The following is a 55,326-nucleotide window of genomic DNA, read 5'->3' as shown; positions in this document are numbered from 1 at the left end:
ACATTTAGGGGGGAACTATTAAGTGCCAGCCATATGTTTACATTTCAATCTGAAAACTGATGACATAAAATAATGATATATTAGAATGAGATGTAAGGGCTATCAATTTTTTCCATTTATTCCATTAATATTACAAGATGCAACTATTTTATTTTTATTATGAATACTATATATGAATGTTTTATCCAAGTTTATAAGTCACCTAGTCAATAGTTATATGTTTATTCCATTGACAAGGGATACTATATACCTTCACCATATCGCCATGCCTGTCTGTTTCTTGTGAATGCAGGTTTTCAATTGTCTGTTGAGTTTTTCTGCCTGAATAATTCACTAACACATCAATCTCAAAAAATAAAAATTGAATTCACAACTTTTCTTTCTAAACCTGTCTTAATCCTGATGTTCTTTGTCCTATTGTTATCAGTTTTGAATATCCAGGCATCTCCACTTAATTTCAAAGCCTATTAGCTCTCCAATCCTGTATGAATGCCTTTTTATAGTCTCACTACCACCATCCTAGCTTGTTTCTGTATCATCCCTTACCTAGACCGGATCAAAAGCCATGTAACTAGTTACTCAAGACTATCTCCTCCTAACGTCAGTCTGTCTACATTATGGAAAGTGAAATGATGGTGCCGGAGAGTATCCAGGTCCTGCTCCTCAGAGTCTGTGAATATATCACCTTACACAAAAAAAGGGGACTTGGCAGGTAAGAATACAGCTGAAGACTTTGAGCTGGGGAAGTCATCATGGATTATGCAAGTGGGCTCAATATAATCACCAGTTCTTTACATTGGAAAACATCTTCTCATGGAACAGAGAGATGTAATGAAATAAAAACAATGGAAAAGATTCAATCCTGCTGGCTTTCAAGAAGGGGGCTTTGAGACAAGGGCTGGAGGCAGCCTCTAGCTAACAAGGAAAATGCAAGGAAACATTCTCCCCGACAGCCTCTAGAAAGGACACAGCACTGCTGACACTTTGGTTTCAGTTCAACGAGACCTGCATCAGACATCTGACTGACAGAATTATGTGATGATGAATATGCTCTTTTAAAACACTAAGTCTGGTAATAAATTAAACCACAAGGTGAAAAAAAAATAAAGATTTATTTATTTATTGGAAAGAGTTACAGACAGAGAGGGAGAGACAGAGAAAGGTGTTTCATCTGCTGGTTCACTCTCCAAATGGACACAGTGGCAGGGGCAGGGGAAACCAGGGGCAAGGAGCTTCTTCCTGGTCTCCCACATGAGTGCAGGACCCCAAGTAGTTGGGCCATCTTCACTGCTTTTCTCAAGCTCTTTAGCAGGTAGCTGGATCAGAAGTGGAGCGGCCAGGTGACTTAACCCACTATGCCACAATGCCAGCCCCTTAGCAATGGAAAATTAATACTCATGTGCTACTAGGCTAATTGAGAACATATCTCATCATCTCTACTCCCCTATTCCAACTCAAGGTTCTTCATGACAACCACTTACCTATCATGAATAATTTTTAAATGCCTCACCCTTACATACAAAGCATTTAAAACTGCTTTGAGGGCAGCTTCCTTTTTCCCTGCACCATTGCACACCTAAGAAACATCTATCAGCCATTCACCAAATAGATCTTTCATTTTTTCATGGCTGTGCCTTTGCAAATCTTTCACCTTCTCTTTTGAACAGTCTTTCTGTCTGTGCTTGCTAAAATTCTACTTGTTTCTCAGGTTCAAAATCTATTACCACCTCCTCCAAGTGGTATTCTCTCATTTCTGTAGCTGGAAATGAACCATTTTTATCTGGTGTGCATGATTAACCACTATTATTTTATCTCCATCTACCTTCCTTATGCAGAAATGTTTCTTTGTCGTTCTTAAATCCATGAGCTATTCAAGAATGAGAATCTTGACTTTCATATTTGAATTCCTAAAGTGCTGAGTTCAGGTCATTATACTAAGTAAATGCTCAAGAGTTTTTGTTGTTGAAAAAAAGACAATAAAAAATGAGTATGTGAAAAATTGTAGGAAATTCATTCCTTGACAACATTACGTGCTGGCTTATTTTTTAAAAAAGATGTGCATTAATAGGTCTGATCTGTTTAAATGGGACACTTTAGATTTTAATCATTAATTTTATTGAATTATTTTTATGATATTAAAGGGTAAATATCACATTACAATATTAGAAGGCAGATTGAAAACATTCTGATACAACATCACTGTACCTCTCTGCAACATACAATGCAATTGATATTGTAGGTAGCCTTTGGACCACGAAATATTCCTGTATTCTGAACTTTCTCAGTGGTTTAGATAATGCTTTAAGGATGGTTCAAAATTTCTTTCCCCATTCTCTGTTTTGGTTGTTCTTTCATATTTTGAAAATGACAATTTTCCTTTCTCTAAACAATGTCATCTCAGAGCCCTAGGCTGAAGACAGAATGAGACAAATGTGCCAAACATATGGATGACAGGGGAATGATTTTCCCAGAAATGATAACCACATGAAAGTTCTCAGAATGCCCTCCTGGGCTTTGGGACTTTTTAGCCAAAGAAAATGCAAATTCTATGGGCTGAAGCAGAAGCCATGAAAATGAAAAGAGATAAGGAAACTGGTTCAATATTTTGACAAAAGAGAATTTCCTTCTCAACATGCAAGTTGTTTTCATTATTCCAAAAATATGTTGATTCACTTCTGAAATGCAACTTTTGGAAAATAATACTCTCATGGGGAGAGAAAAGCCATTGTTGTTAGAACTAATAAAATGTCGAGACATATACAGAGTACTACCTAAATTCTGCTGGGAAGCCCATTTATTGAATGGCCATTCTGCTGGGCATTAGACTAGAAATCAGTGACATCAAATTTAACATTGTAAGCTTTTGTCCTCAAGAAGTGTAAGCCTTAAGCCAATTCATAGTTGGTTAATTTGACGATTTGTTTTCAGTGATTTAACTTTTAGTAAATTATCCTGCCTCTTAAGACTAGGAATTTCAGGGAATTGAGAATGTGTTAGTAAGAATAGATAATTAAGGTAATTAAATGGAATAAAGGGTAGGACAGCATTTTTACAAGATTACTTGATAGTCTAATCAAGAGGCACTTGGGAGCCCTCTGGATCAGGCGATCCCTCTGGAAGTCTTAAAGGAGAAAGAAATTGCTGGGCAAAGGAGGAACAAGTGTAATGACAGAAAAGTCATACAGAGAACAGGATGTGCTTTAAGAACTCTAGTAGAACAAAATATCTGAAACAGGTGGTGAATGGTAAGACAGAATGAAGGGGAGGTACATAAATCCCAGACCGCAGAAAGTCCTGTTCTGTATTGACAATCCTGGGAAAATGAAACAGAAAAATTCAAAATCTCAGTAGGACTTAAGTTAAACAAAATGGAAGACAGAACACTTTGGTGTTAAGATTAGATTACCTGGAGAGGGGGGAATATAGGGGGGAGAGAGTCTTGGGAAGTTTTTGAACAGCACAGGATTCTGATAAAGTTGGAAAAATTGGACTGGAGATATGGTGGCTAGGGGGGTCACTTGGGAGAACTTATTCACGCAAAAATCACAAGTTAGTGACAGAGGCCTGGAAAAAAAGGTGGAGGGGAGCAAGTCTGAGAAATACTTTGGAAGCATAATTAACATGATTTAGAGTACATCTTACAATGATGAAGGAAGAGATGGCAGATGACCTAGTGATCTCTAGCCTGAGAAACAAAGAACGTAATGATGGCATTACACGAGATTGAACCTGGCGAAAGTGGACCAGAGTTCATGGGGAGGAGACGTTGAGAAAGCTTAGTTTTTATTATGTTGACTTGTACGCGGAATTGCTTACATTTCTCCAAGAGCTAAATATTTGTAACTTAGTATGATATTGCATTTTAAATGATTTATATAATTTTATCCAAAAGCATAATAAATACTGTTTAAGATGTGTGAAAAAGGCCTTTATTACCACCTTTTTTGAGTACTTTCTGTGTACTTTTAGTTAGCAAAAGGAAAAGAACTACTAAGTACCCACTAATGCTAACCTGCTAAGTAACTACCATATGCAGACATGATCTTGAGCATATTTGCATGCTATATTCTCTGATACTCAATTTGAAAAAAAAAATGGATGGTCAGGGCTGGCACTGTGCCATAGTAAGCCAAGCCTCCACTTGTGGTGCCAGCATCCAATCCAGCTCTCTGCTATGGCCTGGGAAAGTGGTAGAAAATGGCCCAAGTGCACGGGTCCCTGTACTCCCAAGGAAGACCCAGAAGAAATTCCTGGCTCCTGGCTTTGGATTGGCCCAGCTCCGGCAGTTGCGGTCATTTGGAGAGTGAACCAGCAGATGGAAGACCTTTTTCTCTGTCTTTCTCTCTCTGTGTATATAACTCTACCTCTCAAATAAAATAAATAAAATCTTTAAAAAGAAAAGAGAAAAAGATGATGGTCAGGAGAGTTCAGGTAACTCACAGGTTGAGTCAGTTCTGACTGCATCCATAGCCTAACCTCAGCTCTATAAATTACTGTCTCTCCATGCCCAAGGCCACAGACCATTTCTTCATTCCTAAACACATAGGTAGGCCATATACAGAATAACAATCTATATTTTTAAGGTACTCAGCTTTGGTAAAGTGGTAATCCATTTGGTTTTATGATGTGTGATAGATTTAAACTGTAATATATCATTTGGACACCTGATGGCAATATTCTAATTAGACTACTGTCCACTTCCTTATTTCAAGGACAGTCTTACGTCAGGATTGCACAACAATGTTTCATTTATGATATCCTATTTGGTATCTGGTTTTCTGATGCTTTTATGGTGTTTTGCCAATAGAAAAGGCAATTTGGCTAAATCTGCTGGTCAGTCTATCCCAATATTCGCAACAGGTCAATCATGTTTTATCTAATGATGGAAACAATACACATAGTAAACTAACTCCAGCAGGTCAGGGGCTAAGTTGTTAAGTTTTTTTAAAGAAATTAAGTATCTGAACACATTGAATAATTTGTCTTTCCCAGTGGAAAACCTGAGTCTCATTGATTCTGCAGTATCCACATTTGATGATCTATTCTGAACTGGATGTGGTCTGGGTATGAATATGTTCCACTGACCCCAGATGGCAGAATTTGTGGAATCTGTATTTTGTGGCTCTGTTTGGGGCGGCAGAACAGCAGATTAGGAATTTGAGAGCGAAGAAATGAGGATAACAGAGTTAATTGGCTGGAAGTTGGTGCTGAGACAGAAAGAAAAGATGGATACAATGATGAAGGAGAAGAATCTGACTCTCTGTGTATGAAAAATCTAAGACTTCCCTCACCCACAAATAAGGAATATATACTTGTGTGTATTTTTGTGTTTTCTTATTTTTTTAACTATCTTGTTTTTTAGAGACAGATTTAAGGGTGTGACTTGCAGTCAAGCTTGTACAAATCACAAGGTAATACAAGTACTTCAGAAATGACATGGGCTGAACTCTAGGATAAGCTACTTCCTCAAACTTTTGGGAAATAGACCTTTTCAATATATTGGAGATGAAGGATACTGAACATGGCCAGTGCCACAGTTCACTTGGCTAATCCTCTGCTCACTTCGCCGGCACCCAGGCTTCTAGTCCCTGTTGGGGTGCCAGATTCTGTCCCAGTTGCTCCTCTTCCAGTCCAGCTCTCTGCTGTGGCCCGGGAGTACAGTGGAGGATGGCCCAAGTGCTTGGGCCCTGCACCCGCATGGGAGACCAGGAGGAAGCACCTGACTCCTGGCTTTGGATTGGCACAGTGTGCTGGCTGTAGCGGCCATTTGGGGGTGAACCAATGGAAGAGGAAGACCTTTCTCTCTGTCTCTCTCTCTCTCACTGTCTAATTCTGCCTGTCAAAAAAAAAAAAAAAAAAGGATACTGAACAAATCACTCAGCCAACCATGTGACTTAAAAGAACAGATCTTGACCATTTGCCTGAGCAGTGGCTCACACTGATGATAAGGAAAAGGAATATTAAAAATTGTATTCAACCCAAAGAGCCCTAGCGAAATTTAGTTCTCAGAATGATTGTCGGAGCTGCACTGGCTTCAGAGATGTGTGCTCAAGCCAGAGGGAGTGATTCTCATTCACAATAGCTTTCTCTGTTAAACCCTGCTGCCATTCTATTTAGAGAAGTGATTTTTTTTAAAGATTTATTTATTTGAAAGGCAGAGACAAAGAGTCTTCCATCTGCTAGTTCACTCCCTAAATGGCCACAACAGCCAAAGCTGGGCTAAGCTGAAGCCAGGAGCCAGGAACTTCCTCCAGGTCTCCCACATGAATGCAGGGGCCCAAGCACTTGAACCATCCTCTGCTACTTTCCCAGGCCATAGCAGAGAGCTGGATTAGAAGGAGAGCAGCCAGGACTTGAACCGGCACCCATATGGGGTGCCAGTACTACAGGAGGCAGCCTTACCTGCTATGCCACAATGCTGTACCCAAGAAGTGATATTTTGAAATTCCGGGGAAAGATATGCCAAAAAGCAAATAAAAATCACCAGCAGTAATATCTTGTTTCATATGAGAAAACTATATAATACATGTATACTGTTCACACAGAATTTTTAAAAATTTATTTACTTATTTGAAAGGCAGAATTACAGGGTGGGGAGAGAGATACCTTCCATCCAAGTTTGATCCCCAGACGCCCACAACATCCAGCGCTGGCCCAGGCCAAAGCTAGGAGTCAGGAGCTTCACCCAGGCCTCCCACATAAGTGGCAGGGGCCTAAACACTGGGGCCGTCTTCTGCTGCTTTTCCCAGGCCATTAGCAGGGAGCTGGGTCGGAAGTGGAGCAACCAGGAGAGGATCCAGCATCTAAATGGGATGCTGGGGTGCAGGTAGCAGCTTAACCAACTAGGCCACAACACCAGCCCCCAAATGTCATCTGTTGCTTTACATTATGATTTCTATCTGAGCGTAGCTGAGATTGCTAAAAATTACAGAAGATGTTGAAAAATCATAACAAAATTATTTTATAAATTAAAAGAAAAAGGTTGAGTATCAGTCCTTCTAGTTTTTAACAGGGTGGGATTGAGGGTAGTTATATCTGCTGGGAGTACCTGATGACCAGTTTCTGAATATACATCAATGTAACCACAGGACACTAAAAAAGTGGGTTTCTTTTAGATATTTTTATTAATTTATTTGAGAGGTAGAGTTACAGACAGATAAAGAGACACAGAGAGAAGTCTTCCATCCACTAGTTCACTCCCCAGTGGCCCCAATGGCCAGAGCTGGGCTGATCCGAAGTCAGGATCAAGGAGCTTCATATGGGTCTCCCACGTGGGTGCAGGTGCCCAAGGACTTGGGCCATCTTCTACTGCCCTAGTAGAGAGCTGGATTAGAAGAAGAGTAACCAGGACTAGAACCTGCACCTATATGGAGCACTGGTGCTGTTTTTTTTTTTATTACAGATTTATTTATCTATTCAAAAGTCAGAGTTACACAGAGAGAGGAGAGGCAGAGACAGAGAGAGAGAGAGAGGTCTTCCATCCAATGGTTCACTCTCCAATTGGCCACAATGGCCAGAACTGTGCCAATCCGAAGCTAGGAGCCAGGAGCTTCTTCCGGGTCTCCCACGCCGGTGCAGGGGCCCAAGGACTTGGGCCATCTTCTACTGCTTTCCAAGGCCACGGCAGAGAGTTGGATTGGAAGTGGAGCAGCCGGGACTAGAATCAGCGCCCATATGGGATGCCGGCGCTTCAGGCCAGGGTGTTAACCCGCTGCACCACAGCGCCAACCCCGCTGGTGCTGTTTTATGTGGAGGCTTAGCCCACCACACCACAGCACTGGCCCCAGCAATTCTATTTTGGAGTAATAGAGGATGCAGTTGTTTGAGCAGTAAAGGAAATAAGCCATTTCTACAATTGTATGCATTTTCCTACTTGTAGGTTTTCTATATGCAGTTCCCAAAGAGCTTGCAGCGTCTACTGTTTCTAAGTTGTTCACTATATCTATAGAGAGGGATGTCCACAGAGGCTATCATCTAAAATTCCAGTGACTCAACTGGGAAAGGCTTTCTATAAAATGCATTCCCAAGTCGCGTCCTAGCTCTAATAAGCGGGAACCTCTAGGCACTGGCACATTCATATCTTACTGTTAGAAATTATGACAGCCTCTTTCAGGTGGGGCACCATGGCCCAGCAGACGCCTGCCATTGAATTCTCCTTTCCAAATGGCTTGTCACCTGCCACCATCCTAAATTCCCCTTGCTCTTCAAAAAGATCACATTCTTATTCTCCCTGACAATGGATGAAAGGGCAACTTATCCATCTGTAGACTTCTTTCTTTACCCTGCCAGCTTCCTACTGCAGAATTCTCTAGGTGGAAAGAAATCGGTAATCCCCAATGCCACATACACTAGAGAACACACATCAATGTCATGCTTAATGGTTTCTTCAATTCCCAAGTCTACACTTCAGCCAACATTTCTGCAGTCCAGTCAATATTCAATCTATGCCTGCCTAAAGTCCCTAACTTTTGTTAGAGACTCTCATTTGACCAGAGAAGAACTACTCCTTCCTTCTCTCTGGGAAGAGAGAAATTAAAACATTTTCTACTACTAAAAATTAAAAATGCAAATTTCTCCTCTTGATGCTGGACATGAGTCCTGCCACATGAGTGACTAGCCTGTTCACCATGTCAAAAGAGGAGAGAAATGGGGTAATTTTCTTTCAAATATGGGAATATTTATCTCTTGCTTTCAGTTATCAGCTATCATGGAAAATCCCTGTCACATCCTGTTCCATGGATATCTAAATACATTGAGTTGAGTGCAGTAATAAAGATAAGTAATTCTCGGCCGGCGCCGCGGCTCAATAGGCTAATCCTCCGCCTTGCGGCGCCAGCACACCAGGTTCTAGTCCTGGTCAGGGCGCTGGATTCTGTCCCAGTTGCCCCTCTTCCAGGCCAGCTCTCTGCTATGGCCAGGGAGTGTAGTGGAGGATGGCCCAAGTGCTTGGGCCCTGCACCCCATAGGGGACCAAGAGAAGCACCTGGCTCCTGGCTTCGGATCAGCGCGATGTGCCGGCCACAGTGCACTGGCCGTGGCAGCCATTGGAGGGTGAACCAACGGCAAAGGAAGACCTTTCTCTCTGTCTCTCTCTCTCACTGTCTACTCTGCCTGTCAAAAAAAAAAAAAAAAAAAAAAAAAAAGAAAAGAAAAGAAAAAGATAAGTAATTCTCACTTCTCTCTACTAGACTGATTCCATGGACTCATTCTTTCTAACTTAGCAATCCAGGAAGAAAAGCAAATCCCATAGCTTTTTTGTGCTTCCTTTAGTCACAAATGATTGCAACTCATTTGTGCCAACTCAGTTAAACTTTAAATTTGTTTAATATTCAGAGATTTTTCAAGACAATTGTTAAAGTATTGGTTGCTTGTTTATTTGCCATGATACAAGTATTTACACCAGAAAATTTAGCAAATGCTAAAAATCAACATTTCTGTGTGGAGGCATCCAGTTTGCCAACAGCAATGAAGGATAATAACAAAATGTTTTGTTTAAATCTACTCCCTCCCTAAGATTTGCACACCATACTCTTTAGTATGAGCATTAGGTAAAGAAGTGTTGATGCTCATTTTTGCTACTTGCTAACTCCTCCTTCCCCTAATGCCAATATGGTGGCTAGCTTAAGGCTTGGAAGCCTGGAGCAATGGAGAAAGAGAAACATTACTAACATCCTCTATGTTGTCCTTTCTTGCTCTATAGTCACCCTCTCTTGCTTGGTACCTGCTGTTGCTGATCTATCTAGGGGTGGGCTTCAGAGGAGAGGAGGTTGTGTGAAAAGGACTCAGCTTTGGGTGGCTGGGGCAGTTTTTGTCTGGCACTGGTTTCCCCGACTGTGATGGATACAGTCACTGTACTCTTTCTCCCAGGTGTTCCTTTGGGGGCCAAAGTTCTTGAATGGGGGCCATCTAGGTGCTGGCCCCTGGCTACTCCTCTTTCTGACTACTTAGGTCATTCCTTCTGTCTTTAGACTCAGAAGGTCCAGCCTCTTGCTGAGAGTACTTGATGCCTCAGCCCAGGCACACTTTGCTCACACTTGCTCTTTCCTCCCCTTTTCTCCCTTGCAAAATAAAGGCTTGCAGCCCTCTGTCTGCTCTTGTCCTCTGGCACTGTCTTGCCCTAGATTTTGCAGATGTGGGTCAGTTATGGATCCCTCTGCCCTCCAAACTCCAGACAACACAGGTCAAGGTCTCCAAGGGAGTCTCTTTGAGCATTTTTCCCACTTGGGCTATTACAAAGAAGGAGAAGGATCCCTCAGATCTCTTTATTGATGAAAGGAGTCGTCGATAAAGCAGAAAAACAACTCTTCCGAGATCATTCTCCCTGTTTGCTTTTATACCTTTGTGATAAGCCAATGGGACCCCATTAACTTTATGGCTTCTGAGTGCACACTACACAATGTAATGTCTTGCTTTATGATGTAGAGCATAGTTGCTATATATTATATTATTCTAGAATTCTGATGCCTTAGAGAAATTCTGAGATAACAAAAATGTTATATTTAACATCTCAGAATATATCTACCAATAACTAGGCTTCAATTTCTATCTAAAATATCTTGAGCACTACATTTTCATAGGATCTTTGGAGAAAAGCATTTGGGGCATAGATATATATACACAAATATTATATACACATATATTATACATATATATGCTTTTCACTTGACAGTTTTCTGTAGTATGTACTTTATTATTATATTATAGGTGAAGTATTATATGACGGTAATTCAAAAATTCATGGAAATGGAATTAAAAGATATTTATTTTGGTGGGGAAACTTCTGAAATCCATGCATAGCTATTCTTCATAACATGCACTTTCCATAGATTTTTTTTTTTTTTTGAAGACTTTTTGTATTTTTTTAAATGATGACTCTGGTGCTCATTCAAGTTTGGAAACTGCTGACCTCTCAGAATTCATTTAGTATGCTCAAAGAGCTTACTGCAATTTGTAATAATTCCATCGTGGGTATCTTTACTGTCAACCTAGGTGTAATGTCCAAGGACTGTTTGTATAAGTTACCACTATATCCATGACATTAAGAATTAGTAGATGTTCTTTATTTTTTTTTAAAGATTTTATTTATTTGAGAGGTAGAGGTACAGACCGTGAGAGGGAGAGACAGAGAGAAAGGTCTTCCTTCCGTTGGTTCACTCCACAAATGTCTGCAACAGTCAGAGCCGCACCGATCCAAAGCCAGGAGCCAGGCGCTTCTTCCCAGTCTTCCACGTGGGTGCAGGAGCCCAAGGACTTGGGCCATGTTGTACTTCTTTCCCAGGCACATTAGCAGGGAGCTGGATTGGAAGAAGAGCCCAGTTCATCAAAGAATAGGGCATGGACACACACACACACACACACACACACTTAGCTACTTTCCAGTCCAAACTTAATATACTATAAGGACTTATTCACTAATTTGGGACATTTCTTGATTATTCAGTAGGGTTAGCAAACTCAGAAATTCAGAAATTTTAAGGGGATCCAAAGTTTCAGAAAAACAAAATGCTTTCTTGTCTGAATTTGCTGTTCATTACATGATCCATAATATATGATTTAAAGAAATTAATGCATAAAACTATAATTAGTTTAATAGTTAAATTTTATGATTTTTAAGTTGCCTTAAAACATATGCCTTATTTCTATCTTAAGTAAAATTTTATTTTATTTTTTAATTAGAGATTTGTGATTTTATTTTTAAACTTTTGTTACAGATAGTTTTAAATTTGAAAAACAAAAATCGTAGTTGTACAAAGAGTTCCTGTCAACTCCATACCCAGTGTCACCTATTATTAATATCTTACATCAGTATATTTGTCATAACCCATGAAACACACTCAACTTATCCTACCAGCTTAGGTAAAATTTGAATAGTAAAGAGAGGGAGACTTCCTTAAATAATTTGTATAGAATTCTGTAAGTTTCAAATATTTCTGGTAAGTTGCAACATAAAACTCAATTAAAGAAATTGTGTCTCCTGGGAGGCATTTTTCCTTCCCTATTGTCTTATTTAATTACTTAATATTTTAATAGATGTGACCTTAAAACTCAGGAAGTGAAACAAGATAGAAAAGATAATAAAGACTCTTGAGATATAAATGACCTCGGGCACAGATCAAAAAACATTAGAGTCATTATTATTATAGGAGAATGAAACAGGGGCTTCCTAATCAAATTAAGGAAGAAGAAATAAACTTTCCACTGCCAGACAGATTCTGCATTAAGAAATGAGCCCACTTTCTAACATGAGAATGTCATGAATCATGTCCAATTATGTAATATCAAAACTTTACATAAAGAAACAGAGTACAATTTGTGATAATCCAGAAGAATTCCAAAATTCAATAGAATGGAATTTGTCCTTTCTGTTCATCAGCAGAGTTCCATAGGAATTACATATTTGGGTGATGCAATGATTTAATGAGCCCAACTGGCAACTCCTTAAGAATCTAATATTTTTTATTTACTTTCAAACAAATCTTCTGGCTTAAATATTTTTTTCAGGATTTATATATTTATTTGAAAGGCAGAATTACAGAGAGAGAGAAAAACAGAGAGAGAGAGAGAAAGATCTTCCATCTACTGGTTCACTTCTCAAATTGCCACAATGGCTGTAGCTGGACCTGTCCAAAGCCAGGAGCCTAGAACTTCTTCATGGTCTCTCACATGGGGACAGGGGCCCAAGCATTTGGGCCATCTTCCACTGCTTTTCCAGGCCATTAGCAGGGAACTGCATAGGAAGTGGAGTAGCAGGAACTCAAAACGGTGCCCAAGTGGGATGCTTGAAATACAGGTCATAATGCTGGCCCCTCGAAGATTTCTTCCTTGTAGAATAGATGTGGGCAAAAATTAGTAGCATCCTCGAAAGCTCATGTATTATTGCATTCCCTACTTATTTATTTACATATCTCAAGAGCAAATGTCGTAGGCCAGGCTCAGTGGTATGAAAGGTATCCCCAATTCTATGGTGAATACTCAGTAACAGGGGAACAATTAAACAAGTGATTTTAATGTGGTGTGACAGCACCATGAAGGGAGAGGTATATTATTCTATGTAAGCTCAGAACCAGAAGCAATCAAATGTGCTGTAGGATCTGTGGGTGTGGAAGAGAAAGGACTCCAAAGAAATGATCTTATCATTGAAATGTGGTTCTTCCCACTCCACTCCCTCTCTTAATCTATTTTCCCCTGTTTCTTATCTGATTCAAAACATCTATCTTTTCTCTTTTTTTCTTGTCTCAATCAACAATATTGTTTTTATTTCTGCAGTTAGAATCATCACAGGATTTGTACAATAGTCCTCTTTATAGCTAAAACTCAATTAATTCGTATCCATGTCTGGTTTCCTAGACCCACTCTGAAATCTATAGCCCTGTGGCGTGAGTGAGTAGTGGACACGTGGTCAGATTCAAACCATGCTGTTGCTCAGGAACAATGATTGTTTTACTGAGGATAAATAACCTTGTGGTCTCACTGTCTCCATCCTAAAGAGCTGTTGTGGCCCCAGCATTGTGGCATAGCAGGTAAATTCGCCACCTGTAACACTTGCATCCCATATGGGTACTTGTTTGCATCTTGGCTGTTCCACTTCTGATCCAGCTCCCTGCTAATGCACCTGGAAAAATCAGCAGACGATGGCCTAAGTGTTTGGGCCCCTTCCACCCACGTGAGAGACCCAGATGAAGCTTGGCTTTGGTCAGGCCCAGCCCTGTCTATGGCAGCCATCTGGGAAGTGAACCAGAGGATGCAAGATTTCTCTCTGTCTCTCCCTCTCTCTATAACTCAGACTTTCAAATGAATAAACCATTAAAAGGAGAGAGATCTTGCTAAGACAAATATATCTGAACTGTTGTATAAAATGCAGAGTGAATCAAACAAAAGGAAATACTATCATCAAAGGAACAAATAAACACAAAGCATGTCTAATTTGTCTCAGCTGGAGGCATTTTAGGAAACTTTGCCTTGAAATACATGAAAAATATTCTACAATTGTGTTATCTCCATAATGAATGAAAGTACAGAGTTGAGATATATTGGGAAGTAACTTTTTTATTATTATTATTTGACAAGCAGAGTTAGACAGTGATAGAGACAGAGAGAAAAGTCTTCCTTCCGTCGGTTCACCCCCTAAAATGGCCACTAAGGCCGGCGCGCCGCGCCGATCCAAAGCCAGGAGCCAGGTGCTTCCTCCTGGTGTCCCATGCGGGTGCAGGGCCCAAACACTTGGGCCATCCTCCACTGCACTCCCAGGCCACAGCAGAGAGCTGGACTGGAAGAGGAACACCAGGACTAGAACCTGGCACCCATACGGGATGCCGGCACTGCAGGTGGAGGATTAACCAAGTGAACCACGGCGCTGGCCCCGGGAAGTATCTTAAAGAAGTTTGTTTTGTCTTTAATCAGTTTTATTAGTGAAATGCGAGGATATGAACATAAGCAATACAATTTGGAAGGATAATTTTAAAAGACTGTCCATTTAGGGGCCAGCGCTGTGACTTAGTGGGTAAAGCCGCTGCCTACAGTGCCAGTATCCCATATGGGCACTGGTTTGAGTCCTGGCTGCTCCACTTCCCATCCAGCTCTCTGCTATGGCCTGGGAAAACAGCACAAGATGGCCCAAGCCCTTGGACCCCTGCACCTGTGTGGAAGATCCTAAAAAAGCTCCTGGCTCCTGGCTTCGGATCAGCCCAGCTCCAGCAGCTGTGGCCATCTGGGGAATGAACTTCTATTGATTGCATACATCAGTTTTCTGTCACCCATGTCTTCATGGAATTAGTTTCCTCATCTAAGAATGCTGGGCAATAAAAGTCAAAATCTCTTTTGAATGCATTTCAATGACAACTACTTCACTGTAGAAGGTGCCTTGGAGTCACTGTCATGGCTGAGGGAGCTCAGTAAGATTTCCACATTGTACTAGCGATGCTGTTGTACTTTTTCTATTTTTATTGATATAAAGAGAACAGATTTAATGTATACCACGAATACAATTCTAAGAAGATAACCATGTTCCCTCCCTGCCTCCTTTATTGCCTCAATCCTCCTCCTTCCTTCTATTTTAACTTTAATTTTTGTAATAACACAATTTCAATTTACTTGATAATCACAGGCTTATTGTACCACCAGCCATCATGACCAACAAGTAAAAAGTAGATGGAGCTGGCACTGTGGTGCAGCGGGTTACTGCCCTGGCCTGAAGCGCAGGCATCCCATATGGGTACCAGTTTAAGACCCGGCTGCTCCACTTCCAGTCCAGCTCTCTGCTGTGGCCTGGGAAATCAGTGGAAAATGGCCCAGGTCCATGGTCCCCTGCACCTGCTTGGGAGACCCGGAGGAAGCTCCTGGCTCCTGGCTTCGGATCAGCGCAGCTCCAGCCATTGTGGCCAATTGAGTGAACCATCAGATTGAAGACCTCTCTTTCTCTCTGCCTCTCCTCTCTCTGTGTAACTTTGACTTTCAAATAAATAAATACATCTTAAAAAAAGGTAAAAAGTAGAAATACCACTGTTGTATGGACAAGGGCTAAAAGCAAGAATCAAATCGGAAGGTGTTGGGTTCAGTCTTATACGTTGTCAGGTTTTTTGTATTCTGTATTAATTACCACAGAGAAAACATGGTATTTGTCTTTTGGAGACTGGTTTGTTTCACTAAGTATAATGGTTTGTAATTTCATCCATTTTGTCACAAAAGACAGGATTTTATTCTCGTTTATGGCTGAGTAGTATTCCATCATGCATATATACCACATATTCTTTATCCTGCCATCAGTTGATGGACATCTGGGTTGATTCCACATCTTAGCTATTATAAATTGAGCTGAAAAAAATGGGAGTACAAATAACTCTTATATATGCTAATTTCATTTCCTTTGGGTAAATTTCCAGGAGTGGGATGGTTGGGGCATGCAGTACATCTATTTTCAAATTTGTGTAGATTCTCCATAGTCTCTTCCACAATTGTTGTACTAGTTTACATTATCAACAGTAGTACCTTTTCCTTCACATCCTCCTCAGCATCTATTATTTTTTTTACTTTTGGATGATCGCATTCTGACTGGGGTGAACTGAAAACTCATTGTGGTTTTTATTTGTATTTTCCTGAAAGCTAGTGATCCTGAGCATTTTTTCATGTGTTTGTTGGCCATTTGTATTTTATTCTCTGAAAAATGCTTGTTCATGTTCTTTGCACATTTCTTAACTGGATTGTTTATTTTGTTGCTGTTGAGCTTCTTGAGCTACTTATATATCCTGGATATTAATCACTTATTAGTTGCATAATTTGCAAATATTTTATCCCATTCTGTTGGTTGCCTCTTCACTTTATACGTGTTTTCTTTGCAGTGCAGAAGCTTCTTAGTTTAATGTAACCCTAACTGTCAAGAAGTCTTTGCCTATTACAATGTCTTGTACAATTTCCCCAATGTTTTCTTCTAGTAATTTTAATTATAAGGCCATAGATTTCTATCCTTGATGCATTGTGTGTTGATACTTATAAGTGGTGTAGGGGTCTCATTTTATATTTCTGCACATGGAGATCCAATTTTCCTAACACCATTTGTTGAATAGATTGTCCTTTTTCCAGGGAGTGATTTTAGATCATTTTTCAGAGAGTATTGGTTGTAGGAGTGTGGATTAATTTCTGGAGTTTCTATTCTGTTGGATTGGTCTACATGTCTATTTTTGTGCCAGTACCAGGCTGTTTTGATTATAACTACCCTGTAGTATGTCTTAAATGTGGTATTGTAATTCCTCCAGCTTTGTTTTTGTGAAAACTTCTTTAGCTATTCCGGGTCTCTTGTCATTCCATATGAATTTTAGCTTTTTTTTTGATATTTTAAAATTTGGAATAAGAATAGGCATCAGTAACTGACAGCTACAAGATGTGCTACCTAGTAGTAAGGATTACCAGTAATAATAATAATAATAATTGAGTCATTGTCTATAAAAACAACTTTAATGTCTTTAAACTCTACTTTTCTTAGCTGTAGATAGGAGTCCCAACTTTTCTGAAGACCTCCAACAATCAGGGAAGACACATTTGTGGAAGGATAGGTTACTAATAGAGTTTCTAAGGATGACGAGAAACTTCTTTAGCTCCCCTTTCTCAAGGAAAAGGCAAAGCACACTCCTCCATCAAATGATCCTTCCCTTTGGAGAAGGCACAATGTTCTGAATACTGGAAAACTATGCAGGCACTCCCTGCAGGGAGACATTATAAAAAGGAGCAAACTGAATTAGGATTTTGGACTTAATGATTTCATAAATTCTCTGTCCTTTGCTTCTCTGGCTTTCAAAAAGGGCATTGGTAAATATTTCACTTGTTGGCAAGTTTCAGTATTTTTTTAACTTATAAAATTCAACGTTAAGTATTTCTTACCACTGGACAAGTATAAAGTATTTGGGGATTCTAAGAGAATTCCTGTTTTCCTAGACACTGCACTTTGCCAAAGTTCTGAAGTTGAAATCTAAAGTATGGGGTCCTAATTAAATAATGCAGCAAGAAATATATCATTATTAAATTTTACATATATATATATATATATTAATTCTCTGTTACAATTAGATTCTGACACTGCACCATTCATAATATTGAGATTTGGAGCCAGGGTGAGATTTTATTTGGGATTGGGAATGAACTGAGTCACTCACTCTCAGATAAAATGCATACACAAGAGCTCCGTGACTATCTGTGAGACAGATGGGAACTTCTGATGCATACCAGGCAACTGTTCTTCAGCAATGAAAACAAAAACCCAGGTGCAGAATGGATTGGAACAGTGCAGATGGGCCTTCAAGGGTGTCCACTGTTTACAAGAAAAAAAGAACGGAGTTCTCACTGAGTGACCACTCTTCCTGGGGATCCATTTCCCCCAGCTGGTCTTGAGCAGAATCCCCTCTCAAAAGGCCCAAGAAGCAGCTGTCAATGACCTTTGGCCCTTCAAAGGGAGAGGCTGGGTGGCCGCTTTCACCCTGCCAAGATGTGCTAATTACTTAAGTGCAGAGACAGAGCCTACATACTACATCCATCGGGTTATTTCTATAGCGTATCTGCCTCCCACACACCCTACTTATCTGGTGCTTAAATCTTTTTAAGGAAAACAGTTTACATCTGTTCCTATGTAGATTACTGGCACCTTCTCCATCCAGTTGTATGTTATCAGCTCCCAGTTACATCTGAGGTTTGCTAATATTTGGGGAACTGAAAGTCGGCTACAGAAAAAGGGATTTGGAGAGGGGAGGGCCCTCTTGAGACCCACTCTATGCAGGGTCATGTCCGTCACATATAACTTTGTCTAAACATAACCAAGCCCTATAAGAGAACATTATTGTTCACAGTTGACAGACACAGAAACTGAGGCTAGATGAGGTGAACACTCTTAAGACTCCTAATTCTGTTTCTCCCAGTTCATCTTTTGTGTTGCCAAATTTTCCTAAAATGTAGCTGAGGTTGTTTTTTCATCCAGTGTCATTCCCTTGTCTGGTAAATGGCATGTAAAATCCTCTCTGCCTTGTAAGACATGGTTGCAGCCTGAACTTTCAACTCTTCAAACGTCTCAGTGACACAAATAGCCCAAGCTCTATTCAGGGTTCTGCCCTTCCTCGTGCAATTAAGTCTTCTCTCGCCCATCTTCTTGCCCTTTATTCTTGCTTTCTCACAGGAATACTCCACCATATTTTACAGATCAGCGAGAAGATCATCTCCCTTATGAAAATTTTCTTCCTGTTTAACATGTGTGAAATCCATTATTATTCTTAAACATGTGACTCTTACTACAGTTCATTAAAGATGATGTCAATCTATCAAGGTTTACATATAAAGTCATCATCAAAATGCAATGTTATTTATCTGCATTATTACATAATGATTATTATCTCCATGGGACTCTCTATTATATTAGGCATCATGTAAGGAGCGTCATGAAAAAATTTGTTCTGATCTATTCTGAGCAATATTGAAAGAGACAGAGAAGCAAGGAGAAGAGAATGGAGTTAGCTAAAGTACCATAAAATAGGGGCTGGTGCTGTGGTATAGTGGGTAAAGCCACCACCTGCAGTGCCAACATCCCACATGGGTGCCCGTTCAAGGCCCAGCTGCTCCACTTCTGATCCAGCCCTCTGCTATAGCCTGGAAAATCAGTAGAAGACGGCCCCAGTCCTTGGGTCCCTATACCCGTGTGGGAGACCTGGAGGAAGCTCCTGGCTCCCGGCTTCAGATCAGCTCAGATCCAGTCATTGTGACTATTTGGGGAGTGAACCAGCAGATGGAAGACCTCTCTCTCTCTCTGCCTCTGCCTCTGTAGCTCTGCTTTTTAAATAAATAACTCTTTTTAAAAAAAAAAAAGTATCACAAAATAAGTATGGAGTTTGTAAAATGAAACTGAATCTTCAGATGATAATCTTTTGCTATTCTGTTTTATATAGAAGCAGGGAAATCAAAGGGTTTAATATGCCTATATTAAAATGTAAGGATGGCTGTTAATAAAGCAAAGATTACATCCTTAAAATTGGATCAATTTTGTTTATTATCTCATTTTATACATAAGCATAGACATATTAGTAAATGTTTAACACTAGGCTTTCAGATTTTTTAAAAAGCCCTGATTTTGCCAATTTCTGTACTGTAAATATTTTTGCTAGTATTTCAATTTCTTTTTTTATTTAATAAAGATAAATTTACAAAGCATAACTTTTGAATTGTTGTGGCTTTTTCCCCCATAACCTTTCTCCCACCCTCAACCATCCCATCTCCCACTCCCTCTCCCATCCCATTCTTCATCAAGATTCATTTTCAATTATCTTTATATACAGAAGATCAACTTAGTATATACTAAATAAAGATTTCAGGAGTTATTAAAGATGTGCACCCCTGGCATTTGCAAGTTGCTAAAGGCCCCTTGAGCACACTCCTCTAAAATCTAGTTATTATTCCTAGGAAGCAGATGAGGAAGGTAGGAGTCAGAGGTTCTATAACTCAGGAAGAAACACAGTAGCTGTATGGAGATGACTTCATTTTGATACGTAAGACTATAAATGCTACTATTTCTGCTAGAGCACACTATCTGGGCTATGTCAACAAGTTGTGAAAATAAGGAAATTGAACAGCAATACCCACCCAATCTCATATTGCTTCTCCCTAGATAAACAGAGCACACAAACAGTCATGTGGCAGGCAGGCTCTCAGTAGAAGACTTTAGCAGGAGAGCAATCACTTTGTGTACAGTAGTGGTTCTCAGAAGCATAGAGATAGATGAGCAGGAATCGAACTTTTTTCCTTTGCACCTGATCATGCTTCACTTGCCCAAGCACTTCATTTTCATAGAAATCCAGTATTTTCTTTGTCATCTAACCTAGGCACACAATGGATTTCTCCTTAGAATCTATATTTTTCCCTTCCTCCCTCTCTTTTCCTCGCATTCTTCCTTGCTTGTTTTCTTCTTTCCCTTATTTCTTTTCCTGGTAATGCTACTCAGTGTTGTTCTTTAGCTGTCAAGAGTCTGAAATAACCATGCACCAGTTCCCTTTGTTATGTATTAAAGAGTTCTTCCTGAATTGTCAGAAGGAGGGTACAATCAGAATCTGTCCGTGGAGTCAAATAGATTACCCATTCATGCAAGAACGCTTCTTGGCATTTAGCCTCGTGGTTAAAACATCAGTTAGGATGCCTCCATCCTATATTGCAATACACAGGTTCAGTACCCAGCTCTGGCTGGCTTCTGACTCCAGTTTCCTACTAACACAGACCCTGGGAGGCCGTGCTGATGATCAAGTAAGTGGGTTCCTGCCACCCATGGAGGAAACCTGGATTGAGTTTCCTGGCTCTTGGCTTTGGCCAAACACTCACATGGTGAGTGAGCTCTCACTCTGTCTACCTCTCATGTAAATACATAATTTTTTTCTAAAGTTTGGAGTGCAGAATTGATTTCTAGGATATCAGCTGAACTTTGATTCTTCTGGATGCGCACAAACTAAGATTAAAGTCCAAATATCTCAGATCCCAAAAGCTCACAGCAGTAAAAGAATAATATCTATAAGGAATGAACAAAGTACACTTCTTCTTATTCCTGTAATGAACGGCCTGACAGACTGTTTAACACCAAAATTTATTGATAGTTGACATTGCCTATCAAGTGAAGTGTAAAACAACTCAGGACAAAAAGGAGCCCTGCTAGCTGAATCAAATGAAGCTTTCGAAAGCCACAGACTCAAGAATCACTTTGCAGCCCTTGGCTTTTTGTCTAAAGTACTCCCAAGGGGAAAATTGGCTGCCTCTCCACCCACCAGCACCATCCTGACACCCCCCATTTGTCAAGCCATTTGTCAGCACACAGCAGTATCAAAAGTGCCTGGACTCTGTCAGGTTCTCATCTGGAAAGTGAAGCAGAGCTGTCTCAAGTCACTTGCACAGCCCCCTCTATACAGTGAATAGAATCTAACCCAGGAAACCTGCCACTCCTGGCCCCTGCTCATGACCCAGAGCGCCCACAGGCTTGGGGACATCTCTACTGGAGCAGCATTAAAAAAAAAAAAAAAAAAAAAAAAAAAGAGTGACAGAAGAGATAAGAAACAGGAATGGAGAACCCAGCTAAAAGGGCCTTAGGACTCAGTTCTTCGTCTTTACAATAGGATCTGAGTGAGATGATTTTAAGGTCATTTCCAGCTCAACATTTGTACAGCATAAATGAAAGCATCGTCAGGCTGTGGTTTACGTTGTTTACTGCGTAGATAACATGTAAGGATTCAGCTTGTTAACTTTTGGGTCATTTGCCCCAAACAGAAAAAAAAATCCTATACCACGTGGTTATCTTGAAAATTCTGAAGCAAAGGGTCTACACAGATGATCTAAAACGGATGCTGCCTATTTATGTAGCACAGAAGGAACTTGATGTCTGTTTAGCACTCACTGCAGGTTAGATGCTTTAAGTAAGTCCACAGAAAAAGGCAGGGCCTTCAAGGGCTGCAGCATTTTGTGGAGTCAAATCTTCTATAGGACAGTGCGGAGTATTCCTGGTTCTGAGCACTTCCACTGATGCTTCACTTCTCCTTGAAATGAAATCAGAGAGCCTGCCTGATTCTGATTAAATAATAACGGCCACACCATGTCAAGGCACTTTCCTTCCAAGATGAAGGGATTTTAAAATGTCCATGGAAAATGGGATTAAAAGGTGGGTTTATTCCACTGCAAAAATTCATGAAATCCCTGCATAGATTTTTCATAAGTGTTTTTTCATGAAATTTTTTTTTAACTTTTATTTAATGCATATAAATTTCCAAAGTACGACTTATGGATTACAATGGCTTCCCCCCCCATACCGTCCCTCCCACCCACAACCCTCCCCTTTCCCACTCCCTCTCCCCTTTCATTCACATCAAGATTCATTTTCGATTATCTTAATATACAGAAGATCAGCTTAGTATACATCAAGTATGGATTTCAACAGTTTGCTCCCACACAGAAACATAAAGTGAAAAATAATAGATGATTTTTTTAAATGATGATGAAATCAGATCAGACCTATTGTCATGTTTAATCCCAGTGAGAGTCAAGTTGGGAATTATTGATAATTTCTTTTTTTTTTTTTTTTTTTTTTTTTTTTACAGAGGATCAGTTTAGTATGCATTAAGTAAGGATTTCAACAGTTTGCACCCCCATAGAAACACAAAGTGAAATATATTGTTTGAGTACTCGTTATAGCATTAAATCTCAATGTACAGCACATTAAGGATAGAGATCCTACATGAGGAGTAAGTGCACAGTGACTCCTGTTGTTGACTTTACCAATTGACACTCCTGTCTATGGTATCAGTAATCTCCCTATGCTCCAGTCATGAGTTTCCAAGGCTATGGAAGCCCCTTGAGTTCTCTGACTCTTATCTTGTTTAGACAAGGTCATAGTCAAAGTGGAGGTTCTCTCCTCCCTTCAGAGAAAGGTACCTCCTTCTTTGATGACCTGTTCTTTCCACTGGGATCTCACTCGCAGAGATCTTTTGCCAGAGTGTCTTGGCTTTCCATGCCTGAAATACTCTCATGAGCTTTTCAGCCAGCTCCGAATGCCTTTAGGGCTGATTCTGAGGCCAGAGTGCTATTTAGGACATCTGCCATTCTATGAGTCTGCTGAGTATCTCACTTCCCATGTTGGATCACTCTCCCCTTTATTTACTCCATCGGTTAGCGTTAGCAGGTACTAGACTTGTCTATGTGCTCCCTTTGACTCCCAGTCCCTCCACCATGACCAACTGTGAACTGAAACTGATCACCTGGAACAGTGAGATGGCATTGGTACATTGCCACCTCGATGGGATTGAATTGGAATCCCCTGGTATGCTTCCAACTCCACCACTTGGGGCAAGTCAGCCTGAGCATGTACCAAATTATACATCTCTTCCCTCTCCCATTCCCACCACCATGTTCAACAGGGATCACATTTCAGTTAATTTTCAACACTTAAGAATAACTGTGCATCAATTACAGATCTAAACCAGTCATATTAAGTAGAACAGATAAAAAAACTACTAAGAGGGATAATGTATTAAGTTGTTCATTAACAGTCAGGGCTATGCTGATCAAGCCACCGTTTCCCATAGTATCCACCTCACTCCAACAGGTTTCCCTCTTGGTGTTCAGTCAGTCGTCACCGATCAGGGAGAACATATGGTATTTGTCCCTTTGGGACTGGCTTATTTCACTCAGCATGATGTGTTCCAGATTCCTCCATTTTGTTGCAAATGACTGGATTTCGTTGTTTCTTACTGCGGTATAGTATTCTAAAGAGTACATATCCCATAATTTCTTTATCCAGTCTATCGTTGATGGGCATTTAGGTTGGTTCCAGGTCTTAGCTATTGTGAATTGAGCTGTAATAAACATTAGGGTGCAGACCTCTTTTTTTTTGCCAATTTAAATTCCTTTGGGTAAATTCCAAGGAGTAGGATGGCTGGGTCGAACGGTAGGGTTATCTTCAGGTTTCTGAGGAATCTCCAGACTGACTTCCATAGTGGCTTGACCAGTTTGCATTCCCACCAACAGTGGGTTAGTGTCCCTTTTTCCCCACATCCTCGCCAGCATCTGTTGTTGGTAGATTTCTGCATGTGAGCCATTCTAACCGGGGTGAGGTGAAACCTCATTGTGGTTTTGATTTGCATTTCCCTGATTGCTAATGACCTTGAACATTCATTTTTCATGAATTTTATGAAGACCCCTCATATATATTTTAATACTCATCAGAATATCATTATTCATGTCCTACAAAATGAGGAAACTGAAGTTCAGAAATATGCGGTTATTGGTCCAAAATCATACAGTTTTAGAAAAAGTCAGAACTGGGTTTGAAACCATGATTTTTCTAACAGTAAAGCTGATTTCCCCCAATACTGAAGTACACAGTGTGCTCCAACAACCAGCCACATCAGAATTGCTGTAGTTGCCTGCTAATAATAGTTCCTGCACTCTCGGCCATACCTTATTAATCAATATGTGTGTGCATGTGTGTGGTATGGGGGCAAAAGAGAGCAAGAATCTGTTTTTTTTTTTTTTTCCTCAAGTGAATGCTGAATGCTTTACTCATTCACATTTGAGAACTTCTGCACAAAATTATATTTTCTTTCTAAGTAGAACTCAAAAGAACCTGATATGAACAAAAAAGACATGTAGAAAGAATTCCAACAAGATAGTAAGAACATTGCAACACTCAGGCACAGGAGACACCCAACTCCTGTCAGCAGGAGGCTAGGAGAGCAAGCGTAGAGTAATTGCAAAGGGGTTTGGACTCATTCAAGAATCACGTCATCCCATCTCCACGATGGGCTGGAATCTAGCCAGGGGACGCGTTTGCACAGCACCCCGTTGGGCAGCCAGGTCTACGTTTGCTCTGATAAAGTCTTGCTCTCTGTCTCCCCTGCCCTACCTCCGTCTCCCATTTGGGTCACAAGGTGCAATAATATCGATTAGGTTATGGCCCTTGTTTTTAGCTGCTGAAGAAATAGCCTCCATACCTCAATTAAGATGGGCCCTTTCCTGATTGCTTCTATTAATGGCACACCTGCACGTTATTTCTTCAGAAGTGAGTAGTTTTGTAGATAATATAAACAGCCAGCATTTATGTACACCACATGCCAGATTCTGTTCTGAGAATCTGACTTGTGTTACCTGCAATGGTCTCCATGGCAACACTCTACAGGAAGCCTTGTTTATTGCCCTCATTTTACAGATGGAGAAACTGAGGCACAAAGAAGCTCAGCATTTCCGAGGATCTCCCAGCTATAAGTAGTAGAGCTGGGATGTGAGCTCCTGCAGCTGAGCCCAATCCCTGCTCTTATCTGTGTGCCATAGTTCTTCTAAGTATATTTAATATGTGTATCTTTGCCAGCTCTGTCCTTTGATGGTGACTAATTTCTCTGTTCATTCAGGTGGCATTTTAGAGAGAGTTTGCAAATCTAAACACTTAAGGTACAACTGACTCACCTTGCATTTGGCACATACACAGGAAGATGACCTTAAGAATCTAAAATATCTTTCAGTGTCCACTGGTCATATTCCCATGGGAATGGTACCACCCTCCTTCAGTGAATGTTTTAAAATTACATAATGCAAATTCATAATACAAATGTCACTGTGAATATTAAATCAACTGGGTGAAACTGGGATATAGTGTCACTACTCTCCTCTGGCTTCCTAACTCTGACATTTGTCTGGATGGTTTTACTAATAAATTATTTCAGAATCACAAGACCTTAATTCATCCTTCTTTTTTATGATCTTTCCCTTCCTGTGTTGCTGCTGATGCTGACGATGACCAACTTGTATTTTTTTTCATTATTCCACTGTTTATTTTTTACATTGACAAAACCTGAATAAGTCCATGATGCTAAACTAATTTATACTTTTAAAATTTATTTTGAACATACATGACATCAGGAATGCAATAATGTCTGCAAAAAATAATAACAAGCCAAATCCAAGCTTTGTTTCTGATTGATTACAAAACAGCTCGGCATGCCCACTCTGTGTAGTCACCAGTACCACTTTTGGGTCTCTGTAAGACACAGACATGGTGATCTGAATTTTCCAAGGAATTTGGAAGCTGTATCTGTTGGAGCTTGGAAAAGAACAATATTTCTCCTTGAAATGTTTACCATGACTTTATAAACAAATTAAAGGTGCCAGAATTTCTCTCTCTTCCAACCCCCCCCCCCACTTCTCCTTGCATTAATTATATGTTTGGTTGCTAAGTGGCAACCCAGGCTACAATATTTCACCTTAAGAAAAACCCCAGCAACTTGTCCTAATTTAACAGGGAAAATATATTACAATATTGCATCTAACCTAGATTAAAGTATTATAAGTAATTTGAAGGCTCCTTTAGACTTCTTGCTGTGCTACATAAGTCAAACATTCAATCCATTCATGCATTACCAGGAAATCAAATATTATAACCAAATTTAAAAAATATTAAATGATGTGGCTGTAGGTCAATGACTAACTACAAATCAACAGCCCTTCAAGAAGAGTATCAAATAGTCTTTCACTCTAGAAGAGTGTCTCAGTCCATTCTGGCTATTACAGCAAAATACTTTAGACTGCGTAATTTATAAATAAATAAAATCTATTTCTCGTAGTTCTGAAGGTGAGGAAGAGCAAGATCAAAGCATCAAAGCAAGGGCTGGCATTGTGGTGTGTGGGTAAAGCCACCATCTGCAACGCCAGTATCCCATATGGGCACCAGTTCAAGGCCCAGCTGCCCCACTTTCTGCTCCAGCTTCCTGTTAATGGCCCGGGAAAGCAGCAGAAGATGTCCTAAGTCCTTGGGCCCCTGCATCCACATGGGAGTCCTGAATGAAGCTCTTGGCTCCTGGCTTCAGCCTGGCCCAGTCCTGGCCATTGCAGCCATCTGGAGAGTGGAAGATCTGTCTCTCCCTGTCTCTGGCTCTCTCTCTCTGCAACTCTAACTTTCAAATAAATATATAAATCTTTAAAAAAAAAAAAAAAAGAAAGCATCAAAGCACCAGTAGATTGTACATCTGGTAAGAACTTGCTCTCTCCTCCACTGGTACTGCCTTGTTGCCACATCCTAGCACTAATCCCATTCATAAGGGTGGACTTCTCATAACATAGGCATTTCCCTAAAACTCTACCTCTTAATACTACTACAGTGGAGATTAAGTTTAGGAGGAATGCAAGTACTCAGACCATGGCAAGGAAGCACATCAAATATGCATCTTACGCACAAGGTCTATGGTGAGCACCTTGAAGGACATGTACACAATTCCAAACTTCCAAGATGTTCAGGACAACTCTTGCAACATTCTCTTTTTACCCACAAAAAATATTGTGTGGTTCCTATGTGCCACACAGAGTATTTGCTATCTGTCAAACTTTGTGGCCTCAGTTTTTGTTTGGCAGATATGAGCAGAATAAATCTGTACTTCCTCTAGCATCAATGAGTTTTCAGAGGACAGCATTTCAAAATGCACCTGAAGGGGCCAGTGCTGTAGCATAGCAGGTAAAGCCACCGCCTGCAGTGCTGGCATCACATATGGGTGCCGGTTCAAGTCCTGGCTGCTCCACTTCTGATCCAATTCTCTGCTATGGCCTGGGAAAGCAGTAGAAGATGGCCCAAGACTTTGGGCACCTGCACCCTGCACTCCTGGCTCCTGGCTTTGGATCCATGCAGCTCTGGCCGTTGCAGCAAATTAGGGAGTGAACCAGTGAAGACCTCTCTCTCTCTTTCTCTCTCTCTTTTGGTAACACTTACTTTCAAATAATGAAATACATCTTTTTAAAAAAATGCACCTGAAAGAACTTTACTTGAGGAGACTAATACCAAGAGTTCATGTTTCTAAAACCATATTGCTTTCAATGTCACCAGCTGCATGAAATAGGGGATGTAATTTAACCCACTGACCCTAGTTTCTCCATCTGCAAGTCATAGTTCCTACTCTGTTGGGCTACTAGGATATTAAATGTAAAATTCTTAGCACAGTCCTTAGCACACAATAAGTTTTTAGTGAAAGTTAACTCTTCTTAACTATTTTATCTAAGCTAACATTTTTTAAGATTTATTCATTTATTTGAAAAGTGAGAGATAGAAAGAGAGAGAGAGACAGAGAGATCTTCCAATCTGCTGCTTCACTCCCCAAAATGCTACAACCACCAGGGCTGAGCTGGGCTGAAGCCAGGAGCCAGGTACTTCATCTGGATCTCCCATGTGGGTGCAGGGGCCCAAGTATTTGAACCATCTTCCTCTGCTTTCCTAAGCACATTAACAGGGAGCTAGATCAGAAGTGGAGCAGCCAGGACCTGAACTGGCACCCATGAGGATGTCAGTGTTACAGGCGGCAGCTTAACCTGCTATGCCACATGCTGGCCCCCTAAGATGACTTTATTAATCAATTTCGTTAAGCATAGGGTGAGCTTTATACAGAGAAATTGTCCTTTTGCCTCAAAAATGGTTCTGCACAATATGAAGCATATTCAGCTTGTACTAGAGCTATGGATTTGTTAATATAATTTCATCTATTCCTAGAAAGCTGTTTTGCCTTTTATATTGCTTTTTTTTATTATATAGCTATTGTATTGTTGTATAATAAGTGCCTTTATATGTGAGAAAATATGCATTTCAGTGTCTTAGTTAGTGCTAATATTTTATTACCTTAATAGCTAGCTAAAGTAAAATCCTTCAGAATGAAAATATCACATCTTTGTCATTATCTGTCTCCACACATATTCACATAAATGGAACTGCCTATTATACCAGGACCAAATTATTTCAAATACCCCACCAAACATCTCTTTTTATGTTTGTCTATTATTAAACATTAACATATTATCTTTTTAAAAACATGTATTTTATTTTCCATGCCTAATAAGATGTTGAATTGTTTCTGTGTGATTTTTTTTTCTTGCTTGGGGCAGGACACACACACACATGCACACACACATGCACACACACATACACATGACTTCTTTTTCTCCAATAAACAACCTAAATAGAAGGAATAATATGGGAAAAGCATTTGAGCAAGAGAATCTGACACCAACAAACAATAATCCAGTAATTTTTGAAAAAGGAAATGTTGCAGAAAAGTGGTTATAAAGGCCCTCACTATTTCTTGCCAAAAAAATAAAGCAATTTTCATTGGTCTGCCATAGGGCAGATGGATGACTTAACGTGAGACTCCACCACGCAGTGCTGAGGCACAGTCAGTGTGCTCAAGATGGGAGGAGGAAGAGAGGCTTATTGAGACATATGTAGAACAACTTTAACCACCCCATCTAACACAAGCAGAGCTGAGCTATGTAATCAACATTAATCTTGGCTCATGGCAGAAATTCAGGAAATGTTAGCTGGTTGTATAAATAAATGAACAAGCTGGATCGTCATCTGCGGGGGGATAGAAAATGCAGAATAATTTGTGTTGTGCATGTCTTTGCCTTTGCTTGTTTGCTGACTGAATGGTAATCAATTAACCTCCCTGAACTCAGTTTCTTCTTCAGGAAAATGGGTGCCACAATATGCTAATTTAAAAATTCTTCCTACCTAAAGAGCTTTTATGACTTACACATGGAGCTCTGAGAAATTTACAAGTGATGTACAAAAAAAGGGTATTTTTATGTCACATCTCTGGGAAAAAAGTGAAAAACCATGGTTATGTTTCGCCAGTTTTCTCCCTCTCATTCTAAGTGTACATTTTCTACAGTGTGAGAATGAGGTTACGAGTAGAATGGACAAGGGAGCTAGGAGTGTGGCACACAGGAGACACTGGAGTGTCGTTCGTCCTCTTTTCTCTGTGATGGTCCCCAAGGATTGTCTGGAGAAGGTGTGAAGAGAGAGAAAGGAGTCGGGTCAGCCTCATTTCCTTCTGTAAGTCAAGCCCTGGATGGTTTGTGAAACAAGGTGTGGTAGTCCCTGAGGAAGAGCCGAGAGATAACAATGGCAGCCATGGCCCTCACAAGTTCAAAGTGTGAAAGCACAAGTAGCCAAGCACAGCTGTTTTAACCTTCGCTTGCACTCATGGCTGGTGATGGGTGAGAAACGCAGCTCCCTTCTGCGAGCAGACACTGTTTAGGGAGTGGCAAGAGAGAACAGAAAAGGGAACCAGAATTTCCTATGTTAAATATTAATTATATGTGGGTGGCATTTTTTAAACATGTCCAGGAGTTGCTATTGAAATGCAAATGTGTGTTTATTGCTTTGAGGGAGTTGTCATTAAAAAAAATATATAGACAATACCCAGAGCTGGAAATTGCCCCCGGGGCCAAGGGCAGATGTTGGGCAAGAGCGCAGACATGCAGGAAGAAGGCAGAAGGGACAAGGGACAAAAGGACCAGAAAGAAGTAGAGAAGGCCAGCATCGACATCCCACGAGGGTTAGTTAAAAAGTCACAGCTGAGCCCAGCCCAAGAAAGAATTCTCAGATCTGTCTGGGACAGTGGCCAATCAGGGAGGGTGGAGAGACTCTTACCTTTGGAAGAAGATGCAGCAAAGCTGATCTCTGCTTCCTTAACAATGTTACGTGATACTGCACCTCACGACCACAAGACATGATCTTCCCTCCCCTCATAGTAAAAGTTGGGTTGGAAATGACACAGCCTTAGAGAATCTAATATGGAGCAGATAGCAATATCACTAGAGAGGCAACAGAGAAGAAAAAGGCTATACTGTAATATTTACCAGAAAGATCTTCCACCAACTTCGCTACCCTCTGAGTGATACTAGAAGGGAAAAATAGAGCTTATCAACACTGAGTCTGAAAGAATGGGAAAAGCAAAATAATAATGCCTCCCGCTGTTTCATTACTTCCTCATCTTAAGGCATCCTAGAATATGAATAAAAACAGCAACTAAGCATGCATATAGACTTAAACACAATCAGCCATCAAGGAGCCATTGCTTTTTCTAGACAGTTTTTAAAGGCAGAATGCTCAGGAAGTTTGAATATGCATAGGATGAGTAGAAAGCAGACCCAGAACAAAATTCATAACATTATGTTGCTTATAGACACATAGTGCTTTGTATGAAACCCCATGTATATTAATATAAAGTGTCATAGAACTCTATATGTTATTTACAGTTTAAACCACCATAAATGGAATTTAAAAATTTACTTTCTAATGTATGTATTCAACCAAAAATTATATAGAAGTGCTTACTAAGGGGCCACATGCCATGTCGGGACGTGAGGATGGAGCCATGAGAAAAGATGGACGTAGAACCCTGACTCTGTGGCCTGATCAAAGAAATGTGAAGGCATTCATGAGCCTCCCTAAACGTTCACACCCTAGAGTACCCAGCTCTGTCTTCCTTAATGAGAAGGAAAACATGAACTATTAAATGTTTTTCTCAGAGGAAAGAATCAATGTATACTGCATTAGTCATTTCCAAAATGGATTGATGGAAGGAGAAACCTAGAATTTGGAAAGTCTGGAAACCACTTTCTTTTTTTTTTTTTTTTTTTTTTTTTTTTTTTTTGACAGGCAGAGTGGACAGTGAGAGAGAGAGACAGAGAGAAAGGTCTTCCTTTTGCCGTTGGTTCACCCTCCAATGGCCGCCGCTGCAGCCGGCGCACCGCGCTGATCCTGGCAGGAGCCAGGAGCCAGGTGCTTTTCCTGGTCTCCCATGGGGTGCAGGGCCCAAGCACCTGGGCCATCCTCCACTGCACTCCCTGGCCATAGCAGAGAGCTGGCCTGGAAGAGGGGCGACCGGGACAGAATCCGGCGCCCCAACCGGGACTAGAACCCGGTGTGCCGGCGCCGCAAGGTGGAGGATTAGCCTATTGAGCCACGGCGCCGGCTGGAAACCACTTTCTGAGATTGCTGATTAACACAGTTATAAGAAAAAAGAAATGTGAATCAAGGGTAAGTGCTGTAGTGTAGCAGGTCTAGTTTGCATGCCATCTCAGAGTGCCTGGCACAGAGTCCCACTTCCGACGCAGCTTTCCACTACTGTGCACCTGGGAAGAAGCAGATGAAAATTCAAGTATTTGGGTCCCTGCCACCATCATGGGAGACTTAGATGGAGCTCAGGCTCCTGGGTTCAACCTGATCCAGCCAAGTAAATAATTAAAAAAAAAAATAAAGAAAAAAAGCAATGTGAATCACAGTAGAATTAGAGTGGTGTCAGTGAGAATATGAAAAAGGAAACCATACCTTTGCCCGAAGAACTGGAAAAAGTGGCAAACAGAGGCAGAGGATAAAAGCAGAAACACAGGGTGCAAATCCATGAAGCTTTTGAGTTAAGAAAGTCCACATGATTGTAACTTCCTAATGAGAAAATGGCCTAATTGCTCTAAGAACCAAAAGAGACCAAGAAATCAAAATGAATGTAAGTTTGTCTCAAACCAGTGGTAACTGATAATACATGTTGGAATGCTCAGTGCTCTCTTGGCACCTGGGTCAAGATGGGCTTAGACTTCAGGGCTACTTATCTTTAATTCATCAGGAAGATTCTTTTTTTTCCCAAGATTTTTTATTTATTTATTTGAGAGGTAGAGTTACGGTGAGAGGGAGAGACAGAGAAACCACTTCCATCTGCTGGTTCACTCCCCAGGTGGTGGCAATGGCCAGGGCTGGGCCAGGCCAAAGACAGGCATGTCATCTGAATCTTTCAGATGGGTGGCAGGGGACCCACTCCTTGGGCCACCTTCTGTTGCTTTCTCAGGTCAGCAGCAGGGAGATGGATCAGAAGTGGAGCAGGAGGAACACACCCTGGTGCAAATAGGCAATACTGATGTGGCAGGTGGCAGGGTTTACCCTCTGTGCTACAATGCTGGTTCCTAGAAAATAACTTTGGATTAGAAACATTTCTTTTTCCTCTAACTCTGCTCTTCCACTTACGAGCTATGTGCATTGGACCAGAGAGGCAGCATGTTGTAGTCAAGCATACACTAACACTAATCCATTCATGGATTCCATCCATTCATTCAGCAAGCTTCCCTGGGACGTTGTCTTTGTGCTGGGCACCATTCATGGCCCTAATGGGGAAGACAAAGACAGCAAAGTAATAATAGTGAAACACAAGCCTGTGCAGTATGTGGACAGTGCTGCCAGGAGAGACAAGGAAACTCCTCTTGGCTACGGAAATTTCAAGAGAGAAATAAAATCTGAACCCAATTTTAGGGGTTGAGCAGGAGCTTGCTGAAGATGGCTTTCCCAACAAAAAGAACTGACTAGTCACCAGCACTCAAGAGCCATTAGATTGCCATTTAAAGGTCCTATTTTGAAGCTAATCTTGTAAATCACGAACTCTAAAAAACTTCTTTCTGGACAATAATGCATATTATTCTCAGAAGAGATTAAGAGAGTTGAAATTGTGAAGAAACTACCTGTGAGGGAGGAGTACTTAAGAAATATGATGGCCGGCACCGCGGCTCACTTGGCTAATCCTCCACCTGCAGCCCGGTACTCCGGGTTCTAGTCCCAGTTGGGGCACCAGTTCTGTCCCAGTGGCTCCTCTTCCAGTCCAGCTCTCTGACTTGGCCCAGGAAGGCAGTGGAGGATGGCCCAAGTGTTTGGACCCTGCACCCACATGGGAGACCAGGAGGAAGCACCTGGCTCCTGGCTCCTGGCTTCGGATTGGCACAGCACACCAGCCATAGCGGCCATTTGGGGGGTGAACCAATGGAAAAGGAAGACCTTTCTCTCTGTCTCTCTCTTTCTGTCTAACTCTGCCTGTCAAAAAAAAAAAAAAAGAAAAAGAAAGAAAGAAATATTATGAACGCTGCAAAGAGTTCCACAAGAATCATATCCCCACATTGGTATCTGAATAATGCAGACAGATACAAAATATTTTAAATAGTGACTTATAAGTTCAATACTTCTACAATATACATGAATTCGTATGGGTTCTGTTCAGGCTTCATTTTTGTTTGTTCTACTGAAAAGACTTCAATCATCTCTACTTTCTAAAAGTCATGCCATTAGAGTAGCCTGTTCAATGTTATAAGCATTTTACGGATTTGTTTTATCAGTGTTTTGTTCTTATGATTAAAAGAACTGGAGCAATAAGAGGATGTCTTTTGAAATTGCAGTGACTCGAGCCAGCGCCGCGGCTCAATAGGCTAAACATCCGCCTGTGGCGCTGGTACCCCGGGTTCTAGTCCCAGTTGGGGTGCCGGATTCTGTCCTGGTTGCCTCTCTTCCAGGCCAGCTCTCTGCTGTGGCCCGGGAGTGCAGTGGAGGATGGCCCAGGTCCTTGGGCCCTGCACCTGCATGGGAGACCAGGAGAAGCACCTGGCTCCTGGCTTCGGATCAGCGTGGTGTGCCGGCCGCAGCACACCAGCCGCAGTGCACCAGCCGCAGCGGCCACTGTGGGGTGAACCAACAGTAAAGGAAGACCTTTCTCTCTGTCTTTCTCTCTCACTGTCCACTCTGCCTATCAAGAAAGAGAAAGAAAGAAAGAAAGAAAGAAAGAAAGAAAGAAAGAAAGAAAGAAAGAAAGAAAGAAAGAAAGAAAGAAAGAAAGAAAGAAAGAAATTATAGTGACTCAATCAGTGTCCAGGATTCCATCTATCTATACCTGATGATTCACTAATAGTCTTTACTAAATATCCTCCAACTGTAACATTTCAAAATGTTTTCTGTTAATTCTTTAAGATCTAGGTTACAACAGGTATTATCACAGGTACCTTTTAGAAATGACATATTTGAATGATATAGTAAGATTTACAGTAAATTTATCTCTAAATCAGAGTGGTGCAGTAGTCTTGAAAGAAAGTGAGAAATCTATAATTTGATGCTTCTACTTTGTTCCAAAAGCATATTTTCAAATTTAATATATATGATAATCTCATGAAATAGAGCCAGGTCTCATTATTTACTATGGGTATGCTGTATAAAGTCATCATGAATAGTGAATTAGCAAATACTAAGTTATCACTCCTCAGGGAAATGTAGGATTACATTTCTGGGAGCTTCTAGTGCCAATATGTTTTATCAACCAATCAACATTATTTATATGTGTTTCTTTTTTAAGACACCATATCCAATATACATTATTGAATCATTAACATTGAATTCATGGGCCGGCGCCGCGGCTCACTAGGCTAATCCTCCGCCTAGCGGCGCTGGCACACCAGGTTCTAGTCCCGGTTGGGGCGCCGGATTCTGTCCCGGTTGCCCCTCTTCCAGGCCAGCTCTCTGCTGTGGCCAGGGAGTGCAGTGGAGGATGGCCCAGGTGCTTGAGCCCTGCACCCCATGGGAGACCAGGAAAAGCACCTGGCTCCTGGCTCCTGCCATCGGATCAGCACGGTGCACCAGCCGCGGCGGCCATTGGAGGGTGAACCAACGGCAAAGGAAGACCTTTCTCTCTGTCTCTCTCTCTCACTGTCCACTCTGCCTGTCAAAAAATAAATAAATAAATAAAATAAAAAAATTTAAAAAAAACATTGAATTCATGGTCAACAGCAGCATAGCTCATGCCTAAATGAAGCTTATATAACACATATATTTTCTCCATAATACACATCACAGCTTTCTTGTGCCTAAAAGCACTGGACAGCACTTCATAACTGTGCTTGGGGACCACGTCAAACAGTGAAAGCACCAACAATAAGTGCAAAAAACATGGCACTTAGTAGACTGTGAAAAGGACAGCTGTTTATAGTAGGCAAGCTGGAACAAGAAACAGAGTGTTACCTTGTTCAACCTCAGCTCGGAATGCACGCATTGGACAACTCTCATTTCTCACCACTCTGTGCATGTAAGTTAATGACTGCGAAAGTGCCCCAGTAGCCAACTGCAGGATACAGATAAATTTTAACAAGTGAATTTTCAAGTATAGGATCTGCAAAGAATAAGAATTATAGGTATAGTTATGATTACTACTGTGTAACAGAGATGTAGCTGCTTAGAGAATTTACATTTTTTACTCAAGGACATCCAGCTAGGACATAACTGCTTCAACAATTGTTCAACCTCAGACTCATCTAGGGATTTAATCTTACCTATTTTTCTCCAAATAGTATGGGAGAAGGATTTGGAAAATAGGTTCCGGAATCTGAGTGGCTGGGTTCAAATTCTACTTGTAGCATTTACTATGTTTTGCTTTTGAATATCAGTTAACCCCTCCAAGCCTGATGATCTAATTGCTAAATTACAGACAATTACAATAACTGCCTAATTTTGTGATAATGGGTTTAAATAATGATTAGCACAGATCTTAGTATATGAAACTGTTCAGCAAAAGCTAACTACTTACACTCTGTTTTCCTTTCTGTAGCTACCATATGTGAAATGCCAAGTGAATCACAACACTGTACTCCATCCAACAAGCTTATGACAAAGATTCAAATGCATTTCAGGAAAGTGTGTGTTTAGCCTAGCTAAACATGTTAACATGTCCACATCCCATGTCTGAGTGCCTGGGTTGAACACCCAGCTCCAGTTTCCTGCCAGTGCAGACCCTGGAAGGCTACATTGATTTATCAGGTAATTGGGCTCATGCCAACCATGGGAGAGATCAAGATTGTGTTCCTAGCTCCTGTCTCTGGCCTCAGCCCAATACCAGCCTTTACAGGCATTTGAGAAATGAAGCAGTGGAAAAGAATTCTCTAATGTTTAGGTATTGCTCACTTAGTCCTTTTCAATCAACAAGGCAAGGTGTTCCTCAAAACGACCTTCAGTTTTCAGGTAAGGAAACCATTGCATAGAGAAGCTAAATTAATATAATAATAACTTGTTCAGAGCTATACAGCTGGTAAGAGGAAGAATAGGGACTGGACAAGTCCAGTCCAGTCCCAGAGACCCGTGTTCTTATCCACTGCACTGCATCGCTAGGATCTGTGTCCATGTAAGCACATCCACAGAGCGTGTGATTCGTATGACTTGGTGCCGACTCCGGCATTTTGATGCCATTCTTTCCAGTGATGAGTTACACATGCAGAAAGCATGCACATCCGGTGTGTCCACATTCACATGATGGTATATACTCCCAGGTCACACTCCTCAGCCCTTGGTACAGGCAGAAAGTAAATCACATAGGGAATTTGACCAAGATGAGTAAGTCCTATCCCTTAGCCTGTCCTCTTTATCTCTGCTGCTTTCGAAGCTGTGTGAGTAGAGGGGAATGAGCTGGGGCTTTGGAGGGAGACCTGGTTACAATCCTGGCCGCATCACGCTGGCCAGGGCACAGTGTGGCCTTGGGTAGGTGGCACAGGTACTAAGCATTGGTTTTCTTTATAAAATAGAGACGTAGCACTAACGGGACTGTTGTGAGGAATGAAGAGGTTGTTTGTAGCACGTCTCCCGTAGCCTGCTGGCCTAGGAAACCCCGATTCCTTCCACCTCGCCTCTAGTGGAATGCAGTGCAGTCATATCAGCACTTCAGTATTCTGTTAAGAAAGCATTAAAATCACTAAATCAGTAAAATTTGTGTGAACTTTTGGAATATCTAATGCCCAAGAGGGTTTTTAGGACATTCAAATCTCAGGTGATCTTCACATATGTAGCAACACAGCAGTCACAGGTGGCACCTGATGCCCCAGGGGATGACCTTGTTACAAAACTTACCTTAATATTCTGACAGGGGCTGGTGCTGTGGTTCAGCAGGATAAGTTGCGTCTGCAGTGCTGGCACTCCATATAGGCACCAGTTCAAGCCCCAGCTGCTCCACTTCCAATTCTGCTCCCTGCTAATGCACCTGGCAAAGCAGCAGAAGATAGCCCAAGTGTTTGGGCCCCTGTATTCACGTCAGAAACCCAGATGAAGTTCCTGGCTCCTGGCCTCTGCATGGCCCAGCCCTGGCCATTGTGGCCATTTGGGGAATGAGCCAGCAGATGGAAGATTCTCTCTCTCTCTCTCCATCTCTCTGTAACAATGACTTTCAAATAATTACTCTTAAAAAAAAAAAAAGAAACACAAGAAAGATTTTGAGTTTCTATCCTGATGTCCTGCCCTACAGATCCCAGATTTGCCAGCCCCCACAATTGCATGAGCCAAATCCTTAAAATAAATCTCTTTGACAGATGGAAGTTATCTATATGTTTTTACACATATGTGTGTATACATGCATATATTATACCCACGCTGAGTATCCCTTCCTTATCTGAAATACTTGGAACAAGAAGTGTTTCAGATTTCAGTTTCTCAGAGCTTGGAAGAAGTTGTATGAGCCATGTTAAGGCCAGGATAGTCCTCAGCAATCAGAACAAGTTTGTCACACAATATTAAAATGGCTGTTGCCTACAGCAAATTGCTTGGTTAAAAAGGAATATTAGTGTTACACAAATTTTCAGGATTCTTCCAACTATTTCTAGCACAAGTTATCCAGTTAATTGCAAGTCAAATATTAACTTAGCATTGCCTAGGTTTGTGTGTGTGTGTGTGTGTGTATGCGTATAACAATGTGCAAGCCTTACCACCACCTACTGCAGAACCTCATTCCCAATGGAAACCCATTAACCATTAAACAATTCATTTCTCTCTCCAGCTCTTGGCAAGCATCAATCTGTCTATGAATTTCCCTATTCTGGATTTTTCATGTAAACAGAACCAAACAAAATATGTCCTTTAGGTTGAGGAAAAATTTGTACACAAATATTGATAGCAACTCTGTTTGTAATAGCTAAACCATGGAACCAACTCAGATGTCTAGCAACAGATGAATAAATAAAGTGTGGTAAAGCCACATAGAGAATCATACATAACAATGAAAAGGTATAAGTGCTGATGGGCGCTACAACATGAAAACATGGATGAACTTTGAAAATACCATGCTTAGCATGCTAAGTTTTATAAAGTAATACACAAAACAAGATTGAAAGACAACAGAAAAAAATTTTAATTTTGTTTTGTATTCTGGACCACAAGATTTGACTTTTACAGAAGTCCTTTCCTAACCAACTGGCTCCCATGTAGTAACATTGCCCTGCAGGTGCCAATCCTTGCAGAACCCACTTCCAAAATAACTTAGAAATTTAAGAGAATTTTTCCTAAAAGTGTGTTTCATTTATGTGAAAGGTAGAGAGAGAGAGAGAGAAATCTTCCACCTGCTGATTCACTCCCCAAAGGGTCACCACAGCTGGGGCTGGGCCAGGACTGTGCCACGCAGAAGGCAGGAGCCTGGAACTCCATTTCAATTTCCCAGGTGGGTAGCAGGGACTCAGGACATCTGCTACTGCATTCTCAGGTGCATTAGCAGGGAGCTGGATCAGAAGTGAAACAGCTGGAACAGGACTCAAACTGGTATTCTGATACAGGAAGCCAGTTTTTTACAAGCAGCAGCTTAACCCTCTGTGCCACAACTCCAGACCTGAGAAGCGCTTTTTTAAATTTATTCCTCAATATAGCATAATAATATTGTATACAAGCATGCACAAGTTCTGTGTATATGTATAGAAGAACCAAGGCTTAGGTGTTTCATCAAATCACCCTGGAATACAATTAGGTACCACAAAACCAGGGCTCTGCTTTGATACCTAAACCCATTTCCTTAATGTAACAACTCATTTTTTAAAATAGAAAAATCAAAGAAATTAAATTCAGAACTAGGTATGCAGCCTAAATAGAAAGATGAGCATAATAATGTGAGCTCAGACAAGGATATTACAGTACTAAGTAAGCTTGTAATTCGCATGCTGTGATAAACCACATTGAATTAAAGTTACCTGAAGGAATGGAATATGGAGCCAACCTTTGAAGAGGAGAGAATGAGGAAGTGTTTCAGGGTTTCAATCCTTTATTCCTGCACTCAAGAGCTATTTATTGAGCAGCTGCTCTGTACCATATGCTTTTCATAGAACTGAATTATTCCTGTCTTCAGAGGCATAGAGTTTACCACAGAAAGGAAGGGCACTGGTGGCAAATAGGTTAGATGCTTTGAGAGTGTCAGACAATGGAAATGGAAATAAAGCTGACAGAGTGAATGGACAGATGCTCTTAAATTTCAAACTGAAAAGTTAAAGTGTTAAATACGTGGGGCCCAGGAGAATCCCTGAAGATTCCTGAACAAGTGTGAGTGAAAGGCATGCTTGGCTGGTTTTGTCCTATTTCTGCGTGTGAAAAGATACAGAGACTACAACAAGCAGTAGCTCTAAGCCAGTTTCAACACAAGTGTATCCTGTAACTGAAGAGCAGGAGATTAGTAATATGGAAAAGAAGACCTTCCCACATTTCCACAGCATTAAAAAAAAATCCCTACGTAGACTGATTTTGAGCTGAGCTTAGCTACGCATTCGGATATTACTCTCTGATAAGGAATACCATAAAACACCTGTGTTAGGTAATAAAAGTCAACAAACATCTCCTTTATATCAAGACTTAATCTACGTTCATCACCATTTAGTAGGACTTCTACTATGGCCTGGTAAATAGATACAACCAGGTCCACCTCTCCACACAACTACAGATAAGAACTTCCACAAAATATCACTCTTATGATGCTACCTATATCACATTTACAGTCCTGCAATAAAACCAATAATAACACTTTGTACTTATGAACTGCCTTACATTGAAAATCTCCAATGTTTTATAGACCATAAATTCTCCCAACACCCTTCATGAGATAAAGAATAATTGCTGTCCCCAATTAACAGGTAAACTAGAAACTAGTGTAGCTGAGGGACTTGCTCAAGGCCACTGAGGGAAGACAGAGTCCACTTATTCTGGAGTTTTAAGCAGGGTTGACCCTTGACAAAAGAATGAGGTAGGCAATACTTTACACTGGGTACTCTTTCTACTTCCCCTTTCTCTACTAGCTTTTGGCAACTCTCCTAAGTTTCTCCTAAGGTGTTAACTGATACCAGCTGATAATGCTCAAGGTGTTAGCCTTCCCAGGGATATCTACATTTTATTAGGGGGCTCTTGAAGGCTGGCCAGGTGTCAAGAACCAAAGAAAGGAGCTTTTGAATCACTGATGGAAAGATTGCTCCCTCCTCATACCTCACAAAGTGTACTGCCCAGGGGGCCATTCTGTCCTGAACTCTGCCACCCAGAAGAACATCTCCAGAGAAAAATCTCCTCTCCTACCACATCCATCGGCACACATGGAAGTTTTGCTTTGTTTGGGGAACAGTTGTGGAAACAAAAGAATCACCACCACACACCCAGATCCACCTGACATCACCAAGGAGCCCCTTGTCTGCTCCATCTTCCTACTAAGAGGCAGAGTCCTGAAAATAGTTTGCGGCTCCATTCTGTGAGTCCAAATATTGTTAGGGAATTGTTTCCTAACGTTTTGCTGGGAATCCAATCCAAATACTACCACCAGGTGGGATTTCTTTCACCTCGCACATTTCCCATGGCATTTCCAAAGAGTTAACAATATTTGAAATATCTTCCTACCCCAGAAAGAGAAAAAACAACGACTGGAAACCACCAGGAGAATGCCTGGTTGCCCATCGCCATCTGTTGGAACTTACATCTGATTTGCTGGGTTAATTTCAAACAGCAAATCAATCACATATGATTTAAGAAAAAGGGAGACGCGGGCACTCCAGGGCTGAGGTTTGCTGGAGGGTCCCTTGCATACCTTTTACGACATCCATCCTTATTTTTTTTTTTTTTTGACAGGCAGAGTGGACAGTGAGAAAGAAAGACAGAGAGAAAGGTCTTCCTTTTCCATTGGTTCACCCCCAAATGGCCGCTGCAGCCAGTGCACTGTGGCCAGCGCACTGCACCGATCCGAGTCCAGGAGCCAGGTGCTTCTCCTGGTCTCCCATGAGGGTTCAGGGCCCAAGCACTTGGGCCATCCTCCACTGCCTTCCCGGGCCACAGCAGAGAGCTGGACTGGAAGAGGGGCAACCTGAACAGAATCCAGCGTCCCAACCGGAACTAGAACCCAGGGTGCTGGCGCCACAGGCAGAGGATTAACCTATTGAGCCGTGGTGTCAGCCACAACATGCATCCTTTAAACAATGTAAAGAAGGCAGTCAGATTTTATAGCAAGTGCTCAATGCAGAGAGGAGAAATATTCAATACCTTCATCAGCTGGCTTCTCATGGGAAGAGAAGCATCTGACCCTTTCTTCTGAAAGAGAGAGACTTCTGCTGCCAACATGAAGATCCTCTGCACAGCCTCCCTCAGCCTCTTTTCCTCATCTTTTTGCCCACTTAGGTAACAGAGTCAGGTTATCACTCACTGTGCCTCTGTTCTTTCTGTCAGTCTGCTAAAGGGCATTTACTGAATACCTACTGTAGGCCAAGCACTCTCCAGGTGCAACACGGGATTCTTAAGAAGCTGCGTTCATAACACAGACACAAATGGACCCAAGCCCCATATTAAGTCATCTTTTAACATCTCACATGTTTATATACCAAGTCATAATGGTCTGAAGTCATCCAGGAAGGCTTTATGAAAAAAATTAACATCTCAAGTTCGCTGATCTGGAGAGGATTATATTTGGGTTTTGCTTGTGTGTCATGTTACCAGGAAATTCACCCTAGAGTGTTTTAACACAAGAACAACCAGCATAGGACAGCAAAAGATTCCTTGAGGTTATTCCTTGTCAATGCCTCAGAATTCAGAAGTACAAGAGTATATAAAAAGCCCATGGAAAATGTGTACTATGAAAAAAACCCATGCATGGATGACAAAATTTGGTGCACCAAAATAAACTCACTTTTTCATTCCATTTTCCTTGTATATACTGAACTAGCTACAGAGGTAAACGTGTCTCTCTTTTTAATGATTTGCACCTCCTTCAAAACATGTAACTCAACACAAATATGTGGTGGTATGCTTCGTAAGGACTTGAGATTGTCAACGTGGAAAAGCAGCAGCCCTTGGTCTCGAAGAGCGTAAGATCTGTCAGCTTCCATTCCATTTTCACTCCTGTCTGGTCAAATCCTACTCAGCTCACCCAGCATGATCCAGACACTCCTGTTCTGTTTACAGCTCAGCAATAGTTACCAGGATTGACAACATGGATACTCGAAATATTTATATAGCGTTTATGCAATCATTCTTCATTGCACAGTAAAAGAACTGGTTTGCAGGGCCTGGCTCCTTGCCAGAGTTATCTTGATCTTAATTTTATAAGGCAAGAATTAACCCCAGAGTTCAAAAATTGAAAAACAGGGTGGAGGAGTTGTTGGTAGGTGATCATTTGTGGTCAAAGAAAGCTGTTTGCTTTTCCATGGGCAGATATCCAGGGGCAGTTTAAAACGACTTCTCTCAAGGAAGAAACACCAGAAAAACACCTGGAAGCCCTGAAGCATAAGCAAAGAATAAAATTCGTCCCCAATGGTGATATTTATCATTTCTGCACCCCCACTCGTCCATATTTTTAAAGCATTCGTCACCACACCAAACAACTTTAATTGATCCTGTTAAGGTTTTACATGGGTCATCTGAGCAGCTACACCTGGACATTTGCAGGGTGAAAAGGCAAAGGCTTTCAACCAGGCTAATGAATGAATTGCAGAGTGGCCCAGGTGACAAATGAGATCACCTCCCTCCAGTGTTCCCCAGCTCCCCTGAGTGGAGGGTCAGTTACCTCATGAGTCCACTGTCCCATTGCCAACAATCTCCTGGACCAAATGTAGGCATTGGGTTGGTGGGAAAGAAGAGGGGTAAAGAAGAAGAAGAATTAAGAAAGTGGAAGAGGGTAGAGAGGAGACTTGGCCTTGCAGCAGGAAAAGGCAAAGGAAAGAAAGAGCCTCACATACCCATATTCAGCACTGCAACCTAAGCCTCGGCTCGTCAGAGAAAAGCAACTCTAGAAACATTCATGCAAGTGTTCCTTCAGCTGTGTAGAGCACAAGAGCCAGGCCAAGAAATCATTTCATTTCTTTTCTTTTTATAAGATTGATTGATTGATTTGAAAGTCAGAGTTACAGGATGAGAAAGAGAGAGAGAGAGAGAGAGAGAGAGAGAGAGAGAAACTATCTCGTGAGATGGCCACAACAGCCAGCACTGGGCCAGGCTGAAGCCAGGAGCTTCATCCAGGTCTCCCACATGGGTGGCTGGGGACCAAGCACTTGGTCTATCGTCCGTTGCTTTCCCAGGTGCATTAGCAGAAAGCTGGATGGGACATGGAGCATCTGGGACTCTAACCGGCATCCTTAAGGATACTGACATTGCAGGCGGCTGCTTTACCTGATATGCCACAACACCAGCCCCAAGAAATGATTTTCCAAGTGCTGTGTTTTTAGAAGCTCAATTCAGGACATAATCACCAAAAGGGTGAAGTAGGAAAAGAGTGATGGGCTCTAAGAAGAAAAGATTTTTTGAAGTAACGACTATTTACAACAGAGAAGAGTATGACTCCTACTCAACTGTGTACAGAAATGGCTGGTAAGGCCAGGACAGGAGAATCTGTGGGTATAAAGAAGGCTTCTGGGAGAACATGAGAATTTAAACACAGACGGAGGAGGATGCCACCTGAACAGCCTGCAGGGAGAACATGACAAGGGCATGGAGAGGCTCCGCAGGGCAGGCCCTGCACACTGCATGTGGGAGACACACAGGCAGCACCTGAGCTGACTGCCCACCCTCCAATTCTTGGAATCAGTTACCAGCCATCGGAAGGGCAGCCCTCAAGGTGAGCGCCTGCCCTTTCTCAAGTTGTCATTCCAGCATGACTCCAAACACTCTACCAAAGGGAAAGTCAAAAATTCTTACAAGTAAGATCTCTTTTTATTTATTTACTGGATGGGGGAAGGTGCAATGGCAAATTTTCATAGCAACAGTATTAGAAAAAAAAAGTGGAATTGAACAATACAGGGGAAAGTATGACAATGTATGCTCTCAGGTGTAAAAATGTAGTGTATATGTTGTCCTGATGCGTTAATTTTGAAGAAGGAAATATCATTCAAAGAGATCCACTCCCTGGGGCAGACGCTGTGGCACAGCAGGTAAAGCTGCTGCCTGCAGTGCCAGCATTCCATAAGGGTGCCGGTTTGAGTGCCAGCTGTTCCACTTCCAATCCAGCTCTCTGTTGCGGCCTGGGAAAGTAGACAATGGCCCAAGTCCTTGGGCCCCATTGCCTACGTGGGAGACCTGGAAGAAGCTCCTGGCTCCTGGCTCCTGGCTCCTGGCTCCTGGCTCCTGGCTCCTGGCTTCGGATCAGTGCAGCTCTGGCCATTGCAGCCTTCTGGAAAGGGAACCAGTGGGTGGAAGACCTCTCTCTCTCTCTCTCTCTCTCTCTTGCGCGCGCGCACCTCTGCCTCTGCCTCTCTGTAAATGCCTTTCAAGTAAATAAATAAATCTTAAAAGAGAGAGAGAGAAGAGAGAGAGATCCACTATCCCTCATAATTTATTTAGTCTTAAACAGGAAAGTCCAAATATTATATGATAAAGACACAATAAACACACAGAAATATTCTATGCCCTATTCATTTAAAAAGGCACACTGGAAAGATGCTAATAGATCCCAATTAATTTTGACCTCCTTTGGGGTTCTGTGACTATAAGTGAAATATATAAGACACAGTTTTGGTCTTCAAGGAGCATACTACTGCTTAATTCTTTTATTTTTTATTCATCTTTAATTTTCATACTATTCAAATTTTAAGGAATATCTTAGTTGAACAGCAATTGGAATGAATTCGGAATAAAAGAGGAAATAAAAAAGCAAGTTATTTTGTTCTGTTGGAATATGAACATACTTTTGATGTCTGATGTAATGCCCCTTATCACTATCATATCGGATTCAACTTGGCAAATATTTGTTAGGCAGGTATTCATATAGAAGGAAATCAGGGGAGGCAGTGGACGGAAAAGCTGAAAAATGATCTCTACCTTCAAGGCCCTTGCATTTAAAGAGAAGTAAATTAATGTAATGACACTTCATCTTTTCCCACCCCCCATTTCATGCCTTTAACTCTTGTCTGATTTTCCTCTTTAAGAAAAAAAAAACAGGGCCAAACTTTTGGGTGAGATCCTCTGAGTGACCATTTTCAGTATAAGGCCTTACATTGTTGTCTGGGACATTTTTCTTCCCGATCTCCTTGCATATGTCTTTCACATCAATCAGTTCTCAACTTCAATTCTGCATCCTCAGAAAGGCCTCACTGTTCTATGTGTAAAAATAATTTTTCTTTTTTTAAAGTTTTTTTCAATTTGCATTATTGTTAAAGGCTTAATGTTCCACTAAAAGAGTCCAACAAGTAGAAAGACTGTAGTTCAGCAGGAATATACGCAAGGGCTATACACAATTATTACATGAAAAGATGTCAATGTCACTCATATACAATTGTTAAATAATCGCAGATTATTAAAACCATCATAATGTATTATTCTTAACCATTGGTTTGACAGAGATTTAAAACAAAGTTTGACAAAATTATGTGTGCAGCCATATTGATATTCATAGGCATTTCCTTCTTTTTTTGTTTTTTGATTTTTTTTTTAATTTTAGCTCCTACATATAAAGGAGAACATGTGGAATTTGTCTTTCTGTGTCCACTCAACATGATGTCCTCTAATTGATGCAAATTGTAGAATTTTATATTTCATATCTGAATTACATTCCTTTGTATAAATATATTCATATATAGCATATTTCTTTATCCATTAAAATGATGATGGACACCTTGATTGATTGTGAACAGTGCAGCAATAAGCCTAATAGTGCAGGTATTTCTTTGATAAAATATGTTTGCGTCTTTTGGGTATATACCCAGTAGTGGAATGGCTGGATCATAAGGCAAAGTCTAAAGCAGTATGGAGATTTCTCCAAAAAAACTACAGGGATCTCTTTGACCATTGCACCACCCCAGAACTCTGTCCTTCCTCCAACTCCCCCTACCCTCTCATAAACATACACCCCAATGTTGACCCATCCTTTTATTCTACTATCTGCATGAAACTTTTATAAATTCTTATTTATTTTCTGTTTATTGCCCATTTCTCTTGAAATATAAACTCCATGAACTTCTAGAATAGTGTCTGAGCTTCTAGAATAGTTCATGGTTCCCAATTTTTGCTAAATGAATATTTAATAACAAATCAGAAGAGACACAGGCTTCTGCCTGTCTTGATCTTACTATCTTGACCCTAGACTTAAAAAAAAAAAAAATACTAATAGTCACTTTGTTCCTTGCTCCAGCACCTAGTAGAATGTCTGGTACATTATGGATGTTCAGTTGAAAGGTTATTAGCGAAAATTATTATAGAATGAGATATAGGACGAAAGGGACTCCAAAGCCTGAAAATCTAGAACAAAAATGTTATGTAAAACAAATTACACAGGTGTGTGTGTTGATCTGGTGTGTTTACTCCTATGAACTGTCAGCCAATTATTTACAGTTCCCTGCTTATCAAAATACTGCGGCCAAAATTAAGGATGCCTCCAGGCCATAATGAATGACAAAGGAATAGCAGAACCCCTCTTTCAGCTCGGTACAAAAGTGTGCCAGAGAAAGATGGGGCAGAAGGGAGACTTGTAGGAGAGAAGAATGAGATGAGAGGTCAGGACATCCCTTGCAGGAGCTCTCGTCACTGCCGGTCCAAAGGAGCCGTGCTTGGTTACATTAAGGAAGCCATTTCTCTAACAGACTTTTAAGTGCTGGGACTAAGAGCTCACAACCCACAGGCTGATGAGGATCACTTCATGCTGAAGGTAGCACTTTCAGGCAGGTCCCGAGGACAAATCAAGTAAAGGGGGGAAAATGAAAGGAAGTAGATGGAAGCATCTAGCATGGCTGACACACAGGAGACATGTGGGAGAGGAGACACCAGAAAATTAGAGGAGGACCCATTGGGGAAGGCTGTGAGTGTCAAGCTAGGCTTTGTTTTCTTTTCTTTTTATTTGTTTGAGAATAAACAATGTCTTACTGCTTTCTGAGGCAGTTTGGACATTAGTGGGCTAAATTGTAGGAGCATAAATCTGGTGGCAATATTTGCATAGTCACTACTGTAGGCAAGATTCTGAAATGACTCCTGGTCACCATGATCTCGTACTACAATATCTCCAAAATGCTAATGGAAAATAATGATAACAATAGAAAAATGTATGCTTATGGGCCAGAGCTGTGGTGCTATGGGTTAAGCCACCTCCTGAGACACCTGCATCCAATATGAGTGCCAGTTCATGTCCTGGCTGCTCCACTTCAGACCCAGCTCCCTGCTAATGTGCCAGGAAAGGCACTGGAGGCTAGCTGATACTTAGGCCCCTGCCAGCCACTTGGGAGGTGTAGTTGGAGTTCCAGTTTTCTGGCTTCAGCCTGGCTCAGCCCTGGCCTTTGCAGCATCTTTTAAAGGCCGGCACCGCAGCTCAATAGGCTAAACCTCCGCCTGCGGCGCTGGCACACGGGGTTCTAGTCCCGGTCGGGGCATTGAATTCTGTCCCGGTTGCCCCTCTTCCAGGCCAGCTCTCTGCTGTGGCCAGGGAGTGCAGTGGAGGATGGCCCAAGTTCCTGGGTCCTGCACCCGCATCGGAGACCAGGAGAAGCACCTGGCTCCTTGCTTCGGATCAGCGCAGTGCACCGGCCACAGCGCACCAGCCGCGGCGGCCATTGGAGGATGAACCAACGGCAAAGGAAGACCTTTCTCTCTGTCTCTCTCTCACTGTCCACTCTTCCTGTCAAAAAAAAAAAAAATCTTTTAAAAAGATAAATTTATTTTAGTGCAAAAAATTTATATATACCATAGTTTTTCATAATAAGCATTTTTCATGCCTTTTTGAAATCCACTTGTATGCATGGATTTCAAATTTTTTGTACCAAAATAAAACATTTCAATTCTATTTTCCACAAACTTTTTTTTTTTAAGATTTATTTATTTGAGAGGCAGAGTTACAGACAGAGGACAGGAGAGACAAAGAGAGGTGTTCCATGTGCTGGTTCACTCCCCAAATGGTCACAATGCCTGGAGCTGGGCCGATCTGAAGTCAGGAGCTAGAGCTTCTTCTGGGTCCTCAACGAAGGTGCAGGGGCCCTGGCATTTGAGTAACCTTCCACTGCATTAGCAGGGAGCTGAATCAGAAGTGGAGCAGTCAAGACTTGAACTGGTGGCCACTGGCAGGGGTGTAACCTACTGTGCCATAGCGCTGGCCCCTCCACAAACTATTTTTTTAAGATTTATTTGGTTATTTGAAAGTCAGAGTTACACAGAGAGGAGAGGAAGAGACAGAGAGGTCTTCCATCCACTGGTTCACTCCCCAGTTGGCCGCAATGGCCGGAGCTGCGCCCATCTGAAGCCAGGAGCCAGGAGCTTCTTCCAGGTCTCCCATGTGAATGCAGGGGCCCAAGGGCTTGGGCCATCTTCCACTGCTTTCCCAGGCCATAGCAGAGAGCTGGATCAGAAATGGAGCAGCCGGGTCTCGAACCGGCACCCATATGGGATGCCAGAGCTTCAGGGCAGGGCGTTAACCCGCTGCACTGCAGTGCCAGCCCTCCACAAACTTTGTTTTTTGTTTTTTTGTTTTTTTGTTTTTTTTTGACAGGCAGAGTGGACAGAGAGAGAGAAAGAGAGAAAGGTCTTCCTTTGCCGTTGGTTCACCCTCCAGTGGCCACCGCGGCCAGCGCACCACGTTGATCCGGTGGCAGGAGTCAGGTACTTATCCTGGTCTCCCATGGGGTGCAGGGCCCAAGCACTTGGGCCATCCTCCACTGCACTCCCTGGCCACAGCAGAGAGCTGGCCTGGAAGAGGGGCAACCGGGACAGAATCCAATGCCCCGACCGGGGCTAGAACCCGGTGTGCCGGCGCCGCAAGGCAGAGGATTAGCCTATTGAGCCGCGGCGCCGGCCACCCCACAAACTTTTAAAAGTACCTTTGTATTATCACCTCCATCCTTAACGCTGGAGGAAGCTAAGGATATGATGGCATGGCCCTCTGGTCATTAGCTCATGTGATATGGCAAAGGTGATATTAAGAAAGGAAGGTGGTTGTTGGACCTGACTTTGGACAAGTTCTTTAAAAGGATAGGGATACTTTTTGGAAAAAAGAAATTAGAATCACTATATTTAATATGCAAGAAAACCTTTATTGCTGGCTTGAAAATGAAGGAGGATCCATGGAAGAAATGTCAGGTGACTTCTAAGTGCTGATAACGAGCCCTGACTAACAGCCAACAAGGAGATTGTAAGGAAATGGAATCTGCCAAGACCTGGATGAGCTTGTCAAAAGATTTCTACCCAGAGCCTTCAGGTAAGAACTTCACTTGGTCAACATTTGGATGTGAGACCGTGATCAGAGAACTCAGCTGCCCACCTGGGATTTCTGATCTATAGAACTGTGAGATAATAAATGGTGTTGCTTTAATCCCTCGAGTTGGTGGCGATTTGTTCTGCAGCAATAGGAATCAAATGCAGCTGGAGGAAAGAAGAACTTGAAGCCATTTAGTATGCATAAAATTCATCTAGCTGAAAATAAATGAGTAACAAAAAGAGGTTATGGGACCAATGTTTTGGTTCAGCCACTACCTGTGAGGTCGGCATCCCCTGCAGGCACCATTTCCAGTCCTGGCTGCTCCACTTCCCATCCAGCTCCCCTCAGATGTGCCTGGGAAAGCAGCAGGGGATGGCACAAATGCTTGTGCTCTTGCATGCAAATCAGAGACCCAGAAGAAGCTCCTGGATCCTGGCTTCAGCTGAGCCCAGCCCTGGCCATTGAAGCCATCTGGGAAGTGGAACAGCAAATGGAAGATCTCTCTCTCTTCTTACCTCTCTCTCAGAGATCTCTATCTCCATCTCCTCTCTCTCTTTCTCTCTCTCTCTCTGTAACTCTGTCTTTTAAGTAAATAAATAAATCTTTTTTACAAAGAGTTTTCAATAAAAATAATGAGGATAAATGGGAGAGATATCAAAGTGGGACAATGTGGTGGTCAGGGAGGAGAATGTAATGATCCAAGGTCTAAGACTTGGACCCTGGATGGCTGGAAGGGTAATGGCGCCATTTATTAAAGGTTGGAGACCAAGACAACTATTAGAGGAGAGATACTCAATTTGAGGTCAGATGCACTGAATTTATGATGCCATATGCTATCCACACATTTATCAAAAATGAGGATGGGAATCGTCTGAAATTCTGGAGAGAAGTTAAGATTAGAAATGGCATTTCTGACATGCCTGATAATTAATAAAAGCACATAGCTAAAGTGAATTAACTAAGAAAATAAATGGTGAAAAAAGCATTAAGGAAATGGAAGTGGGTCAAAGACAAAGGGGCTCTCTCCACCTCTGTGTAGATGATAGTCATAGATGATATTATTCCTTTGACTGGAACATCCCATCTGAAATACCCATGGGAAACCACCTACTAAACTTTGAAATCTCACTTCCTGTATCATATATTCTGTACAGTGCTCCCTGTTTTACTCAATCAGGCATAATTATCTTAAGAATGGTTTATAAGATATTCTTTTCTCCTCACTACACTTAGTTTTCAGAGGACAAGGACCCTATTGTTTCACCATTGTACTCTCAACACTAAATTAAGAGTCAAGAACACTTGACAAGAGTTTGCTCTACTGATCAAAGAGCTCGTTAAGGCTCCTGCTTTTGTGCCATATTGGAGTGCTTGACATGTGGCTGTAGCTTCCTGATAGTGCAGACCCTAAGAGGCAGCAGTGATGGCATGGGAGACACGTGGATCACCGTTCACAGCTCTGGGCTTCCACTTGGCTTTTGCAGATGTTTGAGGAGTAACACAGCAGATGGGAACTCTTGCTCTCTGCTCCTCAAATAAGCAAATTTTTTAAAGAAAAGAGCACAATAGATACTAAATATTTATTGTGTGAGTGAAACAAAGATGGGAGTAATAAAAAAGATAAGAAGGAACCCGAAACCCCAACTGCTATCACAGCCTTAAGTAAGATTTCAAGAAAAATTTTGGTGGGAAGTCTTTAGAAAATAAATGTGTACACAGATCAAGAATACTAATAAAGACACACATAATACACATACAGATATATGCACACACACAGGATTTTGTAGTTGGAAGTTGAGTTCAACCCACCACTACCCACTAAAATTCCACATTTGTCTTCACTGTGGTTGTCGGTTAACAACTGTTGTCTTCGTTTATCTCTTTTTGTGTATAGAAGAAACTGACAAGTGACCTCTTGTTCTGTAATTAGCTGTAACAGAAACTCCCTAACGTAAAATATGAAGTTGTATTATTACTTATTAACAAATTAAAACTTTTGATTGATTTATCCGAAACAAAGGAGAAATCAGAGGTAAGGCATTTCTACCAACATCTTCAGCTCTGAAGTTCCTTTTCCTACAATGCTGTGACTCCTCCATACACCAAGGAAACCAGAAACTCAGCCAAATGAAGGCTAGGACTTGTTCCTCGGGGAGAAGCTTCTAAAGATGCCAGAATCCTGAAAGAATTTAACCCATGCTAATCTGGGGTTCTGTGGCCTTTGCCCCCCCCCCAAAAAAAGAAAAAAATCATTGTGCTACTGTCTAAAAAGCAGTGTCTCAGGTACCCCCGATCAGAGAACTGTTTATTTTCAATTCAGTTCCCTACAAGAACACCCAGAGGGTCTGATATGGGAGCCTCCACTGGTCAGTGCTGGACATTCTACCATGCATTGTTTTCCAGTGTTCCACCTCTCTGGCTATGTGACAGAGACAAATGAGCCATTTTAGGTCCAGGGTTTGGGTCCTAGACGTGTTCTCCACTTTGCTGGCTTATATATCAATTCTCTGTTTCAAACCTTTTTTCTTTGGGAATGAAAAAAAAAAAAACCAGTTGAATTTTGGTGCAAAAACTTGTAAATCCACACTTTTTTCATAATATGAATTTTTATGGGATTTTCTTTTTTATCTTAAAATATTTCATATACTAGAGAAAATTATAAAGAAGAGTTCGATGAATGCATATATTTTAACAATTTTTTTATTATAACTGCCCTGTAGTATGTCTTGAAATCTGATTTTGTGATGCTTCTGGCTTTGTTTTTGTTATATAAGATTGCCATTTGGGGTCTCCTTTGTTTCCATATTACTTTGTCATATTCAAATGTAAATATTATACATATACACATGCAATTTTAAAGCTGAGGGGATATATGAGTGTCACAGAGTGTGGGGATTCACAAAGTGAGTAAAGAAGAGTATACTATTATGTGAGAGGAATAATTCATGGAAAACAACATTTATTAATATCTATATAGTAAATAATATGGCACTCACATTTTAAAAATATTTACTTATTTATCTGTGTGACAGGCAGAGTGACAGTCAGAGAGAGAAAGACAGCAATCACACATCCACTACTTCACTCCCCAAATGGCTGCAATGGCCAGGGATGACCCAGGCTGAAGTCAGGAGCCTGGAACTCCGTCTGGGCCTCCCATGTAAGTGGCTGGGATTGAGATACTTGTGACATCATTCCTTGATTTCCCAGGCACATTAGCAGGGAGATGGATCTGAAGTAGAACAGCTAGAGCTCAAACCAGAGCTCCCATTTAGGATGCAGGCATCAGAAGTGACGGCTTAACCCACTGGACCGCAATGCCACCCTGTAAATTTTTATTATATATATACATATACATATTAATTTCCACATATGAGGGAAATCATGTGATATTTGCCTTTTTAGCATAATGATCTCCGATTTCACCCATTTGGTTTCAAATGTCAAGCTTTCATGTTTTGTTAGGACTGAGTAATATTCCATTGTGTTTATTTAACACACTTTCTGTGTTCATGCATTCAAGGAGAGACACCTAGGTTGACTTCGTATCTTTGTTAATGTGACTGCAATGGACTTGGGAGTACAGGTATCTCTTTCATATGCTGACATCATTTCTATTTCAGTCTGGCAATCACAGCTGGGCGTCCCTTCTAGTTATCACATTACCTGCTTCTCTAACAGTGTGTGTATTGTGAATATAATGACTGATTTGTAAAATATAAAGTCGGGCATGGCTTGATCTCTGTTGTGGACACAGACAGATGAGTGATTCTGCTAGCTCTTCACTGACTCTTCGTGTTTGCTGTGTGTGGCACCATGCTGATCACTCGGCGTGGGTTACCCAGTGACTCTGTACCACGACCTTGGGAGACAGGAACTCTTATCTTATATGAGTGGCTCAAATGAGAAAGTGGAAAAGGGGAGAAATGGAGGTCCGTGGAGTTGGGAAGTGGTGAAGGCAGGCCTGGAAGACATGGAGGCGACTCTAGCATCTGCAACCTCTTTTCCTACAAGTGAAGCGCATGTCTAGCACCGAGTGGCAAACGTGGCAGTAGAAACACACACAGGATCTGAAGGAAGGGAACTCTCGGGGACAGCTTCGATGAGGAAGGGGACATGCTCTTGGCAAGGAGGACTGGAGCTGGAAGAAACCCAGTAGACGTTGAAAGGTCAGAGGTGACCACCAAAGCAGCAGGAGCGAAGCAGTTTCTTCCCCACTTGGCATTCTCCCAGGGCACAGCAAAAGGCGGGCCTAGGAGGAAGAGGCAGCTGGAGGAGAGGGGGTGAATAAAGAGTCACAGGGAAGAATCAAAGAGGGAGCTTCCAGGGCCTATTGAATTTTGCAATTAGGTCTTCATTATTAATCACAAAAGCTATTATGTTCTTTCTGCCTGGTGCGGATCACCCACATGCTCTCACGGAGTCTCCATAACCAACATCCAAGTGTGTGTTATTATCTGCAGGGCAGTTCCTGGGGAGGCCAAGGGCAAAATCCAAACCACAGGAGCTTGAGCAGTGATTGAGTGGGGAGAACAGAGTCTGCATTTGGGATAAATTTGGGATAAAAGGGGATTGAGTCCCTACAAAAGGCTTGTCAGCGTGCCAGTCACTTTAGCACTGCTTTCTAATGTCATCCAAACAAAACTCTAAAAGGAATGTGTTGCTGTCCACTATCAAAGGAGAAACTGATAGCTGGGCATTTGGCAAAGTGGTTAAGACCCCACTCCAGTCACTGCATCCCATACTGAAGTCTCTGGTTCAAATCCCGATTCTGTCTTTGATCCGGCTTTCTGCTACTGTACACCATGGAAAGGAGGCAGATGATGGCCTGGGTACTTGAATCTCTGTCACATATATGGGAGACCCAGCTGGAGTGCCTGGCTCCTGGCTTCAGCCTGGCTGGCCCTGGCTTTTGTGGGTATTTGGAGGGTGAGCCACGAATTAGAAGATTTCTGTCTCTCTGGCCTCTATCCTTGTCTCTGTCTTTCAAATAAGACATAGGTGAATAACCAAATATTTGAAAAAAGACATTTGAGGCCTCATTGTGACTCTTAAGTGCACCTTCTTTTCAATAATGCCCACTGCCCCACCCAGGGAAGAGGGAGCTGCCACAGACATTGGAGGTTTCTCTTCCCCGGCCAGGAACTGCAACGGGAACGTTGACACATCTTGTCCGTGCAACGTTCAGCTTAAATGCTCATTCCATTATCAACAGTGTGATGGGCAAAGGACTGAGCCCAGAAGTCACCCCCTGAGTTTAGGGCTCAGCTTTGCCATCTACTTGCCATCTCTTTGCCTCAGTTTCCTTGTC

The 55,326-nt window shown here is 41.5% G+C and overlaps 1 long non-coding RNA gene across 2 annotated transcripts; it reads right to left on the bottom strand.

Annotated features, from left to right (window-relative positions):
* Positions 1-11,096: 11,096 nt before the first annotated feature.
* Positions 11,097-42,254, bottom strand: LOC149125122 (uncharacterized). Of its 2 annotated transcripts, none has more exons than XR_016212575.1 (4): positions 41,903-42,254; positions 37,493-37,622; positions 35,621-35,768; positions 11,097-11,294 (listed from the first exon to the last, which is right to left on the bottom strand). It is a non-coding gene; the product is annotated as an uncharacterized LOC149125122 (long non-coding RNA). The 2 variants fall into 2 exon arrangements; XR_016212576.1 differs by lacking the exon at positions 41,903-42,254 and adding an exon at positions 39,896-40,049.
* Between the last annotated feature and the right edge of the window lie 13,072 nt (positions 42,255-55,326).

This window comes from Oryctolagus cuniculus, chromosome 8 (assembly GCF_051225735.1).
Source record: "Oryctolagus cuniculus isolate XC-2025 breed Fujian yellow rabbit chromosome 8, ASM5122573v1, whole genome shotgun sequence".
Taxonomy (NCBI): Eukaryota; Metazoa; Chordata; class Mammalia; order Lagomorpha; family Leporidae; genus Oryctolagus; species Oryctolagus cuniculus.
The sequence above is the reverse complement of the archived record's forward strand: the minus strand, read 5'-3'. Positions and strand labels throughout refer to the sequence as shown.